At 40.1% G+C, this 58,776-nt stretch overlaps 1 protein-coding gene across 1 annotated transcript; it reads left to right on the top strand.

Annotated features, from left to right (window-relative positions):
• Nucleotides 18,770-43,037, top strand: LOC110394472 (vasoactive intestinal polypeptide receptor 1-like). The gene is made up of 13 exons (XM_021388352.1): nucleotides 18,770-18,814; nucleotides 28,039-28,138; nucleotides 31,315-31,422; nucleotides 32,169-32,278; nucleotides 34,747-34,844; nucleotides 35,572-35,704; nucleotides 36,128-36,281; nucleotides 37,647-37,707; nucleotides 39,239-39,308; nucleotides 40,136-40,227; nucleotides 41,210-41,339; nucleotides 42,163-42,204; nucleotides 42,849-43,037. Exons 1-13 carry the CDS (start codon nucleotides 18,770-18,772, stop codon nucleotides 43,035-43,037), a joined length of 1,332 nt encoding a protein of 443 aa, XP_021244027.1.

Genomic DNA, 58,776 nt, shown 5'->3' with positions numbered 1-58,776 from the left:
GGAAGGGAAGGGAAGGGAAGGGAAGGGAAGGGAAGGGAAGGGAGAACACATTTTAGGAAAAGAAAAACCAACTTCCCACAGATCTAGTTTACTAACAAGCATATAAAGAACTACCTACAGGCTTAAATGGAGAATCATGATTTCTCTCTTTTACCAGAATCTGCTTTTGCTGGGGCTGATGAGGACATCTAAGTTGCACAGGAATCAGTTACCCCTGAGCTCTTTTGAGGGCTGGCGTTGTCATTGCTGCTGTTCCAGACTTGAAGAAAGAGAGTGTGCTCAAAGCATTTGCTTTTTCCAGTTGTGTCTGCCGTCCTACTGAAAAACTATCACCTCTGTTTCCAGACTTTGCTTCATTAATGCTGGAAGCAATCTTGCTGTTGACTTCCTGGGAACAAGGTCAGATTTTTAATGCTATCATCCGACACGAAGCAGATAATGGACATGTGAGTCAAAGCTACTCACAGCTATGCCCTTTTCAAAGAAAGACCCATTGGATCTCATTAAGGCAGATACCCGTTGCATAAGAAATCAGTGGAATGTATTTGGTGACTACTACAATTGGAGGATTCCCACATATCATTCCAAAATGTATATTGAAATCACAGCGCAACAAAGAGTAAGTGGAAAGAAAAAAGAAAGAAAAAGAAGAAAGTCTTCCCTCTCCCTCTACAACTGTCATATTTGCCTAGCTTTATTATTATAATAGAGCAGCAAAGTCGATTAGTCCTCTCCCACAAAAATACCCTCTAATTAATGACTGCAGTTTCTAGAGTGAATAAGCTGCAAACATAAAAATATTTATCTTCAATGGAAGGAGTATATGTACATTGTATATGCACTTGTATATAAATGCAGTGATATATATTTAATATAGTTCATATACTGCATAACTATTCACATACAGTATTTGATTATCCAGAGTAATCTGCAGTTAAGTGGTGTTTTGTTATTTGATAAGAAGAATGTACCTCTACCTAATTTGCATTGGAGAAGGGGAATAAGCTTTAAACCTTGCTCTAGCATTGTAATTGTGTATATTATTAGCATCGTGCAGGTTGCTATTAGGACAGTACCTGGAAGTTTTGACCATATTGTGGTCCTTCTGTTGAAGCAGCTCCATCTTCCCTCAACTGCAAGGCAGGAAAGTTAGAAATGGAACTGAGTGATGTTTCAGGGGAGGTCCAGGTTGGATATTAGGAACAATTTCTTCTCTGAAAGAGCAGTAATGCACTGGCATAGGCTGCCCAGAGAGGTGGTGGGGTCCCCAATCCTGGATGTGTTTAATAAAAACATGGATGTTGCACAGAGTGACACGGCTTAGAGCAGTCACAGGCATGGGGTGATGGTTGGACAGGATGATCTTAGTGGTCTTTCCAACCTTGATGATTCTATGAATCTGTTCTGTCCCACCAGCTACACCATCTGTGTGATGGGAGCAGGAAGGCAGTATCCATGTTCCCCCTGGGCTTCTGCACAGATGCACCTCTTAAAAAGCCTTTTCAGCAGCTCCCTCTCTGCTTTCCCATTCTTAGACTTCAAGCAGCACCCTGAGGCCAACAAAGAGATCACTTTCACAGACGCATCGCTGTGCCCTTTGTTGGCTATTCCCTCCTCTGCCTACTTCAAATCACCTCAATTTCTCAGTTTAGATCTTAATTTTAAAAAGTCCTCACTAGAACATCGTTGTTCAGAGAGACTGAGTCAAAACTTGCTGTCCATACAACCCCTCTAAACCCCCGGCTATTGCTTCGCAGGGCTGAATTCCGTGGCCCTGTGTTGGGACCAGATGTGCAGAGCTGTGAAGAGTTCTGGTGCCCTCTGCGGACAGAAAGACAGACGGACCCGATTCCTTCAGCAAGTCCGGAGCTCCATCTAGTGTCCTACAGACGAATGGCGAGGGAAAGAGCGTGGATGCAAGAAAGCAAGGGAAAGGTTGGTGCGCGAAGCTCTTGTTGGCACCTCCAGTAGGCACGCTGGCAGGAATGTTGGTTGATTCTGCTCTCACAAGAGCAACAACAAAAGCAACGAGGCCACAGTGTCTCTGACAATTCAGCTAATTCTTTTCTCCTTCGTAACACAGCTGTCATGAATATTTACGTTATTTATGCATCAACAGATCGTTCAAGAGCCGACACTGTATCGGCGATGGCCAGTTCTATCAATGTGCATTGCACATTTCTTTCCTCTTTCTGTATTTTCACTGATTTTGCTAAAAAATCTGTACCAAGTTCCATAGTACGAACAATTGTTTACTTGCTTAAAATTAATGCATGTGGTTTCTGTTAGCAAGTGAATGTTAAACTGGATAATTATCTTCTTGAAGTTTTCCAAGCTAAAAAGCTTGACTTGTCTCAGCATTGAACAAATATATATGTATAAATAAAACATTTACATTCTAACATCTTGCTCTATTTGGCCCCTATGTTGTTGCTTTAGCATTACAGAGATGTGAGGAGAGAAGATAAAATAGATGACAAATACATTTGGCTGGATACTTTTTCATTCACTGTATGTTAATGCCTATGTAAGGATTTGGCATCCAGCGTAGTCATTTACACACATGTTTTTGTAGGGTCCAAAGTAAAGTGATCTGCCCATGGTCAACCAGTAAAGCAGACCAGTGATCCAGTTTGAGCAGATAAGAAAGAAACATTCCAGACATGAAAGTGTTCATGGAAAAATACAGGCTCAAATTAGCCAAGATGTTCTCAGAAAGTGAGTTTTTCCATTTAAATGTCTCTTATTGCCAACATATCCCCGTGCCTATCTCCAAAAAAGTCTGCTTTTGTGATTTGTCACGAACTTTACTTCAAAACACAGAGAATGAATAAAATGTCAGTAAACGGTTGCTACTTGTTCTCATCTTTTAAACTCGTATTTTTTTGATTCACTGGCATACTTCAAGAGGGGGAAAAAAAACCAACCCGCTCAACTTGAACATCTTTTATGTTTGTAAGAATTAAAAAGAGGCTGAAAAATCAATTATTCCTGTACCTCTGCTTCAAAATCCCTATTCAGCAGGGCCCTGACATGCACACTCTTTTGCTTTGCCAGCCACCACCACTCGCTCACACCAGTAGGACAGCCCAGCATCACCTCCCTGTTGGATGCAAGACCTTTGCTTCCAGGCATGCTGATGGCTTCGAGCGAGCACAAAGCTGCTAACAAGAGGTAATGCCAACCCACCTGCTTGCCAGGTCTCACTGCAAAAGCCAACATGCAGGGCAGAAAGAACCCTCTGTATCAAGGAACTTTGCATGGCACAACCCATTTCTTTGAAAGCCTTCCACTATTTTTCCCTTCTTTTCCCCATTGATGCAACAGAGATTTCAAGGATCTATCTCTTTTTAAGTCACTCTCAGAGTTGGTACAACATAGAATCCTTAGAGTTGGAAGGGACCCTTAAAGGTCATCTAGCCCAACTCCCCTGCCATGAACAGGGACATGCACAGCCCAGGTTGACCAGGGCCTGATCCAGCCTTGCCTTGAATGCTTCCAGGGAGGGGGCATCAGCCAAATCTCTGGGCAACCTATTTCAGTGCTTCACCACCTTCACTGAAAAGGCCTTTTCATTATATCCAACCAAAATCTACCCTCTTTGAGCTTGAAGCCATTTCTCTTTTTCTATCACAACAGACCCTGCTAAAGAGTCTGTCCCCTTCTTTCCTGAGGCTCCCCCTTAGGTATTGAAAGGCTGCTATCAGGTCACCTCGGAGCCTCCTATTCTCCAGGCTGAGCAGCCCCAGCTCTCTCAGCCTGTCCTTGTAGGAGAGGTGTTCCATTCCATGGACCATTTTTGTGGCCCTCCTCTGGAGGCACTCCAACAGGTCTATGTCTCCCCTGTACTGATGTACTCCACATCTAGGACACAGCACTCCAGATGAGGCCTCACCAGCACAGAATAGAAAGGCAGGATCACCTCCATCACTCTGATGGCTGCACTGCTTTTGATGCAGCCCAGGATACAGCTGGCTTTCTGGGCTGCAAGATTACACTGCAGGCTCACATCCAGCTTCCCATCCACAGTACCCCCCCCCCCCAAGTCTTTTTTGACAGGGCTGCACTCAACCCTTTCATCTCCCAGCTTGGGAGGATTACCTCAACCCAGGTGCAAGACATTGCATTTGGATTTGTTGAACATCATGAGGTTCACCTGGGCCCCAACACATGCACCTTGGCCCAGTCTTCATGCCACAGAGTAGTTTCACATTTTGCCAACACAGAAGAAGAAAGTCTTTCTTTGCTGCTTCGTGTTTCCTGAAATGTCTTTTTAATTATGGTGATTCTACCTCAGTTTCTTTTCTGCTATAATAAGCCCTCTAATGCCAGGAGGAGAAACAATAATAACAACAAACCCTGCATTAGGAAGAAACATTTCAGTCCTTGATACAAAGCTTGTTGCCATCTATTAATTAACAGAGGCCACAGGAGCTGTTTTCTCCGAGGAGAATTGTATTTACAAGTGATAGCTGTATCCCTTGTAATTGGAGGCTACAGAAATAACTTACTAATCACCTGATCACTTACTTCAACCTGAATTAAGGTAGTGATGTTTCCAAGAAAAGATCTCAGGATGTGTTCCCAGGCCAGGCCTGGACTCAGGTGTGTAATCATTTATCTTTTCAGGATTTATATATCTGCCTGAAGAGCAGTACTAAGAATAAGCTAACAATGCAGGAAAGCCTGGATATCTCTGTGCATTCACCTTCACTTACCTTGTGCTGTTATTTCATTTGGTGAAAGCTTGCACCAAGAGCTGCACGCTTATCAGGAAGCCTGTGTAAATAGGAGTGCTTTTGTATTATTTGCTTGACAACATCTCAGAGAAAATTCAGGGCCTCTTAACAGCAAGCATTATAGAAAAATGTGATTGTTCAAAGAACTTTTAGCCAAATGTCAGAGTCAGGCTTCCAGCATAGAAATATTTAGATTGAGGAAAAGAAAAAAAGCGTGTTTGTGTGTGTACATATATATATGTAAAAGCTTAAGAACATGAAAAACATCTGTACGGTTCTATGGTCAATGACTTAAATGTTGCACAAGTTGATTGCTTTAAATACAACTTACTAGGCCTGGCTGGTCACATGTGAATGCTTGTTGACCTTTTTGGGCCCCTAAATTGGCAAGTGGCTGCTATTAAAAGTAGGTATTATTTAAGGGTGGCATATGTGATGATAGTCTTTTTCTCCTGTTTATGTCATCAGCTACTCTGGAATTTTAGGTGGCCTGTGTGTAAATGTTGACCCTCCTTAATGATCAGAGCAACTCTGGAGATTGTTTCACAACCCTTGTTACACAGATTTTGTGATGGACTTGTTTCCTATTTTCATTTTTCACAATTATATTTCCCTGGGAGAGGAAAAAGATTAGGGAAAAAAGGTATTGAACTAATCAATGAAATTTCTGCATCAGTAAATTAAGACCAGTGAATAAAACTGTGCTGTGTGCCTGAAGCCTTGGATCAAAGTTAGAATCATAGAATCATTAAGGTTGGAAAAGACCCCTAAGATCATCCAGTCCAACCATCCACCTACCACCCATACTGCTCACTAAACCATGTCCCTCAGTGCCACATCTCCCCATTTCTTGAACACCTCCTTGGCCAGTGACTCCGCCACCACACCAGGCAGACCATTCCAGTGCCTGACCACACTTTTGGAGAAGTTTTTCCTAATACCCAACCTGAACCTTTTCAACATGCAAGAATTATTCACAGGTTTTCAGATAATAATCAGGGGGAATGAAAACCTTGTTGTAAACAATTAAGGAACATGAAAATAGGTTTGATGGTTATACGTAAATGGTGAGCTGTTCATGATGTTCGGCATGGATGATTAGTTGTTATGAGTATAAATGGAATTACCTATGGTTAAGAAGAACTTGATGGTTTTATGTTCTCTGACATACTTGATATAAGCTCAGGGATTTTTGCAGTTTTGAAACGTTTTCAAAGTAAGCAGGTAAAAACGATCACAATTGTCTTTTTTTAAAGGAAGGAAATTTTGAACAAGGACGCAAGTACATACAACAGGAAGCTCAAAAATGTAAAACCTCATGATCCCAAAATGTCAAACTGTCCTCTGACTGTGCTTTGTGGCATGTTGTACTGCTTTGTATTCCCGCTCTCCTGGGTATAAATCAAGCTCAGTGGTGAGCTGTTTTTTGTGTACTTTCTATTCTTTTGTATCTAGATACTGATCTGTCCTGATGCTAACTTGATTTTTATCTCAATATTTTTCATTGGTATTTACAGTAAAAGTTTTCTCAAATTGGTCAGCTAACACAGTGGTAAAAAGCTGAGTTCTCACAATATAATTCTCCATTCTGCTAACTCATAGAATTATGGAATGGTTTGAGTTGGAAGGGACCTTTAAGATCATCTAGTTCCAACCTTTCTGCTGTAGGCAGGGACACAACTCACTAGACCAGGTTGCTCAAAGCCCCATCCAGCCTGGCCTACTCTATTGTAGTCCTCTGTCTATCTCTCTCTCTCAAAAAAAAAAAAAAAAAAAAAAAAAAAAAAAAAAACAACTTGTGGTTGAATTATATGATTATTCCAATGGAAACAAAATTATTTCAAGGAATTTTCTCATAGATGTTTATTTTGTTATTTTAAGATGTTCCTCTAAAAAAAAAAAAAAACAGGAGTAACAATGCACCTTAACAAAAATGAAACTAGAAAACAGTCCCTTATCCACACACTTTATGATAAAAAATATCATACATAGTATTTTATCATATATATATATATGATAGACTATAGACACTATATTTATATGTAGTTTTTTTTATTTGCTGCTCAGATAAGGTCATTTGAGTTGCAGAATTAGATCACATGGCATTCTGCTTCCACTATTTCTGTTTTCCTAATAAAATATACCCAGGAAGTTCAAGCAGCTCTCAAAAATTTCATCCACTTATGCTTAATATGTCATATTGCTGAGCTAAAAATATTTAATAGCAAAAAAAGTACAGCAGATACAGCAACAAAACATGTAACCTTTTCTTCTGAAATGCTCAGTTCTCAAAAGAGGATCTCATTTAAGCAATAACTACAGCTCTAAATTTGACCCCAGATGGTATTGTGACTTTCTGTCTTACCAAAATTCTCACTTCTAACAATATTCTCACTTCAGTGTCAAGAGCTCTCTTTAATTTTCTTATAAATGCTAAGGTAGCAACAAAATGCAATTTTTTTTTTTTTTTTACTGTTTTTCTGTTGCTGAATGTTCACAAGTTTTGAAGAATGCACTCTTTGTTCCATTCTTAGGGAAGGTTCCTGGGTTTTTCTTCTGGTGCTTACAAATCAGAGGGAAAGGGGATAATTATCTATTGCTTCCACATTATGCCAACATAATATAAAAGACTAGCACTAAAAAATTATAGTATTCCATGCTATTTTTGTCATGGATTTTTCATGATGAAAAGTTAAGCAACTAACAAATTGACATCTTCATGAATTATTAGCTTTGGTTGTGATTTTAGTTGGATATGTTCTTTGAAATATGGTTTTTGTCTAGTATCTAAAAGCAGACATTTAATAACCTCTTGAGAGCCATAAGATAATTTTATTTATATATTTAATTCCTTCTTAAGGGGAAAAAATGGCCTCAAGTTGCTCCAGGGGAGGTTCAGGTTGGATATTAGGAAAAACTTCTTCTCTGAAAGAGTAGTCAGGACCTGGAATGGGCTGCCCAGGGAGCTGGGGAGTCACCATCCCTGGAGGTGTTCAAGAACCATGGAGATGTGGCACTGAGGGACATGGTTTAGTGGGCAGCATTGGTGGTATGTGGACAGTTGGACTGGATGATCTTAGAGATCTTTTCCATCATTAATGATTCCATGATTCCATGATACTATGACTCTTTGAAAACATTTACAGCAGAAAATGAAAGAGAAGGAAAGAAAGGGAGGGACAGGTGAATAAAGAAAAGAAGAAATAAAAGAAAATATCTCCCAGTAGTAGTGATCGTATCCAAAGTTCATTTTCGTTTTGTTGATATTTAATCCTTTCTCATGATTAACTTGTCAGATATTATTTGTGAAACAGGAAACGCTTCAACTATGTCTTCACCTGAAAGACTTACAGGAAAGTTTTATCCCTATAAGACTTGGTTCTGCCCCATTTGAAGGTTATGACTCAGAAATCTTTAACTACAGTATTTTGTACTCATTTTGCAGAATTTGAGTCAAATAATTTCCCCCTACGCACAGCTTACACCGTGCTTGCCCTTGAGCACACAGCAATTCTCTCTCGCAAAATCTTGTGCTTCCTGTTATGATTTCTTCTTTCTCTAGTTTTCCTTTTCCAAAATACCAGCACTCAGAACAATGAGTCTCTAGGGGGTAGAACACATAAAAGATTTCTGTGTTCGATTTATTTAGTGAGTGTAGTCAATGGCACACAGGATCTAATTGGGCTGATGTTTATATACATATATAAATATGCCTGCTTTTCTTCTTTATATACGTAGGTCGCTCCAAAAGTAATGCTTACTATTTATTTCCATGGAAACTATGACAGATATAAAGAGCACAATAATACTATTTGGTAGAATAAAGTTTTAGATACAAAATGCTCTTTTTCAGCATAGTCACTGCCATTAGCCATGCTTTTTCACCATCAATGAACAAGAGCCTGCATGCTACACTCGTACAAACCTGCATGGCCAGCCAGAACGTGGCTTGTCTTTCATGCCACTGTCACCCCTTCTGAAACACACAACCCACCCCTCACTGCACTCACACCCACTGCTTGGTCTCCATAAATGTTCAGTGTCAATGAATGTCAATGGGTGCCATTTTTTTCTGCATGGAGCGATTCAGTTCCACACCTTTGCTTCACATGTACTCCCATGTCAAACACCATTTTGTCAGAAAGCCCCTCTGCTGCTATCTTTCATATGTAAATAAAGTGTAATGGAATATTTGTTGGAAGGCTCAACCTCTGCTTCTGTACCACCAACATCCTCCTCTGACATCATGGGCCAACATAATAAAATAGGAGGCATGACTTTTGGAGCAGCTCTCATATATCGCAAATAAAGCTACGTCATGACTAGCTCAACTGTGCATATCCACAATATAAAAATGAAAGAAAGTGAGTAGAATCTTATATCTTCTAGGATCAACAATTAATTTATAAGCAAGTAATGGTGGCTGAGTGTATATCGGAGTTAAAGCCTTATATTTATTATTTAGATATTTTGCACTATTTAACTAAAAATCAGTCACTGATAAAATCTACGTTTACATTCAGTGATATTGTTCTAAGTGTGCATTTCATATCTAATCAATTCCTAACTCATTTTCTCAGGTGGTATTTCTTTACATTATCCTATGGCTATTAAGAAACTGTCCAGCACGTCATACCCATTCATAAAGAATTTGCATCACACCCCTATATTGTCTTGTTTATATTGTCATATCACATTTTTCCTCCCATGTTTAACCTTCCTACAGGTTAAATACATCTCTGAATATGTCCTCACCCTTATCATCTCCTGAAAACACGAGGGTGAGTTCCTCTGAGTTAATTGTCTGGGTAGAAGTAGCACATGCTTTTGCCATAGAGGAGAACTCTGTGTTCTTCTCTCCACCTCCACAGGCTTTGAAGGAAGTAATAAATCTGTGTTATTTCAGTCTCATTTTATTAGGACAAAATTCTTTACTCAGAGGATGGTGAGGCACTGGCACTGCTGCCCAAAGAAGCTGTGGATACCCCATCTCTGGAGGTGCTCAAAGCCATGGATGAGGCCCTGGGCAGCCTGAGCTGGTGCAGGGCAGCCAGCCCAAGGCAGTGTCATCACCCGACTCCAAGCTACAAGCCTTGGGATAAATTAAGGTGAAAGGACCAAAGAAATGGTTAAAGAATTTAACCAAAGAATTGGTTAAATGTTTATTTGTATCCCACAACAATGCTTAGATTTATACGTCTATTCCTTATTGTCAGTAAGGTATGATGAAATGCCTTACATTACATTCTAATATAACTTGAAAAGAGAAGGAGAGAAAGAGAGCACCCTTGGATCCAGTAATGTAGTCAGGGTTGTTCCCCCACTGTTGGGTGTGCACTCAAAGTGGGATTCTTCTGCCTTTTATGCACTCACACCTCCCAACCCCCAGCAATGAGGGGTTCGGTCACTGGTTGTAAATAAGACTGGATCTTGGGTGGTCATCAACTCCCCTCTAATGCTGTGATCAAGGTAGAGGCACTCAGGCATAGTTTGCAAGAATTCTCCTTCTCCCACTAAGTTTGCCTATGGTAGTTCAACAGGTTTTCATATCATCTCAAAAGAAGATAAATCAGTTGGGAAAAGAGATACCTTGCCTTCACATGACCCCCTCTTCTAACTGCTCCTTATCTCGTTACTGTGGTGACCTCCTTTTACTCTTCTAGGAGTGTTTAGGACATTAACCCTTTTGCTTCCCAGTCTCTTACAAGAAGGGGTTGGATCTAGATGATCCTTAAGGTCCCTCACAACCCAAGCCATTCTTGATTCTATGATGACTGTGGATCTTTGCCATCAGTCCTGCCAGTGATGGGTTGGGACCGCATGTTTTTCAGACTAGGTTTGTGTGTGTGATGTGAGTGCAGTAAAGTGAGGGGGGTCAGGCATGGGAAGAAGTGCTGCAGTGTTTGAGAAATCTGAATTGTTTCATTATTAGCATGCTGGCAACGTTTTGGTCTATCACTCTTTTAGATCATGCTTAGGCACAGTTTAGGCAGAGTTTAGTCTACAGACTGTTTCCACTGGGCAATATGGGTGAAACTGGGGCTTTCTGGGGAAAGAGGAGATGGCTGTATGAACAGGAACCATCTCTAACACTTGCTCCTACAGCCACAGATTGTGCCTTTGCCCATTTTGATATGTGAAGTCAGATGTAAGATTTGAACCTAATGAAGTCTGCAGAAAGCCCTCTCCATTGGCTTGGGTTCTGGGTAGAGGTGGGTATAATATGCACCTCAACAAAGATGAAATACTAGAAAGAAATGCTAAGAAGATTGTGTTGTACGACAGGAAAAACAGGAACACATCAACTTCCTTTATTTATTATTGTTATTAATTATTATTATTTTCTTATGTTGAATGTGACAAGAAATACAGCAAGGCACAGCAACCATACCACCAGTTTCTGACAGCAGAGCACTCTGGCTTGCATTACCAGGTAAGTGCTGTAGATCCCGTAATACTCCTGCCATGGCCCACGTGACAGGTCTGCTCTCCTTACCATCTCTCCTTCCAAGCCTTAAAGCACTGTGTTAGCACTGGGATCATTAAATGTATGCAGTGATATCTTCTGTTGAAAGAACATAAATGAGTTACAACAATACTCATCCAACTGCTTATATTGTATTTTTTGCATCTTTAAAATCACCACAGAAACTGCTTTCTACTTTGAGAAGTTATTTTACTACACCTGGGGAGCCGATTAAGAAAATTAACTTTGTGGCCAGCCTCCTGTGAATGAAGTACACTAAGGCATCTTGATTGGCATAGATCACCTATTACCAGGCAACTTAATTGAGCCTTGAGATGTATAAAGTTACACAATAGAGAATGAGCTCTTAACTGATAGTCAATTGAGTCTAAAGAACTGACTAAACTGAAGGTGCCAACTTTAAGATGATTATTGACCCAGATGTGTCATTGACCCTTACCTGCATCTTCATCTGCATTTAGGTACCTACATATTGATATCTTAATCTTTCAATGTCTGAAATGATCACCACCTCCCAACAAACTTTGAAGTGTATTAGGAGATACAGGATGGTCTAAGAGTCAGTGCCTCACACCATGATACAAGAAGGATGAGCTTCAGACTGGAACTTCCTATCTCATCCCCATAACTGTAAAGCAAGCTTAGGTAATTAGTTTAGAGTGTCAATTTAACACAGCAGGAGCTCACTTTTCCAGTGTACACATCTGGATAGATGCCTGCATTAGATGTCTATGCCAGCGTGTGGAATCTCACCTCTAACATAAACATCTACATCTGAGTGATCATCCTACCCTCCTTTCAGCGACAGTGGAGAGGAGTACACCCTGGGGAGGTGATTATCTTGTCCTCTGCAGACATCTAAATTATGTCAGGCAAATTGCATTTAACAGTGCCTGTGACTGTGAAAATAACCTGGAATAATCAGTTTGCGTTTAGACTCCTAATGTCTCAAGTTAGATGGGAAGGCTGCTACTGTAGGGATCTGGGATGAGCTTGTCACCTGAGCTCCCCTCTAAAATAAGTGGAGAAAGTGACCATCAAACTGAAATGTATGGACGAAAGATGACCTCTCTCTATTAAACAGAAAAGAAGCATAGACAAGCATAGAGTAGTGACTGAATTCCTATATTCTGAAAAGCAGGTTACTCGTGTTTACCTACCTTCTGTTCTGTAGTCTCAAAGAACATCGAGAAGAAGCATAAATCTGTTCTTAGCCCTCACGAGGGCACCAAGCTTAGCCTTAAAGCCATATTTTAGTGAAAAAAAAAAATCAGTGTTGTTCTGCTTATCTGGAAAAAGAAACAGAAGTGATTTGGGGTTAAAATGGCCAGAGGAGAGCAAGACAACAAATGAATAACATAATACATGAAACTATTTCCAAGGACAGGAACAGCTGGGTTGTCAGCTCTTTAGAGACTATTAATAGGAACAAAGATTGCATTGTGTGTCACTGGGAAAAGCAGCTTCCCTTAGGTTTGAAAAAACGTCTTGCCTATTCAATAGAGAAGATACAATAGAAGTAGAGAAGAGATTGCTGACAGTTTTTTTCGTTTTGAGTGAGAAATATCGAAGATTCAAAAAGTGGGGTTTTTTTTATTCTGTTTTCTTTATTTCCTTTTTTAACATAAAAGAACATAAATAGCATGCTTGTGGTAGTTATATGCAGATAAGATATATTTTTGAAAATCAGGAGGCTTTTTAGATATGTGGGTGGAATTAAGTTTACAGCTTAAAACACATGGGAAAGAAACCAGGTGTCTTTGCTTCTATGGCAATTAGGAAGGACCTGAAGGGCTTCTGCAGTTTCAAAGGCCTAAGATGTTCACATGGGTCTTGCAGGTATGTCAGAAGATCTATGGGATAATTGATCACCACTGGGCCAGCAAGTGGAGGGTAGATGGGACATCCTACAGCATCTAAAAGGGAAGGGCATAAAGGGAGGCATACCCCAGAACGATATCATTAAACATTGGTATTTCAATTTGCTAGCCAAAATTCACCTGCAAGTTTCACACTGGGTAGAATGGAAGGTCTACTACAAAGCCTGATATATCCATTTACATGCCTCGAGACCTAGAGACCCTTCTTGTAGCTGGCCGTAACACTTACAATAGTGTCATGACCCTGTGTCTAGTGTATTTTCATGGTTGTCTTATATTATTCATCTCAGCAAGCCTACTTCCAGCCAGGGCTGACGTACAGACCTCTAATATTCCACTGGAAATGGACTTAAATATCCTGTTTATCATAATTCTTGATGACTTCTTCCTGCATCTCTCCACCGTTGTGGTGTATTCAGCATTGTTTTCTGCTTGCCTAGCAGAGTCTGACAGAAAATGTATGTGTAAATGGTTGTCTTTGGATAAATTGCAATAATTCTCTACTTCAGTGCTTTATTGCTCATCAGCCACAGAGTAGTTTCACATGTCCCAGTGAGCTTTAAAAATCATAGCAACGCCTGATGGTGGTCACATTTGATTCATCGACAACTGAGTGCCGTCAGTTTTAATAGGTGTGGGTTTTGCTATAATTAATTGTCTTTATTTGCCCTCTTCAACTTCCTAAAACGAGGTTGAGGTGAAGTGTGGGGGTCAGCCTCTGCTCCTGGGTTATGGCGCTGGAATGAGAGATGATGGCCTCAAGTTGCTCCAGGGGAGGTTTAGGTTGGGTATTAGGAAAAATTTCTTCTCTGGAAGAGTGGTCAGGTACTGGCACAGGCTGCCCAGGGAGGAGGTGGGGTCACTATCCCTGGAGGCATTAAATAATCTTTAGATGTTGTACTGAGAGACATGGTTTAGTGGGGAAACACTGATGGTAGGTGGATGGTTGGACTGGGTGACCTTGGTGGTCTCTTCCAACCTTGGCGATTCTAAGTCAATAATTTTGTTGATCCTTAATTGATTAATGTCATGTCTATGTGTAAGTTCCCCTCTAACAGTCACAAAATACTCTAACATACTAAAGTATTTAAGATGTATTAAAACTCTGGAAGTCCCAGAGGTGGCCTTTGAGAAGCTCTCACTGAAAAGATGAATAACCATGCTTGGTTTTGTTGGGAAGAAAGACTGAGAGTGGACTTTCTTTCAGTGCATAAGTACTTCTGGGGTACAAATACCAAGTAGGAAATGTTTCTTTTAGATGAAGTAGGAAGTTAATGCAAGAAAAAAAAATGTTACAAACTGGATAGTAATGGCATGAAGTTACATCAGGGGAAGTCCAGGTTGGATATCAGGAAAAGCCTCTGCCCCAGAGGGTGGTAGGTGTGGGACAGGTTGTCCAGGGCAATGGGCACAGCCCTGAGCTGCCAGGGCTCGCAGAGCGTGGGGACACTGCTCTCAAACATAGGGTTAGGGTTTAGGTGGTGCTGTGTGGGGCCCGGAGTTGTACTTGATGATCCTTGTGGAACCCTTCCAACTCAAGATGTTCTGTGATTGTATAAGACAACTGATCTACGCTTGTGAGCTCCCCAAGTACAGTTGCATGATTGTTGGTGCTGGTCCTCAGTTTAAGGTTCGGTAGGTCCCCTTTTAGCCTGCTGAAGTTGTAGTTGACTGCTCACTGAAATTAAATCAAGGGAAACAATTCCCTTCCTTGCTGCCACTCTTTCTTATCCTTGAGTTACTTCTTTCTTGGGCTAGAAGAGGTATTTGTAGACCAGGTGGGAAACCAGGCTTGAGAACACCTGGCTGAAGAATATCATGGTAGAAAGGAAAAACTGTTTTCTGCAGGGATTCTTCCCATATCTGCTCAACTTCAGAGATGCAGAAACTGCTCATATAAAGAGATAAAAAAAATGGAGAGAAATGGGGGAAATAAGAGAGGAAGAGCAAAGGGTGCTATGCTTTTTAACATCAGAACAGGGTTTTATGTACATCAAGCTGAGTTCTAAAACCCAAATAAATCTTTCACGAGTTGTTTGTTTTGTGTGTGTGTGTGTTTATTTGTTTGTTTTTGCTTTTGTTTCTCCATATTCTTGCAGTATTCTTAGTAGCAGATTAAATTACAACAGTTCTTGACTCATCCATGCATTGGGATCTGTCAGCACATGGTATATCTTCCACGTCGAAGACCATGAAGTGCAGTGGATCCTTTACCTCTGAGATCTTACACACTAAAAAGAAGACAAGAGCCAATAGAAATAGAAAAAAATAGGTCAGAGAAACAAGGAGGTAACACATTTAGGGGGACCAAACCCATTTAAACCATAATGACAGTGAAAGGAAACAACACTGGACCACATCTCTGCCTATATGTCCTTGTGGTCAGGCCAGGTGAAGGTAGCAGAATGTAGGATCCAGAGCCCAAGGACACAGCAGGAGTCAATTTTACCCAGGGAAAAACAGCAAGTAAATAACACAGCTAGCATATACAAGGAAAATGTACTTATTTTCTGATATTCAGAGTTCTCTTTAGCACCTCCACAGCAATCCATTCACCCAGCTGTTTTATCTTCCTCCTTCCCATTCCCCTAAACATTACACAGAGATCACCCTCTGAAATAATGCTTCCGTCCTTTTTGTATGCCCACCAGCCTTTGAATACAGTGGAGCTTTTATCTTTAATTATACTTGCAACACGTTGCTCCTCAATGTCGTGTTCTGTCTAACCACCGGATTCTGCGCTTTCAGTAATTGCAGCCTTTTCCCCATACCTCTAGGGCTTTTTGTTTTGTGCATTTAGTCAGATTCATCAAAAGATTGTTTGAAAATGTCGGTAGACTCACCTTTTTTCCCCAGCTGATGGCTCATATTGCAACGTGCTGCTGGAGCACTGCACTTTCGTTGTCTAAGGTGCTTGTATACGCACCCAGAGGAAACGCTGTTGCATTACGAAAGGGTTTTTATTATGGAAAAGCATTATTCGGGTAACACCATATGGTAACAAAAGCACCCGCATCCTCCAGCTCCTACAAAAGGTTCTAAGCAGCTTAGTAAATGTCAAGTCATTCACATTAAATGGCATTAATTGATTCAGAACATCCACAATGTGAATTAGGAAGAATCAGAAGACTATTGCTCCGTTGATTAAGTTTCAGACAGACACGGTGATTAGATCCCCCTCTGATGTTAAGAAGAGGACATTTCTATGCATGTCCAAGTTATATAGAAATGTGCAGAGTAGACTTATCAAGAGAGGACCCATTTTGTGAACAAAAAGTAGAAAAATAACGAAGAGTACAGTGAATAATGTAAATGAATACGATAAGCAGAAATTAGATTTCTAAGGTTTTAGTCTAGCAGTGAATGGATATAAGTGAGGAACTCACTGATGGATGATGAAGGAACACTGATGTGTTAGGGAAACCCAACAAGAGCTTAATTTTCTGTATCAGCATGGACAACAACCCATACTAAGGGGAGCTTAGGACTGGAATGTGGCCTATGGTGTAGGTGCTGAGGATCAGATAGGAAAACCAGGTGGAGGAGAGGAAATCTAGGGGGAAGGAAGCATAGAGAGAGCAATGCCTTCTGCTAATGACCACTCCTGTCAAGGTACTACTCTCCCAAAAGAAAAAGCACACAAGCACAAAATTATCTCTTGTTTGGTTCTACTCCAGATTGGGATGCATCTACTCCAGATGACCTAAAAGGCTCCATCAAAGTGACCTGAGAGGCCGGAAATAATGGAATCTAGCAGGGAAATTCTGGATTGGAATCTCATGCTGGCATTCATTAATTGCATCTACATTTTTACAGAGTGACTCTTGACAGAAATATGCCTTAAAACATGGCAACCATGTCCCTGAGCAAAACGACCTGATGCTGAAATTTGTCCTGTTTTGAGGGAGGATTTGGCTGGGGTCAGACTCCCACACGTCCCTTTTGACCCTAATTATTCTGTTCTATGCTTTTGTACACTCAAGCTTGCTAAATCCTATTGAGCAGGAATTCTGATGTGTTCTTATCTTGTCAGACCTCCACTTTTCATTTTCCTTTGCAACTGTTAGAATTAAGAACTAATAATACTACGTGGTGTCTGCCTCATGTAATGGTGCCTAAATTTTTCTTCCAGTTAGGTAAGAATTATTAACTTTTTTGAATGATGAGAGTTGGCCATAGCTTCAACTCATCCACTAGAGATGGGAAAAAATTGTCAAAATCAGTCTTTGAGTGATTTTTGGGGTGGTTTAACCATCTGTTAAACCAACATGATTTTGGAATAGCATTTGACGCTTTTCTGTACAGATGAGCAGATTACATTATGCACTGTTGAAAGACAAACGTAAATAAAAGGGGAGGTAAATGAGAATTGGGTTACCACTGTTACTCTACAAATGTCTGTTTACATCTCCCAATTTATCATGCATATTTTGACTCTTTAGCATGAATTTGGCAGCACTATTTGAATTTAGATCCAAATTTTGCTGATATGCAAGTCTAAGATGAGGTACATCCTGATACAAAACATACACATTTCACTATTTTAATACAACAGTCCATGCATTCCCATTACAAGAGAGAGCAATACGGTCAGTACTACCAAAGTACAAAGAAAGAAATTAATAGATATCACTGACATGACCCAGTTGCCCAAGCATAGGCAAGGTATGTTGCATATCTGAAATATCTACAAGGAGCTGGCAAAAATGTCATGGGACTTGGAGACATCTATACAAAGACAGCTGCAGGAATATGGAGTTCCAGAAATAATATTAGGTGCCTCTTTTGGGGTAGCTTAGGTGATCCTCGGATAATGTTTAAGCCCATTGGGAAATAATGAGTGATAAACAGAATATGAAACAGCACTTCAATCTTATCAAGAAAAAAAGGCTTCTGTTGTGCTCATCTTCCCTGCTCTTTCAGGCCCTGAGAATTGTTTGGTGCAATATTTTCCATGGCAAAACCCAGAACTGATGCCCAGGTCCTATGAACTCTGAAATCTAAATATTACTGTTTGGGGTTTTTTTGTTGTTGCCTCTCCTTATTTCCATCCCCCACCCCCTCAAAACCCAGGCAGTAGCAAAGAAGAGCTTTAGCTTTTACATGTTATGCCAAGAAGTAAAGCTATTTTTGAGATCCCCCCAGAAATGATAAAAATAATTTTTTTAAAATGATTTGATCAAGAAAAGAGCTTTAAAAAGCCTGGAGGGGAAATCCTCTGTCAGGGCTTGAGATCTCCCACCCCAGGGGAGCTGGATGCCCAAACTCCCTCATGGAGAATGCGGAGGGAATGCCACACTGCAGACCCTTCCAGAACCCTCTGCCAGCAGCCCCAAGCACAGAACAAGGGCTGAATCCACCATCTCCTGTAGTGCAGGGAGCATCTGCCTCCAAAGCAACCCTACAAGAGCAGCTGGTGCTCCAGCTCCGTGCATTTTGGCAGAAGTTCACAGAGAAGGGTCCAAAACCCCAAAAGGGGATGCTGGAGGGTCACCCTCCCTCCACCTGACCCCGCGTAGCACGGAACGTTGCAATTGTCGGCTCGCCCAGAAAAGAGCCGGTGGTCGGGAAGGGAGGTACGAGGATCTCCGGGGCGGGTCTTGGGCAGGTGTGGGCGGGCTGAGCAGCATTTGGCAGCCCCGGCAGAGGGAGAAGAGGGGAGGATGCTGCGGAGGATGCGAAGTTTGTGCTGGTTGCTGCTGCCGCTGGTGAGTGTCCGGCGGGATGGAGGGCGGGTGTTGCACATCTGGCTGCTGCCCGCAGCTGGAGGGGTCCCCCGCTGCCCCACGGGGTCCTGGGGGGGATGGGACTGGGGTCGATCCAGATGCAGGGTAACTTTTGTCAGAGCAGGGAGTGGGCAGAAGGATGGGGAAATAAGGGGAAGGAAAAAAAAGAGAGAGAGAGAGAAGGAATAAAGCACATTCGTGAGTTAGGGGGTTAATTTATCATTATTATTTTCAAGTCTTAAAATGTTATTAATACAGGTCTTTTGGTTCCCGTTCCTCAAAAGTGCAGTTTCCAGAGGACAGAAAAGCAAACCTAAATCAGAACAGCTGTAGTATGGCTTCAGAGGGACAGGAAGGGATGGCTCGCTGGCTCCACTGCCATATGAAAGGCAACTTTGCTGAGGAGGGAGGATAACTGGAAGGGAATACTTTCTCCTGATGGGTATGGGGCATCTATCTCTTTGAGAGGGCACTGATGTTTTTACTCCTGAAGGCAGCTGCTTCTAACGTCACCAAGCAGGAGCATGAACCGTCTCATGCCTGCTGTGCGCTGGAGGCAGCAGGTGAGATTGTAACATTAAGCACCAGGAAGATGGATGAGCAGAGAGACACGTACAGAGAGCACGTACATCCCTCCCATGCCCCATGCCAGCTGCTGGGGTTGCCTGCGCGGATGAGCCATAGCAGGTGTAGGTGTAAGTAGAGTCATATCTCCTCTTTGTTGGCCTCAAGGAGTTGTTTGCAAACCTTCCTGAGGGTGTGATTCCTGGGGGCTCATTAATCCTACCTTGAGCTATTTTGGAGTTAAATATTTAGCGTAGACTGGGATTCAGGCTCCCTCTGTAGTCAATGAGGAGACTGTTACCTTGCCTGGAGGCATTTCACCTTGTCCTGCAAAAGAGAGATGGGGTGAATGCTCCTACAGAGCCTGATTTCTCCCAGTGATGCTAAATGGTCACAGACTGGGCCGTACACTTTGCTTTTAAAAGATGAAAGGATGCTCATTCTCACCTCCAATCTTCTGGAACACTTGATTTTTCCCTGTATTTACACAGTCTTATTTACAAGTGTTATGATGCGGATTCTTGCTACATAAACCTCGTTACCTATGGTTCTTATTCAACGTGAAGCATCCTGCTGCTACAGGTAGAGTGGCTTTGGCAGCTGGATGGCCCTTTCTACACATATCATTGGCACAGTGTATCCTTGCAGATGTCTGCAGAGTGGAGCTAACCTGAAGTGATTCATCACGCGCACCTGTGGGCTGCCACGCATCTTAACACTTCAGCATACTGCAGCAGTCGGTGCCCATCATAAATTCCTTATCAGATGGGGTGAGAGAAGACAAATGCCAGTTTAACAAACTGATTGAATCATTGGTCATGTATGAATTCTGTCTGGGAAGTCGGTGTTCTAAAATCCAGTGGCTTGCACGCCTCAGACTTGGGCCAGTGGGGAGATCTGTACCCAAAGTCCAACTGTCAGAGAGGACCAGAGACCCTCGGATGTTTGGGGCAAGCAGTGTTATCACGTGCCAAAGGAACACATCGGAGAAGAGAAATAATCATAGCGCAGATTATCCAAATAGTTCTTCACTCAGATGTGAAAATAAACCAGAAGGGTAATCCTGAAAACTTCCTCTATGTATCGAGGTACTTCTGGCTCCTATCAGCTCCACAGGGAGCTGTATGTCACAGGAGATCCTTTGTGCCTTGGAGAATAGTCCTTGACATTAAAAATTGTCATTTGTTTGTAAGTGACAAGCAACAGAGAGCACTAGGTGCTGAAATGCATAAAAAGAACTTTTCCTATCTTAAAGAGCTCAGAGGCTCGGGGAAAAGAGGATGAGGCACTCTGCATTCACCATCTTTCCTGCTGAGCTGAACTGCTTTCTTCTCCAAACACTTAACAGCTTTTCACATTTCTGGGAAAAGATTTCTGTCTGATTTAATGAGTGGAGGTGAGAATGGAAACAGAGATAGGTTAGCACTGAGATAGTAGGGACATAGATTGAAATCCATGGTGAGTTGCTGTGCTCCCAATAAGAGGGAGCTGGGTGCTTAAATTCCTGGCATAGCTACTACTCACTAATCTGAGTCTAAGGGATGTGCAAGTTTCTTCTAGGATCCAGCAACCTTAAGTTCCCCATCCATTGGCAGCTGGAGGGGTGGAAGAAGCAGTCTGCTCAGGCGTTTTGTTCTGGAGGGAGTTAATGGAGGGAGATGGGCTCTGTATGATGAGACTCAGTGTCCCCAAAGAGAGGTAGGAGGAATCCTTCCCTCGAACTGCCTGTCTGCCTTCACTGATTATCATGGGAAGCTTGAATTAATCATCCAAAATTATCCATCCAAGACTTGGAATTATTGTCTAAAGCTACTCATACTACTGGGATAGGGTAGAAACGCTCCAAGAGCAACAGCTATGGCTTTGGTGGAGTGAGTTTCCCAATGAATTTTAACATCTAGCTTTCAGTTCTTTGGGATTAGGTGATATGACCCCCACCCTTAGGCTAAACCACTACACACACAGCAAGGGAGAAATTTCTCTTTAGTTTAAGCACTTGAAGTAGCAGAGTGGAAGGATCCTCATTTAGCAGCGTGCTTCTATTCTTTACGTACTGGAGGTAATTAAAGGGTCTATCAAATTTATGCTGAAAACGCATTCATTTTCATTTTCCTCATGATAATACTAATTACATAGAGTTTACAAACAAAATAAGCTTTTATGTCTGTATTGTCACATACAGAATTACTTATGAGTAGTAGGTACATAACACTGATATGTGTGCACTGATATACACAGATACATACGTATAAAAAACACTGCTCTGTACAAGGCTATGCAGTTAAATACAGTCCCATAAATACAATCCAATACACAGAGGAGCATTCAAGCATTACTCCAATGTCTTAAAACCAATCTTGAAGAGATATTCCTCTAAATGACTGTAAGGCAATCAGTGTCTCATCTTCTCTTGTTCCATAGGTAATCGAGTTAGAAAGAGGAAACAAACACCAAAAATACCCTCTAGATAGTCATTTTCAGCCAAAAAGACTCCTGCAGTAATCTATTTAACTGGCTGAAGAGAAAGATTGGAAATAGGACTTTACCTTTGGGGTTGAAAGTTTTGAGAGTTCTGATACAGCCTTGATCCTCAAGTTAAGAGCAGGATTTTCTATGATAATTACATATGTTGTTGGTGACTGGAGCCCTGGGACTGCTGTGGTGAGCTTTTGCCTTACATTCCTATAAAATCAGGATACTGGCTGGTTTTAACAAGCACATGTAAGGTTTGATGGTAAGAAATTGTGGCTACTTTTTTTGTAGTTTCTTTCAGTTTTCCAATAGAACAGAATCCTGTCTCAGAATCACAGGATTGTAAGGGTTGGATGGGACCTATGGAGATCATCTCGTTCAACCCCATTGCTAAAGCAGTTCCCTTCAGTAGGATGCACAGGAAAGCATTCAGGTGGGTTTTATTTTATCACGTTTTAGTACTCAATCATCACTTATAGGTCACAAAGGCTAGGAAAATCGTCACTGCAGTGATGATGAAGTGGGTACTGAAATGGACAGGAGCTTATCGAGCTGTAGGTTTGTCTCAGCTCCCTTTAGAGTGCATGGGAACATCTTCTCTCACTTGGATAGCACGTGGCTGCAGTCTCAGAGCTTTCTAATTAGCATTTGGCTCTTTAAGAAAGGTGTCAGGCAGGCAGCAGGCCTTTATAGATGGTTTTGATGAGCTATATACAACAGATTGAGAAGTTTATGAAAATGCCTGATGACTCCTTTGACTTCTTCAGTGGTTAGAAGTGTATTCAGATTTTTTTCATGAGCTGCTTTTCATCCTATGTGCTTATTGTGTTCATCAGCATTTCAATGTTGAAGAAAAAAAGGTATGCATTTTAGAGCACATTTTGCTTCTCTGAACTGTGTCTTCTGCACTACCAGCCAACTTACAGGACCACTGTGCAGTTAAAACCAGGCAGGTGTGCAGGATTTTTGAACGTGCCTTTCTGTGTCTCAAAGTATCAGGTAAATTATAATTCACCAAGGTGGGAGTCTGTGTGATATGAAGGGCAGACAACTTTGGCTTGAATGTGGGAGAAAATATTCAGGCATGAGTCGTATCAGGAAAAGCTGAGCAGGAGAAGCACAGATATAGAGAACAGAGAGTACAGAGGAGATCTGAGATGAGATCTGAGAGATGAATGCAAACTGTAGAGGAGACCTAAAAAAGCAGCAATTAATATTCTTAGTGAAGGGTTTATGGACTTGATACATAATCTATTTTTGAGATTTTGGACTTGGCCTGCACTAGAAACTAACCAGATCACTGGAACCGTTCAGGTCCTTGAAATGTTCCCATCTTGCTAATAAATTCAGATACTTCTTCCATTTTTGATGAATTTTCAAAAAGACTAAGTGTTACCAATTTACTCCTGGCTCTTTGATCCCACTGAATTGCTGTTTCAGAAGTGACTAATATATTAGTGCCCAGCTTTGAAGCGTTTTCCTTATTTTCAGAGAGCAAAGAAAATGTCCCTATTTTTTCCCACGTGTGGTAATAGGCTTTTTAATGAGTGAAGAGTTGTCTTTTATGTGCCACCTGAATTATGGTTTCTCTACCACCACAACAACCTTCGGGAACCATCTTTGGATGAGCTCTCATGAATGGCTGCTTTTAACTGACATGAGATGTTGCAAGAGCTGCTCTCTTCCCAGGGCTTGCTAAGTCTGGAATTCTCCAACAGAAAAAAATCAAAGCCCAGAGAGCCTTTAGTTTGACTTTTCAAATTTGATCAAGTCAATGAAATTACAGAGGAAAAGAAAAAACAGAACAAATTTGTGCCTCTTACTATCACTGAGTATACTGCTCAAGGTTTCAGTACAGTATTCTTATGAATGAGCGTGATCACACAGCATGTGTGGGACAAGCAGGGGATCAGGCTCAGCCAACATAGGTTCATGAAAGGCAGATACACCTCCCTGGAAAGAGGTAGTGATGAGATGGTGCTCGGCCTCTGCTCCCGAGTAACAGCAATAGGACAAGAGGAAATGGCATCAAGTTGTGCCAGGGGAGGTTCAGATTAGGTATTAGGAAAAACATCTTCCCCAGAGAAGTCAGGCACTGGAATGGGCTGCCCAGAGATGTGGTGGGGTCACCATCCCTGGGGGTGTTCAAGAAACGTTTAGATGTGGTACTAAGGAACATGGTTTAGTGGGCAATATTGGTGGTAGGTGGTCGGTTGGACTGGATGATCTTGGAGGGCTTTTCCAACCGTAATGATTCTATGTTTGTATGCTAAGAAAATATCATTCAATTGTAATTACAAATCTAAAATCTGGCTCTATAAGCTGCCTCAGATTTTTAGCATTCTCTGTCTTGTCATAGGTAACTTTTTCATGTTCATTTCTGATTGTGTTTTTTTTCCAGGCAAGACTGTTTCAGTGGTTAGAACTCAAATGTAAGGCACCCCTATGAGTTCTGGCTGGTGGCTAATGGTCAAGCCAGCAAAAAGATCTCTCTGTAGCTCAGGAATGCAAGACTTCATTCCTTTGAGTGCTGTCCACAATACTGCATGAAGCATCTGAGTTTTCTGTATAAGCCTCCTGGTGAAGGCACACTATAATGGAATTTACAGTAAACTCAAAGCCAGGCTATTACCTAGCCAGCAGGAAATGATGATCACCGAAGCATCATTTTAAACCAGCCTCTTTGGCTTATTACCATGACAGTGAAGACTCTATCAGATTAGACATCTTGGCTTTGGCTCCTAAATTACCCCTTTATAAGGTGAACAAGGGAAACTCTTTTCCTACAAGAGCTCAGTGGTTATAGCAGATGCCTCCAAAATTGCAAAACTACGTCCCTGACCTGGCAAAACAAGAAATGCGGGGCTCTTGCTTTCTAGAAAACCCCATCACCTCACCACTGCAGGCAGGTTAGAGCAACAACAGGCACTTTTATCTGGAGGCCCTGTGAGATTAGTACAAAAAAACTAAGTAAACCATACCTGACAAATCACAAATAATGTTCTACCCAGAAGGCTTTTCCTTAACTGTAAAATGGTTTAATGTCTGTCTTTTTCTTAAAGCCGGAGGAAAACCAATAATTTGAAGCATCATCACTGTTCTTAATTTCTTGTATATGTGTTATTTGTCCTTTTTTTTTTTTTTTTTTTTTTTTTGGTAATGTTAATTTCAATAAGGCTTCAGTACTGTTTGTTGACAACATCATCCTCATTTTTGCTTCTTGTAGAGTAGGCCATAGATTACCTCTGTGATCGCACTTGATGTTGATTTTCTACCACCAGACTGTATGAAATATTTTATCTATGCACTGGTCTATAACAAAAACTCTGGTTCTGATAACTACAGCTACCCTCACCCCAAATTCAATACCCTAAGATCAAATATAATGTGTGCATGCTAATTAATTGCTAAACCACTGACAGCAGTGGCATCGACTACAATCTCACCAATGGTGAACATCAGCAGTAGCTGTTCAAGAATTTCTTAAATAAATCCTAAAATCATGTTTTCTCATGATTTATCATTGCTGTCAGAGTCAAGACTGCATGGTATAGGGATCTGCTCTGCTACAGTAATTCAGTAATTTGTCACGTGTAAAACCAATGCACAACTTCCCTATATGTAGAGCACAGGCTTCTCCAACCAATGTAAATCAATTTCACTCCAATGACTTCAGCGCAGCCCTGAGTTATGGTGACTGAGGGACTGGTTCAGCAGGCGTGGATTTACCAAAAGAGGGAAAAAAGGAGATGCAGCCTCCTTCGAGCAGCAGGCATTCTGGCACACATATTCCCCATTTGACAATGCATTTGGGAGAGCACAATTGCTCCGTTCCTCATTACGTGTTCCACCTGTGAGAGCTGCGTGTGTTGCTTAAGTTGGCCTTTGGAAAAAGATACCTTTTCCCCCTTTGAAACATTTTATTAGTAATTATTTGTCCACTTTTACCATTGCCTACCTTTCTGGCATGAAGAGGAATGTTAGGTTAGCCGATCTGTCCCCAAATGCTTTTATCTCAAAAGCATTTCAATTCTCCTTTCTTGGTTTTGATTTCATTTTGGGCTCTGGCCATTGCTTTTAAGCCTTTTGCCAAAGGACTCGATATAGATATTGTAACTTTCAAACATCTAGGCTAAGAATAATCTATATTCAAAATTTCCCATTAGCAGCAACAGCATCCAGGAGTTCCAGAAAATGAAAAAATGACTTGCTTTCTGTCCATCTGACTCCATTCCTATAAGTAGAAGTAATGGATTTATGTACTGATCATTTTCTTACTACTACTCAAACTTTTTGTTATGTAGACAACTGAAATGCATTTTAAATGATTAAGTGATAAATGAGACTCATATTAAATCTGAAAAATTACATTTCAGAGTTGTGTTACTACAGTAGAACAGCAAAAGGTACTATTTTAAGAATAACATATGCTGATTTATAAAATGTTTTTCAAATTACCGCTGGAGGGATATTATGCCTGAAAAAAAGCAATGCATTAAATTTCTTTTCATACAGTGTCCTTAATCCTCTTTCTGTTCTAATATTAGCACGTATGAACCATCTCTAGGGCCTCATAAGTAAATGCAGTCTGTCTGTGCTACTTTAAAACCCAAATGGAGGCAGAATTTTTGAAGGTTTTTGAAGACAAATTTGTGTTCCTACTTTTTTATTCCTCTAGGCAGATAATCTTGAAAAAAAAAAAAAAAAGTCTACATGACTTCCAGTACAGTTTCTGTGGAGGCTAAAAGAAGTCCTGGTTGCACTGCTGACTGAAAACATTCTGAAAGCCAATAAATCAACTTCCAGTGACTGAAAAGGCAATAAAGCAGCGATGTTTTCATCTGCACTGTGTTTTCAAAGTCATTAGAGGTTTAGAATGGCCTACAGTCTCCCTCAGAAATGTCTCTGAAAGCCTTCAATCCATCATTTCAATTAAAATCACTGTCCTCAAAGCCTTTGGCTTTATTTTGAGTAGCTTGCATAAGAGCTGCGCTATTCCATGATTCCATATGTCTTGAAGATCCCAATATAGCCAAAGAAGACTTTGGTGATCTATTCATTTGTCTGAACATAGCTGATCTGCTTTATAGGCTCTCTTGACTCTAATGACTTTGATTTAGTTGCCTTAACATGCATGTGTAGAACTATTTCATACAAACCAGAGCGCTTGAAATTTTTAATAGGTCTGACAAAATTAATGCAGGGCCTACACAAGAGGCTTGGCATACCCTATGTTACTCCAAATGTCATTGACCCTTCCTGGATAAGTGAAACATCCCTTAAATTACTCTTCGCTGCAAAAGAATCTTGGATAACAAGGTCACATGCAGGCACCAGCAATATAGAATTTCTCCGAATTTAATGGCCCCTAAAGAAGTACTTGCCATCATTATTGGATGTCCTAGTCTACTAAGAACATCTTCATAATGATATGATGCAGGCCTACAGAGGACCTAAAACTTTCCAGAGCAGGAGATGGAGGCCAAGCAAAATACTTGAGAGCACCTAAATGATACATTAAGTATCAGTACATAAGAAATAGACCCTGTCAACAACACTCGTGATGTTTAGAAATCCACCTAGCTGATCAAATGTAGGTACCTTTGCCTGAGAAATAAATGTAATTCCTTAAGCTCCAAAAGAAAATAACTCATTTTTTTTTCTCATTTCCTCATCTGATGAAATGGAAGCAGTACCTCTGTGTATGTTCTCAGAAAGTATGGTGACAAAACGATGTAGTCATTCAGTTTCAACTATGGTCAAGAGTACCATTTTTCTAATTTCTGTAAATACTTGGGCTTTAATATTGTTTATTAAGTGCAAACATATACTTAAGTTTTGTGAAAAACACAGGTGTAAGGAGGAATTGGTATAAAAGTGCAACTTAGAGAAAAAGTGCTACATAAGCAGTGCTGCAATGGAAAATCCCAGTAAGGATGCATACCCACACACGTATAAAAACTGATACAAGTTCATGATCACGGTCTCCTTTTCTCGTTGTCCATCCTTCTGTCATTTACATGTCCTGTTTGCAGAAAAATCTTCAGCTTGAGTCTGTACTTTTTTTACCTCAAATTATAAACCCTAAGTTACAAACTGGAAAGAAACCTGGCTCTGTTCGCTCCGGTAATCACTGGAATTCCCGGTTGTTTTGTCTTTGTCTCATTGAGGTTGCGGGAATCCATCCAGAATGCAAGATATTCCAGCAGGTGGTGAAAGAGGAGGCACTCTGCTTAGAAAGCAACGAATCTGTTTCACCTGGTCTTAAAGGTAACGGTCTTGATGGCCATGATCTGATATACAAATTGTATCACTTCAGATGCATGGTGTGAAGGTATCAGTTGTTCTTCTGGGTCACTATTTGATTCTACGTTCCTATTTTTTTTTGTCTTGAAGTGCTTCTGCTTCTGTTGGCTGGAGCTTTACCCCATCTGCTTTTAGACATAGTTAAAGGACCAAACTGTAAGTCAGGATTTGACTTCTTAGACTCCCTTCAAGTAAGTGGAGGAAGGTAGATGTCCCTAGAAAAGTTTTCCTTGCCTCTAGCTTAGATGCTTATTTTAGGATGTTATGAATCATTCTTTGCAGTCATATTTCTCTTTACTATCTACAGAATGAGACTAAGATGATTAGTTCATACTCTGAAAAATTTAGATGCGTAGTTTGTGTAAGAAAATCATACTTGGATTTTTTTTTTAAACCATTGAAGTAGAAGAAGCTTCCAGAGAACACAGTACAAACCATGCTCAAATTATATTCTGTTGAAAATCATTCAAATTTGGTGAAAATTTGTTGGACTGGATGATCGTGGAAGTCTTTTCCAGCCTTGGTGATTCTACGAGTCTGTGTATTTTTCTGTAGCCTATCCAGTCACTTTGGTACTTGGCATCCTTCTAGTTCTTGTCAATTTTATCTTATTGTTATTTTCCCCTCACTCCTTCATCCCCTTTAATCAAGTCCAGAATACCTCCTGGATAGATTTTGTCTGGGAACACCCACTAGAAGTCCCCCAAAAATTCTGGTAGAAATCAGGCATCTTCCATGATGATTTATTGCACGCTTTTTCTCTTTGAAGGGTAGAGAATTACATTCTGGGTATTTTTCTTCACCAGAAAAAATAATTGCATGACTCTGGAATTTTCTTTGTAGTAAATGCTGCTAAAAGAAATACAATTCCCCTCAAATTCCTGTTAAACTGTTTAAAATACTTGAACCTTTCCAAGTGTGATTTTCCCAGTAGTTCCTTTCCACCTTTTATTCTCTAAAGATGGAAAGAATTTAACAAAAATATGTTCTGGTATTTACACCCTTTCTCAGTATAGTTTGAAATGAAACACAAGGCCAGGAAAACAATTCATCCTCATCATTCTATCTAGGGTACTTATCTCACTGGTAAAAGTCCCTGACTCGTTTCTCAGTTTTCAGGACATAAACTGAAAGATCACAAATTGTACAGAGTTACTTCCTGGCAGAGGGGAATCGAAGGTGGAATTCATGTACATTGCAGTTTTTAATCTAAAGTTGTTACTCAATGTCCTCATTATACCCAGCAGTGTCTAATGAGTGTCATCAGCAGAGTCCAGGATATAATTCCTCTCTTTGTGAAATATGTGGGTAAAACGGGTCAATGGAATCAAGCTCTAAAAATGCGAATCAAGCTTTAAAAATGCGAATCAAGCTCTAAAAATGCCCATTCTTCTCTGCTGTCTAAAAAGGAAAGAGTGACTGAAGTAGGTTTAAATATTTATGGTGTCGACATTCCTGATGCAATTGCTACTGCAATTGTCTACATGGAGTCTCAGGTGACTGCCATTCATTAATCTCTTGAAAACCTCAGCATGCAAAATGTTCTCTGCATTCAGTGGTCTATCCATCAATTTTAAGTCACTGGAAATGGAGCCCAATCTGAGACTGAAAACGTCCAGGTTCCACTCCCAAACAAGGATCTGTTGTTTAACCCCACGTTGTCAAACAGGCTAAATTTTTATCCAAGAGCTCCTTCGTGGTTTTTGAAAGCTTCTTAGAGGGACCCTTTTTCTCTTAAGACATGTGGACCACTGCATGTCTATATGGAGCTCAGCTTACCTAACTTTGTTCGTTTGCAAATTAGCAGCCCAGTCTATAATCATCAGAGAGACCTGGGTACATGCAGTGAGTGATTCATCCTTCCCTCAGAAGGGAGCCACGGATATATGGGATGAATCATCCACTGGAAGTCCTTGTATCTTTACACTGATTATAGGGGGAACACAGCTAAGTTTAACTAACGCATTTTAGACAATTAAAATTAGAGGTAATGAATCGAGGCTTCTATTTTCCCATCTGGCAAATTGGGGATAGCAGGAATTTCATCCTCAGGAGGGTGGTGTGAGGATAATTCAGTGAGAGATTCTCAGGACTCTCCTTTCAGAAGCCAGAGAGGAACTTTGTTTTGCTACGGGCAAGTAATATTGCTTCCACGTTTCAGCTCCTGACAATTTTAGATTCGCCTTCTCATCAGTCACAGAGGAAACAGAAAAGAATCAGGGAAAGAAAATAACACCTCCCAAATGAAACTCATGCACTGTTTTATATCTGCCTTATAACTGCCTAGAGATTAGTTTCTGCTACAGCATGATGCTTTTTTTTTATTGTTTTGGGCGCCTTTACATGTTGGTAATTTTTCTTTACTGCACCCACACCTGCCTAACAATAGACACTGCATGATGGCAGCTGGAGTCTCAATGTGAGGCATCGGTGACAAAGCTGTGATTAACCCCAACTTCTGATAACATTTTTTATTGGACACATAGTGCCGTATCTTCAGTCAGCAACCTCTGGTGTGGGGAACCTTACGACTATGAACCAGGCAGGTCTGCTCCTAATGATGGTCATTTCTGAAGATGCTCAGAGAAGTTCTCTTGCTTTGGGATTGATCTAATCTCTATTGAAGTCCATTGCCAAAATGGTGTTGGCTGACTAATAGGAGGATTTCTGCCGCTATGGGTTTTTCCTTTATGTCAGTTGAAATGGATAGACTTTAAATGTGAAATCAAGAAGTTAATGCTGAATTTTTCATCAATTTTCATCCAGATTTTCATCTAGACTCTGAAACCATTAATAAAAAACCTCAAGAGCTAATAATTATTCCATATTTTTTATTTTATTGACTTTCATTTTGTTTTGTTTTGACAATAGAAAGAGCCACAGTTGATTTGACTTTCAGATTGTGTCTGCTTGAATTTCATGTACATTATCTCAAAGCAGAAGGTAGAAGTGCACTTGTGATGGATGATACACTCAAGGGGAAGAGGAAAGCAACACAGTCATTCATTTGTAGAGCTTTGGGGCCTCTTGTGACACTTCTTCATGCATATGTATAAGTGGGAAAGCCACAGACAATCTCATTATGGCAAATCAACTCTGTATGTAATTTCTTCATTTAAAATCAATTTTTTTCTTTCCAGGATGCTCCAGAGATTGGGATGGTCTAAGCTGTTGGCCCAGAGCTGCTTTGGGGGAAATAGTTAAAATTCCTTGTCCGAGATTTTTTGAAGAAATCACCAATATCCATGGCAAGACTTTTCTTCATATTCTTCTTACCTCTACATGTTTTAAAAATAAATTCTAATAGTTAAACATTCAGTAACTTCCATACTTTTGTGACTCACAAAGCCATCCCATTTCAGCCAGCGCAAGGTAATGATGCAGATACACATCTTGGCTTATGGTGGGTACTTGATACTTCTTCGTTTCTTGTGCTGTACTGAATTACCTAGTCTCCCTGGTCTAAAACCTATGGGTAATTGAACTAGGTTGCTGAGGTTACTACAATGGAATACATCACAGAATCGCTGACTTATAAAGTAATGAAAAATTAAGTTTAGAAAGACCTCTTAGGTTGAGGCAGAGCAGGACCAAGATCTAAAATCATATCTAACTTCAAAGCTAGATCAGGTGGCTCAGGGCTTTCTTCATACACACAAATTATGTTGTAAATGCAGGATAGATTTCATAATTTGATTTCCTCTGTGTGAAGATTGAATTAACAGAAAAAAATTCACTTAGGTAATGTAGATCTCTACTTCTTGAAATGAATGGGAATATCCATGTTAATTTTCAAGGGATAAATGTACAGATTATTAACTGTCTATAGCTAGTTTTGCACAACATGACTAGACTGGCAAGTATCTAACTTAAGAATCAAAGCTGTTTCTTGTCAAAACGTTAAAAAAAAATCAAGAGCAGAAAACAGACAAACAAAAACCAACATAAAATTCCCATGCTCTAATTAATTCTTCGATGTATTTCACCATTAAAGGCTTCCTTCAGAGAAACTGCACACAGGAGGCGTATTGGTCAGAACCATTCCCATCATATGCTGTTGCCTGTGGATTTGATGAAAGTTCCAGCAGAGGGCCTGAGGATCAGGTGAGTTTAATTTCCTGTTTGTGGACATCTCCAGAATATACTCTCTTGTTTATGCTGAGTAGACAGATATTTCCACAGATCTGAGCCCCATCAGAATTCAGTAATTGCCTTTCTTCAGTGCTAAATTCAAACCTTTCAAGTAACAGATTAGGCTTAATATAAAGCAAGAGAGTAGCAGTTAGCAGGACCACTCTCCTCTCCATCCTATATTTCTCTCGGTGTTACTTAATAGATTTCCGGCTAGATCACCTGTCTTGCCCAACAGACTTTGTTTCTCTGAGAGAGAGGATTTGAATCCACGTCATCTTCCATGAAAGAGTTACCAACCTGCCTACTTGGAATTTTTCAGGGAAAAGTCCTTTGGAACCCCACGTCTTCTTTGAGTCAGAGAATAAGAAAGTCTGTAACTTTGTAATATGGTGATCACTGTACGTATTTATGAGGCAACTCTTGGATGCCACCATTTCCACACAATTATTTCCATTTTAGGCACTCAGTGGAGTAGGAAGTGAACTCCCATTTTTCCTACCTGCAGAGCAGCATGAGATGCTCCATTAAACTCCAGCAACATTTATTTTTCACCTATGTCTTCATATGACTTAAGTTTCAGCATTCTTCACTACTGTGTGTGGTTTCAGGGCAGAAATGCCTCACACTGCATTGGTGGTGTTTGTTCTTCAGTGGATAAGCTTTGCTTCATGGTTGAAGGATATTGATTTGTAAATCCACACTCACTGCCTCTGTCTCATGAGTTTTGATCTTTGCTAAATGAGACATGAGAGAACAGGGGGGATTCTCAACCTTTGTATCCATTCTGCATTGGGCAAATCTCCTACATCTCATACAAATGTACTAGACCCTGTATCATCACAGCCCCCTCCTCTTATTGTGATATTTCGATAGAAGCAATGGACTCCCTCCAATCTGTGAAAGAAAAGACTAACTCATATATAACTCCTTGTGAGTGGTCAGAGTCATGACTCCACAGTGGAAGAAGGAGACTAGTCACAGATCAAAGCAAGACACAACAGGTTGAAGAGGATTGTCTTCACTAACACTCAACTTTTTTTTTTGTTTTCTGGAGTAAGCCATTTGGCTTTCCAGGTGTAAAAGTTCAAACACAGAAGTAATAGTTCAAATACCTGAATCTTTAGGAAGTGTAGACATAGATGGATTCATCCATTTGGTTCCATGAATTTGGAAACACTAGCAACAGTTGTAATAAGTATTAGAAATGTCTGGACCAAAATTTCCCTACAGTAAACCAAAAAAATATTTATACTTCTCTGTTATGTGGAGAAGCTGAAAAGACAAATACTTAAAAAATATCTTCAGGTTTGTTATCCCAGTCATACCCTCAAAATCTGTGAAGAGAAGACAAGATCAAAAAGCTCTACTGTATGTAAAGAGAAGGAAGTAGGTGATAAGAACCCCACTACATTCTAAGAGGACTACTTGTTTCATATTTTGTATCTTCAGTGAGAACATGAATCGTCTTCCGTATATAGTGTTGATTTTTATCCACCCTACAAGAATATATAAAGCACATCAAAATACTTCCTTAGTCAGCTGAAGACACTGTTTTCTAATTTGAACCTTTGTTTTGAAAATACCATATAAAAGATTAGTGGTATTTCAAAAACACCAGGATGATTCCTAGGTTGTCAGGGTTACCTGATTTATTTATGGATCTACTTGAAATTGCTAATATATTGCCTCAACCTAGAAATGCCGCCTTTGGAGAAACAGAGATTGGATCAATTAGAGAACAGAGTGTCCACTGCATTTCCAAGGAGGAAAATTCAGAGAATTTAGTTTCTTGGGATTTTGAATAATCAAGTGATCCTGTTGTAAATCCAAATAAAATGTGCATATCACTGCTGAATGAACTACTTGTCCAAATAATTAAAGACAGTAAGGTTACTTTCATGGCTTTAATTTTGTCACTTTCACAGTGCCATGAGACTTTTTCACGGAGTTCTGGTTTTCTCACCGGCAACATGCAAGTTGTATTTCTTTCTTAACTGTAGTCCAAATCAGCATGAAACATCCCTTGGCCCAAAAGGAGTACAGTCTGGCCCTGATCTAAAGGTGCTGATTCACAAATCACCCAACAGGAGATTAATGCATCCTTGAGTCCACATATATCTACAGGAGAAATTGTAGTTATTTAACAAAATTAACATTTTCCTGTTAAGTGTGCTCCAACTATTTATGGTCACTATTTTGAATGAGCTGATGGGCTGTGAAACCTGGCTCATGCATAAGGGCATGAAGGCTTCAAAGTTAAAAAAAAAAAAAAAAAACCTGTTAGTGGTGGAGGGAGAAACCTAAATCAGATCTTTAGTACCTAAAGCAATATGTAAGAGATGGGACTGACTAGTGAGGGAAATTGTACCTTACTGAAACACACCAGTATGCATGCTGCATAACCACCAGAATCAGTATGTGTTCTCTTTTTCTCATAGAAATCATATTATTCTGCATTTTGGCGTGTCTACACTGCTGGCTATGCAGCATCAGTGACTTCACTCATTACAGCTCTAATTGTCTTTGCTGCCTTCAGGTAAAAATAATTGGTCTCTTTTCAGGATGTCTATAGACAGCCTCATCCTAATTCCTCTCAAACTCTCTGTGTTTTTGTTTTTGTTTTACCTACTTTCAAACCTTTCTCAGATGTTATATTGTCAATGGCAGTGAGTTCTTCTATATTCGTGTTGTGTCATTTCCCCACAGATGCTAAAACCATAAAGCTTGCGGGACAGTTTGTCTTAGTCTCTTTAATTGCATCATACAGTAGAAATGCTCCAAGCTGTTATTGCTATTAAAGTAACTGTTCCTCCAGCACATAGCAGGATACCCTCTACAGAAACTGAGTACGCCTCATTTTCTAAACCTCATCAGGAGCAATGGAGAGAGGTTTAAGATATTTATACATCATGTTTGATAATGTTAGATATTAGGAAATGAATCCTGGTTTTGATTGGCTCCAATGCACCTGGACAAAAGCCTTAAGCTTGCTCTCCAGGCATGATTGCAGACAGTAGAAGCAACTTCCTAGATCAAGTGGATGGACAGTCTCTCTCTTAAAGAGAGACCCAGGATGTGGAGGCTGATATACCCAAATCTTGAAAGAGATTCCTTCATCTCAAGGTCAGACTGTGGACAGGACCATGTAGGGGAATTTGAACTTGGAAGGTGTCTGAAGTAATCCTGTGTTCCTGTCTGAGTTTTGATGAGACCATGAGAAATTTCTCTTGAAAAACAATTTTCCTTTTCTTTTTCTATGTCAGAAAATTCCATTGTACACGGAATTACATCCACATGCACCTGTTTGTCTCCTTTATCCTGAGAGCAATTGCTGTTTTCACCAAAGATGCCGTTTTGTTTGCAGATGAAACCATGGACCACTGCCTGATGTCAACGGTACTAAATTTCCCCACTCTCTTCCCTTGAGTTAATATAAATATCAAAGAGAACATAGAGATTTCTTAATCCTATTTCTCTTTAGTTTGCTAGAACTGTAATCTTAAAACACGCAATGCCACAAACCAAAAGATCAAATGCTATGGGTGACATTCAGCTGTAGTATATAATGTCCAACCTTGTCGAGTCTAATGGAGCAGTATCCATTTCTACCAGATATTCATCTATAAGAGAGGCCCAATGTTTCTCTTTCAAAAAACTGAAGGGAAGTTAACTGAAATAAGGGAATCTCAAACCTTCTGAAATTTTGTATTAAATTCCTCAATTTTTGTTTGGCAAAATTTTATTTTGCTTAAATTTGTCAAGAACCAAAACCCAATGGAGAGTACGTCTAATAATTTTTTTCATCCTTTCCATTTCCAGGTAGCTTGTAAGGCTGCAGTGGCATTCTTCCAGTTCAGCATTTTAGCCAATTTCTTCTGGCTTCTTATTGAAGGAATATACCTTCAGACACTCCTTTTGCTGACCTTTGTTTCAGACAAGCAATACGTGTGGTGGTTCATCTTTGCTGGCTGGGGTTAGTACTGTTTTCCACACTGTGTCATTCCCTATTTCCACTTACTTTTAGAACTAAATAAAATATTCTGAGATTTTCTTTATAATTTCCTTTAAAGAAAGGTACATTTTCATGCAGGGACACTGTATCAAAACCATATCATTATCTGTATTTCTTATCTTGTTAGATATTTCACCATTTAAAACTTTGAAGGAGACGGTGGAACGGATCATTAGAAGCATTAGAATATGCCTACTCAAAAGACTGCTGCACTCCTCTTTATGCCTGGAATTAGTTTCATGCAACCGAAGTCATTATAAGTTAATCATCTCACCTAAGCTATCTCTCCAGGTTTCTCCTGCAGTCAGTAGGGTGAGGTAGGCATGCTGCAGTGGTGATTAATCCAGTCCTCAAGCAGATGACTAATGTGCCTGGATAACAGCCTGGAAACATCTTGTCTCCTTCCACTGACTAAAGAAATTTGAGTGACCAACTTTAAGTTTACATTTTGCTCCTACAAGGCAGAAAGAGATTAATCCAAGATTGCAGGTCTAGGAATCAAAAATTCTTTCTTAATTTCTTTTTTTTTTTTTTTCAGAGACATTCTCTGTCCTCAAGGAATCTTGAGTTTATACAGAAATTAAAAATATCTCCCAATATCAGAATAGGTGCATGTAATACATAAGATTTCTGTCAGTGCAGAGAATTGCTTACTGTGACTTTCTTATCTTCTTGTACCTCACTTCGCCTATTCTAAAATGGAGACGCTTAAATTGAGAGGTTACACAGCAATTTTATCCTGAGAGTGAAATCGAAATTCTCATAACTTACATTATAATTTTGCCGCCTTCTTCAGATTCCCAGACTTTGACTATATTAAAAAGAAAAGAACTCAATTTTATAAAAGGGATATTAATTTGGAGCTGTTCCAATTATGATTACCAGAAACTAAACGCTTAGGTTTTGATTAATAACAGCTAACATGAAATAACAAAGAAACACCTCAATTAATGTTGCAGCAATGCTCACGTCCTATAATCCATCAAAGGTGAAAAACATCTCAGGGGCAACTCAGGTCCTAGGTAATATGAATTCAAATATTTTTCTTCATTATTTAAAATATCAACTCGAACTGAATATTCAAAACAATGTTTTGAAAATACAGTTCCACAACACACCCGATTCTCTTTCATTTTGGTTTCATTCTGCTATTGTACATTGATTTTCTCACTAAACTGAGAGTTAAGTTTTCTGTAAAGCAATTTGATTTGCCCATCGTCTGCATTTTAATGGGCATCCAATCTGCTGCACTGTGAACATTCTTGCAATAAAGTTTCCATGGAACACAGCATTCAAAAAACATCTTTTCCATGTTGATTTTCCCAGGAGCTCCCACTGCTGTGATGCTTACTTGGGTCCTCACAAGACTCCATCAACAAAATACAGGGTAAGTCAGCGTTTGAGTAAGGAAGCCAAGGTCACCCTAATTCATATTATATTTTGATTTACTAACAGGTAAAGAAATAGAAGTTAAGAATGGATAAACAAGAATATCATTCCAAAGGTGTGCCTCTAATCTTTAAACTTCATGAGAAAGTGAGAAAATATTTTTCAGACTTCTAATTCTGATGTACATATATCGAGTAATAAAAACTGGAAATGCCATAGTAAGGGTCGAAATTATGTTTAGTTTCCCTACACTCAATCCTTGGAATAACTGCATTTTAAGAAAACCTCTGCTCCTGTTTAAAAACAGCCCATGAATTTCTAGCCCTAACCTTTTCAAACCTGCACCTCCCAAACAAAGGCATTGTTACGTCTTGATAGGTAGTTTTGTGTGTCATTTTCATTCAGTTCCTTTTAAGTATTATTTTTTATCTTTGAACATGGACGCCAATTATAATGCGGAAGACTGTTTACTAAGAACTGCCCTGAAGGCCCTCACGTCAGTTCACATGGATGATAAGGTGGAAAAGATATTTCATACCTACCTTGTCAGGATTCAATGTAGTAATGCAGAAATAATAAGTCTTTTAGTCCACCATATGTGACACATCGTATTTTGCTCTCATCTTATTATTGCAGTGTATCTGCAATAGAAGTTCTCCGCTGTAATATTTTGTAAGTGCAAGTGGCTGTCCTTTCCACAGCACGTGCACAAAAAGATGTGAGGAGGATTTTATTTCTTCTCTTTTCCTGCTGCTCCTCTTCCAAGGAGTGGCCAGACCACTGGGTTTATTTGTTGAATCTATAGCAGAAGAACCTGGCACAATTACAAGGGCATTACAAATAAAGTTCAGAGAAGTTGGAGAGTGCAAACAAGAGCTCTGACAAATTCTCACAGTTAAAGAGGGGACTGAGAAGTGCTGGAACTTTGGATGCTCTTCCAGCAAAGTCTCTACCCACTCTGTTTACTTTTCTAAAGTATTTATACGTCCATTTTAAAAATGAGATGAATAATGTCCTGTTACACTGATCACCTTTGACTGCAAAGGTAGTGCAGTGGAATGCTCCAATGGAGACATTTATAGAGCAGGAACATTTTCATTGCAGACACCTTCATTCCTTTGGTTGCTCCTCTGATATCAGATGTATTTTCAAACCACAGTATCAGAACCACTCTTCTCTTACCCAACTAACTCACAGACCCAACAGTTTGAACTCACGTTACGAAGATACACTTTACACTCAGACATACCAGGTTAAGCCATCATCTATAAACTCCAACATTATTCAGCTCAGTGTGCTGTCTCACAAAACTGGAAGAGAAAACAAAGGAAGAGGAAATAAAATTCCTTTAAATTGGGCTGCACGTAAATTCTTTGGGAGGTATCAGGGAAAGAACACTGGCAGAGTTCACTGAATTGCCATTTAAAACAGTGTCCATCACTTTCCTATTCAGTGACAGAAATAGTTTTAAGTGTTGTGAAAAGCTCAGGTGGTGTAGGTAACATTATTGCTTTTGTTTGCCATTTCAGGTGTTGGGATGATGATGAAAATGGAGTGGTGTTATGGATCATCAAGGGTCCCATTCTGTTAACTGTATTGGTATGTTTCTGCATTTTTTCTTGAGTATGTTCTCAAATCTGACAGCTATACAAGTGTTTCCTTCCAGTAAGGTGGAAAAAACAATACCATATGCCATATTTGACTCTTTTTGAATGTTGAAGAGTTGGAAATTATTGTTTTTTTTTCCAAAAACCCTAAATCACAACTGAGAGGGTATATCATATATTTTCTACAGTCATGCTAGGACATTACAGAATCGCTTGGACACACTCATTCCATCTATCATGTTCTTACCTGCATCTCTACATTCCATTTCTGAAGAAAGGATATACATATTGGCATAGATACTACATAATATGAAACTGATTTAATTCAGGAAATATATATAAGTCATTTTATCTAGTGTATTTTTACAATGAGTTATTAGGATGTAAATTAAAGACAAAAATTATCCCATGAGCAAATTCATTCCCTCTACATTTAGGAAGCAAACAGTATGTCGCTTAAGAGTGTGTCTATTATAATCTCTTTTATAATTAATGAAGGAAACTGGAGGGAGTACTTAAGCTAAAGAATCTTCTAAGTCTTGACAATGAATGCAATGAGATAACATCAGACACACAGCAATATTGAGATTTGTATACCAATGTTCATCCCTCAAAATTTTGATCATATCTTTATATATAACTATATATTGGTGGGAAAAATTAATACTATTTCTAATGATACTGCTATGATCTGAAAACAAATCTCCACTGGTTCATATCAGCTCAATTCCTATTACTAAAGATATTTAGTTAATTGATATCAATTGAAGATTCTTCCTGATTTGTACTAAATTTACAGATTCTGTCTTGTCTTTTCAGATTAACTTTATTATATTCATTAATGTCATCAGAATTCTAGTCCATAAATTGAAATCTCAAGAAGGAGGGGGGAGCAATTCAAGTCACTTTGTGTAAGTATTGTACAGTCTCTTGAAATTTACCCATTTTAGCTGCTCTGAGAAATTGCTTTACAGGCAAGGCAACAAAATGTTTTACTGGTTTCAATATGGAAGAAGTCCTCAGGAGAAATAACAAACTAAACTTGCCCTTTTATTCCAAATATCACAAGTCTATTCTCTGGGGAGGAGGGAGGAACTTGGGAGGCATGGGAGGAGGTGGAGGGTAGGAATAGAAGTCTAATGTAAAGTACAACAGCTACAAAAAGATCAGGCTTGAATGAGTAAGTGTAATTCAGGTAAGGCATTCATCTAGCTTCCAGTTATTTCCACACAAATAGTCTCATAGGGAAAGAAGCAGATAATTTTCATTAAATCCTCAACAGTAATGTGCTTCTAGTCTTCTAGTGACTGAACTTAATCTGTCTTGTTTACTATCCCCTTTAAAATCAATGTGGATCTCAGTAATGCAGTCAGAGAACTACCAAGACATTTGATTCATCCCAAAGTGTCTTTTAGCTACAGAACAAGATTACGCCCTTCTGGAATGAGCTGAACATCAAGCAGAATACCCTGGGGCATTGTCCATGGCTCTGGCACTAATGTTTAAGCAACAGAATCAAGTCTCGTGGACAGCAATAATCAGATCTCCATTGACAGTTGTGGAAGTTTAGGCATTTATATGGTAGATACCTTCAGGTGATCGAGACTGGTCTCAGGGGGGTGGATTAGAATGCCCAATTTGGTGCCTCAGCCTTTTTATGTATAGCGTGGAGAAGAACCCTTTAGGGTCAATCTGGAAAACTTACATGCTGACTTCTTCATCTTTGCTGACAAGATGTTGACAGTGGGAGTGCGAGAAAGTAATCTTTCCACAGCTTCATTGGATATAGTTGCCTCCATTCTGGACCGTAGTAAAATTTGTTCCAACATGTAACTGTTGTCACTAATTCCACATATCTAAAAATGCCTTGTTCTTTGATCCTTGATTTGCCAGGAGACTTGCTAAATCTACGTTACTCTTGATCCCACTCTTTGGAGTGCACTACATTGTATTTGCGTTTTTCCCAGAAAGCACTGGTCTGGAAGCTCGGCTTTACATTGAGCTAGGCTTGGGTTCCTTTCAGGTAAGCAGAACAAAAAGTCTACGAGTTTTGAGAGGCTTGGGCTGAAGCACGACACCAATAGGAATTTCACATTTTAGGTTGATTATCAGAGTAGGTGTTAATAATGTGTCTAAATTCAACACACATTCCACCTCACTCTTGAACAAGCTCTTTATGTTGTTTGCTCCCCTGTCCTATTATTCAAAATCTCACAGTACTTTTTAGTTCTGACTCAGTCTTCATATCATAGAAAGATGTACCTACATTTATTGAATAACAATGACTGAGTGCCATGAAGATCAGCCTGTGGATTAAGGAGGATTGATTGAAAATAATTCCACATGTAACAAAGAGGATGATAAGAGGATTGAAAACATAATGATAATATATAGCAATCTGTTCTGTTCTTACCTTTCATCAGTAGCTAGTCCATCATCTGAACGCTTCCCTGTTTCCTTTTCTGTGCTGAACACTGTTTGGAAAAATATCTGTTGGCGTAAGCCAAATCTGTGCCATGGACCATATTAATAATTTACCAAATCAATAATTTAACAGTGCCCAGGGCTGTGACTTCCAGTGTTAGCACAGGCTGAAGAATGGTTTGGGTGTGGGCTGGCTAACATTAATAATATTATAAATATAGTTTCACCACTCTGCTGAGACATTGAATCTAGATATGAAAACTCAGTAAATAGTGTCATGTCACCTAGAGCCTAGTGGAACAACAGAAAAAAAAATATATTGCTGTCTTACTCAAATTTTGAATAAAAGATGATGTCTTTTCCTGTTTCTATGCTTCAAATCCCAACGACTGATTTTTTTCTCCCTATTCTCCCTGTCCTAGGGCTTTGTTGTTGCACTTCTATATTGCTTCTCAAATGCAGAGGTGAGTAGCAAGTATATGAGATTATCAAAACCTTTGAAAGTCATGGGTGTCTCTTATTTTCATTTTTTTTTCCTATTTCCAGAATGGATCTGTGCTTTGATCTGTTACTGAATGTAGAAATACCCAAAACACTTTTTCCCTTAGTGCCTTTGTTGATTCTAATTGCATTCGAATAATTCTGAAAGGACACTGAATCAGCTATGAAGTAGTGACCCTTTACAAGTGGTCAGTGACTTTCCTATCAAGGGACATTTGTTCTGCTTTACCTCTGATAATTATCACAATGTCTCAGTGGAAAGCTTATAACATTGTACTTTCTTCAGGTTTATTTTCTCCCACACGTTTATTTCCCTTCCCCATTCCAATAGATAGTAACAGCTAGTAACTTCCCTGTATTCCTCTGAATGTTGGAAATTATTTTTCAATATGAATGTGGATGTAAAAAAAAAACCTGCATTCAAAAATTAAATTAATTAAATTTAATTAATTAAATTAAAATAATTAAAACTGCATTAAAGCTTAATATTGATTGATTTGGGTGCACCTAGGCCTTATAGTCATGTAGAAATCTTTGCATATTTTATCTTCATTGCTCACTTTGTCTTTATTTTCTGATTCTTTGTTTTTAAATTCCTTCTCTGTAGGTTCAAAGTGAACTCAAGAAGCAGCTGTGCAAATGGCGGTATCAAGAATACCTGAGCTTCACACACAAACATGGGACTGTGTCCAGAGAAAACAGTCCAGTCAATCATGTCACTCAGTTATCACTGCTTGAAAAAATCAGTCCAAAAATGAAAACATCTGCGTACCAGAACGGTGTAACTTCTGTCTGAACTGATCTAGCAGGCTGAATTACTGTGAATGCACTAAGACATGGCCAGTTTGGATTCTTCGTGGCTTTCAGTCAATCACAGAATAACTTGGGTTGGAGGGGACCTTGAATATCATCTAGTTCCAATCCCTCTGCCATGAGCTCATTGCCCCCCACCAGCTCAGGCTGCCCAGGGCCCATTCAACCTGGCCTTGAGCACCTCCAGGGATGGGGCACCCACAGCTCTGGGCAGCAGTGTCAGGGCCTCACTACCCCCTGAGTAAAGAATTTCTTCCTAACGTCTGACCTAAATCTCTCCTCCTTTGGTTTAAAGCCATTCTCCCTTGTCCCACGGCTATCAGACCGTGTACAAAAGTCGCTCCCCTCCTGCTGATAAACTCCCTTCAAGTACTGGAAGGCTGCAATGAGGTCTTCCTGGAGCCTTCTCTTCTCCAGGCTGAACAAACCCAACTCCCTCAGCCTTTCTTCACAGCAGAGGTGTTCCAGCCCTTTGATCACCTTCATGGCCTCCTCTGGAGCAGTTCCATCCGCTCCAATCCACTCTAACAGCTTCCCATAGTATCAGCAGATTTCTGAGAATTTCCCATCCTGAACATGATCTGCTTTTCTTACCTCCTACCCATTAGCATCACAGCTCTTGCCCTTGCTCTCCCTAAATACACAAAATCCCCTTATTTTTTCATTGTTGTTGTGAAATAAGAGATCTAGAGCTATTGGGCATCTATAGGTTAACTCCCAAATCAATGTCCAGCTTGCAGGAGTTCCGTAATTAATCTTCATTTGAAAGAGTTATAGAGTGGCAATGGCTTGCAATCATTGCATTACCTGATTGTCTTTTTTCTTTCATGCCTGCACAATGGAGATATTAAGTCAGGCCAGAGGACCCCAAGCCTTTTCTTTTCCATGACAAAAGCTGAAGTAGCTGAACGTTAGGAAGATTATGTGTGTACAAAGGAAGAACACTCAGTGAACTTTAGGCAGTATCCCAGCTGGTCTACCTTGAGCTCAGAATAACTTACAAATTTAGTCTTTTTCTGACCAGACACTGGTCCTTGTGTAGCTACAACAAACCTTCCGTCGCAATATCCTTGAAGGTTAGCTGGATCCATCAATTAAATCCACAGATAAACTGTGTTTTTGTGAGTTTTTGGGACCTCCCTTCAAGGATGAACTTATCTTCTGCGATTGCTGTGTTGATTTCACTTCTGCCTTCCATTTCTCAGCTCATGGGAGGCTCAGAGGAGACCTTATTGCTGTCTATAACTACCTGAAGGGAGGCTGTAGTGAGCTGGGGGTCAGCCTCTTCTCTCTTGTAACTAGTGACAGGACGAGGGGGAATGGCTTCAAGCTGCGCCAGGGGAGATTTAGGCTGGACATTAGGAAATACTACTCTGAAAATGTGGTCAGGCACTGGAATGGGCTCCCCAGGGAAGTGGTGCAGTCACCAACCCTGGAGGTGTTCAAGGAACATTTAGACGTTGTGTTGAGGGATGTGGTTTAGTGGGAAATATTGGTGGTAGGTGGACAGTTGGACTGGATGATCTTGTAGGTCTTTTCCAACCTTGGTGACTCTATGATTCTATGACTACCACTCCCATGAAGAATGTGTCCAAGGTCAGAAGTGAAACAGAGTATGCTCTAATAAATCAGATCAAACTAATGCTGTACTCATTCATCATTTCTTGGGTGGCCTACCTCTTTCTTTGGGACTGAGCTGGGCTCTACATCAAACTCTCCAAAAGAGTGTACAGAAGGTATAAGGAACACATTTGTAGTTCATTCCAAGGTAAGACCATTTCCAAAAATGCCTGTATCCAGTCTTGAAAGCACTACTAGAGATTCTGGCTGTTCAAATACAGGCTACACTTTCTGTGAATTGGAATATGGGTTTAGCTTTAAAAAATGAACTCTTGTACCTATTTTTGACTAAACTCTTGGTTAATTATTTAGGCTAGGAGATATTTGACTGTGGAAAACTCTTGATTTTTTGCTTCATCTCTAGCCTCATGGCTACAGCAGAGACAAGTGTTTCTATACACATAATTCAGATCGCTCGTTTATTGCTTAGGCATGTAACTCCCCTGTCCCAATGAATCACATGCCCTGCACAAGGTGTTACCTTATCTGTTCTGATCACACTATTAGTTTTCCTTGTAAAAGTGAAACTTGCTTCCATGTTAAGTACATTGCGCAGCATAGTGATTTGAACACAGTTGTGTGGTTTACATCTATAAAATATAAGTGATAATTAAAACTTTTGTCTTTGTGTCTTATATCAGTTTCCGTGTTTCCTTTGGGACTTCAAAAAAATGAGAGTATTATAATTGTGTTTGCTATGGTTACAGTTTTGAAGCCAATGAGTATATATAATTATGACCTCTTTATCCAAGAGAAGATTTACATTATAGAACCTTGATCATGAAGCTTCAGTTAATGTCTTATTCCCTTTCCAAGACACCATCATCAAAACGCAACTCTGTGGTAGCCTGCTTCTATAAATTTATGTTCATGTATCTGACTACGTATGAATGTTTTCTTCAGGAAATAGTTGTATTGAACAGTGTTGAGTTGTATGACATATGAAGGAACACATCATTTCCTTTCATCTGTCTTTGGGAGTAGCAAAGTTGGAGTGAATTATGCTTCTGCTTTTGACTGACCTGAGAACATTTCCTCAAAAAAAAAAAAAAACAACCTCACACCAAAAAACTGGCATGAGGTTTGATGCTTTGGAGATTTCTGCTCCCAGTTCAGTTCTCCTCATTATTTTGTCTTTCACCTAGCTTTGTGGTTTATTTGGTGGATATATCAGCCCTCTTGTATTACACAGCAATTCCCACTTCCCAGCTGAGCTCCCAGAATGACCTGCATTTCACTTTCAGACTGGCTATATACAGTACATATCCCATCCATTTATTACTTGCAAGATACTCTACTGGACCAAGGATGCAGGGAAAGGAGAAATGATGGCAAGGAGAGATGGTAGGTTCCAGTAAATTGTGATAGACCATTCCATCACCCATTCAGTGTTCAGTCACAGAAAATTCAAGAATTCCAGTAACACCACAGCTCTGCCAGACCTTACAGCCTAGTCTGTGCCCACTGGCCATCGCCATCCACACTCAGTTTGCATTAGCTCCCTGGATATACCCTCCTACCTCAAGCTCTTTCCAGTCATCCTCATAACTCGTCTCACAAAGATCCAACACAATACCTCAAATGTTCTCCAGCAACATTAGCAATACTTTAGCTACATGATCTGCCTGGACCTCATCCAGAAAGTCCCTGCATCCCTCTTTATGCTTTTAGTATTTCCACATCTTGTATTTTCAAAGATTATAAGGAAGAAGGGGAAGTACTCTGTAGCATGGTCTGTTGTGATGAGGCAAGAGGAAATGGTTTTAAACTAAAAGAGGGGAGATTTGGATTGGATATAAGGAAGAAGTTTTTTACAATAATGGTAGTGAAGCACTGGCACAGGTTGCCCAGAGAAGCGGTGGTGCCCCATCCCTGGAGACACCCAAGGTCAGGGGACGGGGCTCAGACCACCTGGTGGAGCTGTGGGTGCCCCTGTGCATCACAGGGAGTTGGACCAGATGACCTTTAAAGGTCCCTTCCAACTTGAACCATGCTATGAGTCTATGATTTTAAAACAGGCTGTGTTGGCCATAAGTTGGAACTGAGGGCTATATGACACATATAAAAAGCATTAACTGCATAATTTGCAGAAGGGCATGCTTGGGAAAACTTGGTGAAGAGGCTGATAATCCCAAGGAGTGCAAAAGTTTCCTGGATAAAGATTTTATGTGGGTGACAATGTGTGCAGGGTAAGGAATGTGCTAGGGATGTACTGCTTCAGCCGAGGGCAGTGAAGGCAGTTGTCACAAAGACTGTCTAACAGTGCTGTGCCATTTATGGGAAGGCACTGCCACCTCATGGTGCAAGGGCTGTGCTGAACCTGCACAGTGACTGCCAAGCATTGCGCTGAGGCATTGCTCGCAGCTCACAGCACAGTGAGGGGCAGAGATTTGCCCTCTCTCAAGTGTCAGATTGACCTAAAAACTGTTCTTTTAGTAAATTACCTCAGTACGCTCTTTTCTTCGGCAAGCTGGAAGCAGGACATGGCTTGCTCGTAACGAGAATAGAACACTGCTCATGTTCTAGGACTCTTTGTAGGTCTTTACACAGCCTAAGAAGGAGTTTGGCTTTAACGCCTCTGTTTCATGACTGGGGAGCATGAGGGTCCATAAATACCTCCTTGAAGAAGGGAGTTGTTATGAGGAGAGCTGTGGGATTTTCCCCACTTTGGGAGCAGAAGCAAGAGACCAAGAGGGGAGCAGCATCTGAGAGATGCTTGGCTAGGGCTGGCAAAGGCAGCGAGGTCCCAGGGATCAAGGGTTCCCTCTGTCTGTTTTGGCATGGACTTCCATGCTTTGAGGTAACACCCAGCAGAAATCCAACCAGGAAAAAGCTATGCCTGCCAGGCAGGTGGTTGTGGATGGACATCCTGAAGTCCATGATTTGTGGCATGGAGGGTCATGGTCAGTGGGCATGGTGGGGATGGGTTGATGGTTGGACTAGATGACCCTAGAGGTCTCTTCCAACCTTGATGATTCTATGATTCTATGATCATTAAGCATATCAGCTTGGAAAGGATGTCTTCCTCTAATTCTCTGTCATCTTTGACACAATTTAACTCTTCAGATATAATTTTTAAATTGCTTTGTAAACTACATGAACTGCATGGGAAGACTAAAACCAACAGTTTCAGCTGTTTCTCTTGGGGTTGTAACAGAGACAGATTGATGAGGTGACTGAAACTTCTTACCAAGAGCAGATTCTGAACTCTTACATTGTCAGCATTTTTTTTTTCATGAAAGCTTGATTGTATGTACTCCAAATTACAAGAGGTCCCTCCACCAGGCAGCTTGCCTGCTCCGCTAGCGCTGAGCTTCCCCAAGGTTGCATTCCCAAGTCTGCATAATCCACCCACATCTGAATCCTCAGAGCAGTGCAGAGAAACAGCAGAAGGTATTAAAAAAAAAAATAAATCAGCAAAACAAAATAAAACAAAATAAAAACTCCATGCTTGAAAAACATGAAGTATGATTATTGCTAGAAAAAAAAATCCGAACTGAGGAACTGGAGTCAGCAACATCATACTAGGGTATTTATGATCCCATCCTGGGATCAGAGTCAGCCAAGACATTGTATGAGTGGGATTTTTAGAGTATCATTTAAACATGTTTGGTATAAACTAAGTACGTGGGATAGGATGAGACAGAATGCCCTCAAGTTGTGCCAAGGGAGGTTCCAGTTGGATGTTAGGAAAAACTTCTCCAACAGAGTGTCAGGATCTGGAATGAGCTGCCCAGGGAGATGGTGGAATTACCGTCCCTGGAGGTGTTCAAGAACCATGGAGATGTGGCACTGAAGGACATGGTTTAGTGGGCAACATTAGTGGTAGGTGGATGGTGGGACTGGATGATCTTGGAGGTCTGTTCCAACCTTAATGATTCTATGATTCTATAGAGAGAGATGCTTCTCATTGAATGCTGATGTTTGCAATGTCTCTGAGCTATTCTCCACTTAAAATCAGTGGGTACCTGACTGATACAATCTCTGGAGACCAGACCTTGGCTCATCTCATCCTCAACTAGATATTCATTGCTGGTAAAGGGAGCTGAGAATGGCTAAAGCTATTGTGAATTTCTAAAGCTATGTCTTATGAAAACCATTCTTACACTCCACAGTGAATGGAGTTTCAGTCAATCTCAAACTAATTGAAAAACACCTAATCAGTTTAGAAGTACGTTGTATGAGAGAAAATTACCTTCTTCAGGACAAATTTGTTCTGATAGAAAAGTGCAATGCAATATTGTGTCTGTGAATGAAATGGTGGTATTCATCTCGCAGGTTATGACTGCTGAATTTAGGTGTCTGTATGTCGCAGCATCTATAGGATTTGGATGTCTAAGCCAATTAGTGAAACCCATGAGCCAAAGTGAGCACTTACATTTGGCCAACCATATGATTGTCTACTAATGGCTATTGATCTAGGTTTAGATTCAGCCGTATGAACACAGCTATTGAATGCCATGTGATGTGTCTTGGGAGATCCAAGACATCTGCACTGTCCCATAGACATGATTGATTTTTGGACAACTTGAACACCTAGCCCACATATACATGCCTACCTGTTCCCTTAGTCCTACTCCATGAGATAAACTCAATGCTACAGATAAAGTCTGCTAAAGGAGCATCATAGCCTCCATGTATTTGGCTTAACTATGTACTTTCATTAACAGCATCTTATTACTCTCTCATCATCTGCTGTACAAAAACGACTCCTGTCCAGAAAACTCATTCTCAGGCGAAGTTATAAGACTGGGAAATGTGGCTGAATACATACCCTTGTTGGGTTGAGATTAAAAACAGATTTTAGAGGAGTCAAGTCCAACTAATGAGTGGGTGACTAACTCTTGAAATGACTGTGCCCCGCTAAGTAGAAGTTCCCGGGAATGGTCCTTTGGTAAAGTCAGAGACTTGTAAGCCATGATGACATGGAGTTAAAAGCTGAGTTAAAATCCACCTGAACTAGATAGTGAGACATTTTACCCTAAAGATGTTTTGAGCGACCGAGTAAGAATTTTTGTTTCAGAAAATGCAGCTGGATTTGAGGCAGTTTTCTCTTTGGTATTTTGACAGGTCTAGTAAATGAGGGTTTCCCAGTGTCTGATTCTTGTTGTGAAATCGTTACTATGGTAATTAAATTTATAGATACTTAGCATAGGAATTTTAGAGTAGCAGTAAGTAGTAGACTGCAATATATTTGGATGTGCCTTTTCTTTCTCTGCCTCTTAACTGTAAAAGAAGCCTAAAAAATCTCTTAGACTAGATATACAGTCTTCAGAAATAACATCTTTTCTGGATTTTCTCTCTCATATTCCAAGCGGTTAAACTCCCTGTTTAGTAGGACCATGACTGATGCTACCCTTTGGCACATGGCAGAAAGGGGAGACACATCCTTTGCTGCATCATATGACATTCAAAGTAATTCACCTAAGTCCCCAAGTAAATGGAAGTTGCACCAGAGGAGATTCAGGTTGGACATTTGGAAATATTTATTCTCCTAAAGAGTGATCAGGCATTGGAACAGGCTGCCCAGGGAGATGGTGGAGTCACCATCCCTGGAGGTGTTCAAGAACAACTTAGATGTTGTACTGAGGGACATGGTCAGTGGGCAATATTGGTGATAGGTAGACGGTTGGACTGGATGATCTTGGAGGTCTGTTCCAACCTTAATGATTCTGTGATTCTAGAATGAGGTATTCATAGTGACACAGAAAAATAATGAGCCGCACATCTTCCACGGGGCCTCCCTCAACCTGCCTATGGGCCCCACACCCCATTTCATTCCAGTTCCTACAGCAACACTGTAGGATGCTGATCTCCAGCTCTTCCACAGCCCCATCCCCCCACCACATCTCCTGCTGCTCTGGGCCTGACCTGTGGCCTTACATCATGACCAGGCCTTGGACCCACCTTCCACCTACCTTGTCACCACAAACTCTCCTGATGGACTCTCGTTTGAACCAGGTCTCCTTGCTCAGCTCACAGGGGCTGTGATGCACCCTACTGCCCATGTGATGCCCCTTGTCTCCTGGCTCCCAGGTGGTCCTGGCTGCTCCCTGACACAAATCTTACGTCAAATTTCATAGATACATGTTCACTTCTTCAAAGGACCAGGCACAAAATATCTGCACCTGGGCTAAGCAATTGAAAGATGCAGCCTTTGTGCAGGATTCAAAGATCCATGTGGGCCAGCCAAATAATTACAGCAGTTGAAGCTGAAGAAAAATATGGGAGAAAACTCAGAAACAGATCATCTACCACACAGTCCTCTGTTACAGCAGAGTCTACAATCTCCAAAAATGACTGATAAAAATCTTAAGGTTTGCTTTGACAAGAAAAGAAGTGAAACATCAAAGCTTGTCAGATATGATAGAAACCAATGGTTTTCTACCTTTGCCGACTGGTAATGCTTTTGTTTGAGGAAAATAGCTTTTCTTTTTCTGTTTTGACCCCTTAGAAACATTACACAGGCTCCAAAGGATCTGTGTATTACATTTTAGGATCTCAGAGGTTATTAGATATAACTGATAGTGTGTTGCATTAATTTTTTTGACATATTAGACTATATCCATCCTTGATATTTACACAGTGAGTTAAACATCCTCCCAGCACAACTGCAATAATTATGGTGAAGGAAAAATGTGCATGGCCCACCAATAGCGAAGATTTCATGACTGGTTACTCCAGGACTGACTTTGCCAAGCAGAATCCAGAGACTCCATCTCCATGAGTTCCAAAAAGTTCTCTTTGGTGTAATTTTATATCAGAATGGACTTATACAAAATGATAATACATTTATTGTGTCATCTACAGCAGTTTACATGTTAAAAACAATTTCTCAGAACACAAAAAAATGTTAAAAACAGCAATTGATAAATGTGTTTCCACCTTGTAACAAAGCTGAATAACCCCAGATCCCATTACCAGTTAAACCAGTTTTGACCCCCAAAAAAGATAAGTATTAGACTCAACAGGCCAGTACGTTTGTACCTTGACACAGTCAAAAGCAAAAATACAACTTTCCATTTGATAAAATCTCAGAGCTATGGGATATTTCATTGCCACTAAATTGACAAAAAGAAGGGAATGAGAATGAACACACTAAGTATTTGTTTTTACAGAATATTGGTATATGAAGGCCTCTTCAGACTTTTCTGCAAGGACAAAGTCCATTGGAAAAGGCATATTCCAGAAGCCTAAGTCATTTCAGACACTGAAGAGTGTCACACAATGTCATATCACACAGTAATTCTTTATGTGGATGAATTCCCCAAAAGAAAGCCAATGGGAAATTGCAATATTAATCATAAGAAAGTGAAAGGATCACAAGGTTCAAAACATTGTTTAAGCTCTGCTGGTGAGTTTCCATACACAAAGTACAATGTGTATTTAGCCAAATGTAGCTTTTTACTACAGATATGTATGGAGTTTACCATCAGATCATCATTAACTATTATCTCACACTCCGTATCTTCCCAGCATTACTCTTACATACAATTATGAACAAGCTGCATGTAGTCGACTCCTATAAACAGGGCAAAATGCTATCTTTTTCACTGCATGTGTACTATATACCTTGATTTTTTTCTGGACACGGAAATGCATATCACATGACCACAGTCAGACAGAGAGCAAATGATTTTATATACCCTAATTTCTTTGGAAGCTTTGTTCATATGAGCAAACCTCAAGATCAGAAAATAATGTCTTAGTAACATGAAATCACGTAACCAAAGTGGGGAGGAAAAGTTTAATTTGTTAAACATTCTAGGTAGACCAACTGAATCTGGAAACTATAAAGATTAACTTTGTCATTTGGATCCTGTGCTCTGTGTGAGAAGGGTTCACAGGGCTTCACAGTAGCAGAGGAGTCACAGCTGGCATGTTTATGCTGATGTGAGAATGCAAAGAGGACAGTACAGCATCACTCTGTACAATGCCTCTTCCACCATGTTCTCAAACCAACCACTTGCTGCGAAAAGCCTACAAGGAGACTTGGTTGCACTTCTCCTTCATCCTGACCTTTCTTGAATACTGTGATTTAGATACTCCCTGTGATTAGAGATAACTAATAGTAGTCATTCTCTCCTCGCCAGCTCTTCTCCACCACTGTTTTTCAGACTATATGTTGAACAGGAGGCATTGAGGAGTTCATCACAGACTGAATGATGCTATATGCAGAAAGCTGAGAAACTCATGTGGATTGACCAAGAAAAACAGCTCATAACAACTCACCATCAGCTCTCTGCAGCTTTTCAATTTTTTTTTTTTAGTCTGTGGGAGCCTTTAAATAATCACAGGTAAGACAAAGGTCCTTCAGAAACCTTACAAACTTCTATTGCTATATATAACATATGAATTTATATTCCTTAATGATCCTCCATGGACACTTCATAAAAAGCCTCTGGACTCTGAAATCTCCACTGACTGACAACTACTGCCATAAGCAATTATCTCTGAAACACTATTGAGAAATAATTTAAACCAACAGACTTGATGGGTTCCTGGGCAGTCTGATCTAGTGGCTGGTAACCCTGCCCATGGCAGCGGGGTTGGAATCAGATGATTTTTGAGGTCCCTTCCAACCCAAGCCATTCTATGATTCTGCGAGTCAATGACTTTATGTGAAATAAACCTGTTCATACTTAAGGAAGGGAGAAATGAACTGGATGCAAGACTACTTTGAAGAAGAGTTATTTCAATTTGGAAATTAGAAAAATGTTTCTCGCTGCCAAGAGTTTTACAGTCACTTTCCAGTAAGCATTGAAGGTGAGAAAAGAAATGGTTACTAAATTTTAAAAGGGAAGGTTGATACTTACAGTGTCAAAAGGAAAAGATGTGGGCGTGCAGGTGGCCAACCATGAGCCAGCAGTGTGCCCTGCTGGTCAAGATGGCCAATGGTACCCTGGTTGGCCAATGGTTGACCAACAGTTGACCAAGTGTTGACCAGTGGTTGACCAATGTTTGACCATGAGTCAGCAGTGTGCCCTGGTGGCCGAGAAGGTCTGTGGCTCCCCAGGGTGCATTGCACAGAACATGGCCAGCAGGATGAGGAAGGTGATTCTCCCCTCTACTCTGCCCTTGGGAGGCCACACCTGGAGCACTGCACCTAGTGCTGGGCTCCCCAGCTCCAGGCAGACTGCTGGAGAGAGGCCAGTGGATGGCTGCAAAGATGATGGGGGCCTGGAGCACCTCCTGATGGGGACAGGCTGAGAGCCCTGGGGTGGTGCACCTGGAGAAGAGAAGGCTGGGAGGGACCTGACCAGTGCTGATCAGTATCTGAAGGGTGGGATCAAGTGGATGGGACCAGGCTCTTTTCATCAGTGCCCCGTGATAGAACAAAGGGCAATGGGCATAAATGGGAACACAGGAAGTTCCATACGAATGTGAGGAAAAACTGTAAGGGTGACAGAGCAGTGGCAGAGGCTGCCCAGATAGGTGGTGGAATCTCCTTCTATGGAGATATTCAAGGCCTGTCTGGACACCAGCCCATGCAACCTCTTGTAGGGAATTGCTTTAGGGAGGACTGGACTAGAGGATCTCCAGGGGTTCCTTCCAACCCCTATGATTCTGTGATTCTCTAACATTCTATATTGGCCAAAATATAATTGCTCCAGCTGGCACAAATGAGTCTGGAAGCAGAAACTGGCCTGCAAAAACCTTGTTGAAATCATTCCCTGGGTTGTGGAGCACTATGAAATCCTTATCTCTATCACTAATATTTCAGTTATTATATTAACTGGTAAAAACCCTGCTGGCTCTTGGGCAAAAAAGTCCATTCACAAAGGCTGATGATCCATACCCCTCTTGTCACTTCTGAAGAGGACTCAGAACCCAGTTGTGTTCTGAGTAGGAGCTCAAGGAGCTGCTCTACACCCCTATCTGGAAAGTTTTTCCTACTTGCCACTGATGGTGGAGAGAGTCCACGGAGAATTCATTTTTACAAACGTAATCTCAAATTATCAGCCCAGTCACTTCCTGCCCACTTCTGTCATTTAGTAAGAAGAACTAAGTATGTGCTTGTCACACTTGGCTCTTTTGTTTCAACGATGAACAGCTGCTGATAAGGAGCTGGACACCAAATACAATACATGAATTTAACTGCTTGCATCTTTCTCCCTTCTCCCACCACCACATTTTAACACCTGGTTTTCAGATACAAGTACTTACATGAACCAGTGTAACTTGGGTATATTTCCTGTATGAAATAAAAGCACCCACAAGTGAACACATAGAGGTGAAGGCAGAAAGACTTGAGGTCACCAGGCAAGAAGGAAACAAGCCTTCTGAAATACATATCTTGGTTTTCATTTTGGGATGTTAATTGCTCTGTCATATCAGCACTCCACATCAGAAAGTCAATAACAAAACAGTAAATACTCACAAAATATGCAGTACAGCAGGTTTCTGAACAGTGACAAAAATGAAGAAAATTAAACTAGAAATACATCATGGACATGGTAGGGAAAAAATGGCTCAAGGAGCACTGCACACTTTTGTTTCTCTTTTAATTACACATTGTTAATAACATATGCCTTTCTAGCTCCGAAATATATTTCACAGTGAAAATCAAACAAAGCACTGTTACACTCAATCGATATTTACAGACACCTAGAAGGAAACCACCTTTGGGTTTCTTCCATCCTGGAATGAAGAGACATGGCGGCCACTGTGAGCGGTGGCTGTGCACGTCCAACATTTCAGCTTACATTCAACACAGAGATTTCTGAGAGAGCAATTTGTGCGATGGCATCAGAACCTGGTTTAGATAACTCTGTACACCTGAAGCGCGATCGTTCCAGTAACAATGAAAAAGACTGACTAAGAGGAACAGTTTTTGCAAGCGTATCAATACTATCAATAAGAAGAAATCATAATAGAAGGGGTTGTTTGTATAATGTAGTATATATTAGATATGTAGAGATATATTAGTTCTTCTCATAAATTCAGTGCTGGTGAAAGGTACCAAAGACTTCAATTTGTCCAATGAACAGTAAACACAAGGGTTGCAACAGCAGAAATTTCCTCTCCGCTGCCCTCCAATTCGCCTTGCTCCAGAGCATTGGCTCTGCAAGGGACAAGTCCAAGTCTTCGGGACTATTCAGTCCTTGGCCTCTCTTGCTGAGAATGCAAAAAAAAAAAAAAATAATAATAATAGTAGTAATACTGTACTGAAGCCAAACCCCATGCCAAACTGAAGTGGCTTTGTTCTAACGATAGCAATGCTTTTCTGTACTGATTCTAACATAGCTGAGGACCCGGTCTCCACTGTGCATGACTGAAGGGTGGTTTTGGTGTTGTGGACACTTGCCCACAAGGCACTGGACTGAGATCCACCAACTCAAATTTCAGAGCACTGCAGGACGGGAAGGAAAACAGCAGAATCCAAAAGTAAGCTCAGAAAAAAGCCTCAATCAAATAAAATAACATAAAGTAAAATAAACAAAACTCAAAATGAAAATTACAAAAAAAGCACATTCTTGCTCCGGACTGAAACGTGGAAAAATTCTCCAACCGGAAGCAGTTATTTAATTCCCTTTTTTTCTCCCCTAAAGTTCTGAATTTATTAATGCTTGAAAATTAGTCACCAGCTATTCATACAAAATATACTTTTAGGATTTTTTTTTATAGTACACTTACAATATTGTCAATATAGCTTCTTGTGAAAGGCCATACTACAGAAAATACAAAACTAAATATTATCTGCTCATCTAATATTAGATAATTTTAAAAAATAATAATAATTTTTAAAAAAAGTCCCAAGTATTCATTCACCTGATAGATCTGACTTTCCCATTCTCCCACTTCAATGTCTTCCTGGCATGCAAAGAGTACAGTTCCTTGGAGAACTTTATCACACAGCTTTTAGCAGAATCTAATGAGATAGGAAACTCTGATCTCTCAGTTAAAAATACTTCAGAGATTTTTTGCAGATTGTCTGGAAGAGGGGGAAAGATTCTGCTCTCAGAGCAGCAAGACTTGCAAAAAAAGGTGTCTGTATCATGTAGCTCCCGTTTATGCATAAGTAAAGTGATTTAAAGTTTTTTGCTGGTCCTCTGAGCCAGAGTAGATTGCATCTGACTGGAACATAAGCGTCTTAAAAGAGTATGACCCTGTACTGACATGAAGTCAATCTCAATATTTCTGCCTGCTTCAAATTATTTTTACATTCATTTATGCTGCTACAACCAAGAGCAGAGTATGTCTCATAAAGCACTATGTAAGAGTTAAGTATTATAATTAATACTTCTTTTGCAACTTTCTGACCCTTTTTTTCCTTTTAAAAAATAAGGAAACTATTGTTATTCTTAAAAACCTGTACTTAAAATGACATTAAAACTTCTTTTTTACCCAAACTAACAAAAACCAGTGAAATTAAAAGTTCAACTGACACTAACATTCTGACCCATTCCCTTTTTTTTTTTTTTCCCATGATCCAGCCAACTAACTCCAAAGAACAAGCCTGAATTTTAAATTTCCTGGTTACTATTAGTTCCAGTTCATACCTTCACGTTTAAAATGTCATTTTCACTTTTTTAATATACGCACACACATACACGCACACATATATATATATTTAGATATATATATGTATTTCAGTTCATAAATCCAAAATGAAGAAGAGCTAGTACAGTTATCAAAGCCTTTATGAGCTGTATAAAGACTTGTTAAGAATTGACATCATCGACATTTGACTGAAGTAGATGTGCACCAGTCGTGGCTTTAACTACAAGGCAAAGTTGGAAAGAATGTTTTAGGTTTTCAAAGAGAAACAGTAAGAACATCAATGTTTAAACAAATGAATTATCCAAAGAGAGAAATGTGGGGAGAGAGATGTGGGAAGTCATACAAAGTCTTTAGCCGTTCTTTCCATAGCATCTTATTGTTCAGTTTGATTGCTCACCAAATGCAGAATTTTACCTTCCAAGATGATCATGCCAGATCCCTCTCATGCCTCTTGCAGAGAAGAATCAGGACACACAGAAGTCAGTCAGTCAGGTTGCAAAGGCACCACACTGCGTGACAGTACTACACAAAAACATGCTGTGTTTGGACACGGATGCAAAAGGTTCAAGGTTATCTGGAGGGGAACACTGTCTTGGAACTGACTTTTGTTCTTAAGGTGGGAAGGAGGGGACAGTTATTTTTATTATTCACACAATTCAGTCAATCCATCAATCAGCTCTCAGTCAACCAATGCCAAAAATATAGATATATCTCAACTACATGGCCCTTTTAGAAAACTCACAGCTTAGCTAGAACATAAAGCATTCTCAGAAGCATCCCTGGGTATGGAAAAAGTCAGCTGATCCCTTCAGTCTTGCCCAGAGTCCCCCCATTGACCGATGACAGCTGTACAGCTTTACATTGGCACAACAGTTCCTTTAAGCCCACTGGGTACGTCTGACTGAATCCAACCATGAAGTTAATGTTCTGGAGTTCTTCCTGAAATGGCTGGTATGATAAACTTAAGCATGTTAGCTCCATCCTAAGAGTTAAAAGAGAAACACTGCGGAAGTTCACATGCCAAAAGTCAGGGATGGGCTAAGATATGTTTGACTAGGAAAAAAAAGAATGCAAATACAAAACTAAATGAAAATCGGTTTGAAAAATAACAATTATGTCCATTCACAGATTAGTATTGGTTTGGCAACCAAGATCAAAACTGCACAGCAATCACTTGTTACTTTTGACTGACAACGGATTACTTGCAGATGCTCTGAAATGTAAAATCACTGAGCAAGTGGGCTTGGCCTATTTTTATCTTTTAAATATTTTTTCCATTAATGGCATTGAGTACAGTTGTGTATTTACAGTGATTGTTAAAAAGATATTTATATACACTTCCTTCACTTTTTTCACCTCTACAAACATCAAGAATGTTCTGGAGGTAAGGAAAGGGAAAGGGACAGGGGAAAGGGAAGGGGAAGTATATGGGGAAGGGAAAGGGAAAGGGAAGGGGAAAGAAAAAGGGAAGGGGAAAGGAGAAGGGAAGGGAAGGGGAGAGAGAAAGGGAAAAGGAAAAGGAAAAGGAAAAGGAAAAGGAAAAGGAAAAGGAAAAGGAAAAGGAAAAGGAAAAGGAAAAGGAAAAGGAAAAGGAAAAG

Source organism: Numida meleagris, chromosome 2, assembly GCF_002078875.1.
Source record: "Numida meleagris isolate 19003 breed g44 Domestic line chromosome 2, NumMel1.0, whole genome shotgun sequence".
Taxonomy (NCBI): Eukaryota; Metazoa; Chordata; class Aves; order Galliformes; family Numididae; genus Numida; species Numida meleagris.
The sequence above is the reverse complement of the archived record's forward strand: the minus strand, read 5'-3'. Positions and strand labels throughout refer to the sequence as shown.

Excerpts from the sequence above, each read along its gene's own strand:
- LOC110394472 (XM_021388352.1), top strand. The coding sequence starts at position 18,770 with ATGCTGCGGAGGATGCGAAGTTTGTGCTGGTTGCTGCTGCCGCTG. Across the intron at positions 28,139-31,314 it reads TGTTTCACCTGGTCTTAAAG|GATGCTCCAGAGATTGGGAT; the intron begins GTAACGGTCTTG and ends TTTTCTTTCCAG. Across the intron at positions 36,282-37,646 it reads GTTCATCTTTGCTGGCTGGG|GAGCTCCCACTGCTGTGATG; the intron begins GTTAGTACTGTT and ends TGATTTTCCCAG.